General features: G+C 44.4%; 2 protein-coding genes across 3 annotated transcripts; one reads left to right on the top strand and one right to left on the bottom strand.

Annotated features, from left to right (window-relative positions):
- Positions 1-41,699: 41,699 nt before the first annotated feature.
- LOC123080560 (uncharacterized) lies at positions 41,700-47,782 on the bottom strand. Of its 2 annotated transcripts, XM_044503495.1 has the most exons (3): positions 47,604-47,782; positions 46,228-47,507; positions 41,700-44,912 (listed from the first exon to the last, which is right to left on the bottom strand). In XM_044503495.1, exon 2 carries the CDS (start codon positions 47,432-47,434, stop codon positions 46,235-46,237), a length of 1,200 nt encoding a protein of 399 aa, XP_044359430.1. In that variant the 5' UTR covers positions 47,435-47,507; positions 47,604-47,782; the 3' UTR covers positions 41,700-44,912; positions 46,228-46,234. The 2 variants fall into 2 exon arrangements, with proteins under 2 accessions (XP_044359430.1, XP_044359429.1); XM_044503494.1 differs by lacking the exon at positions 41,700-44,912 and having other exon boundaries at positions 46,086-47,507.
- A 1,442-nt stretch (positions 47,783-49,224) lies between these two features.
- On the top strand, positions 49,225-53,786 carry LOC123080559 (uncharacterized). Its single transcript, XM_044503493.1, has 2 exons — positions 49,225-53,184; positions 53,429-53,786. The coding sequence occupies exon 1, from the start codon at positions 49,268-49,270 to the stop codon at positions 50,438-50,440; it is 1,173 nt and encodes a 390-aa protein (XP_044359428.1). The 5' UTR covers positions 49,225-49,267; the 3' UTR covers positions 50,441-53,184; positions 53,429-53,786.
- Positions 53,787-72,089: the final 18,303 nt, after the last annotated feature.

Genomic DNA, 72,089 nt, shown 5'->3' with positions numbered 1-72,089 from the left:
TTTAGGTAACCATCGAAGTACACTTTACAGCAAGACTCATAAGAAACAGAGAAATATAACTAAGTCCCCGACTTTTAAATGGAGGACCCCAAATTGAAATTAAGAAAAGCAACCAGGTCCTTGACAATCATCGCTCCTCGCCGCCACCGGGGAGAAACCAGTTGGCGCGATGAAATCGCCATGGTTGCACCAACTGCACACCATGAGACGTCTCCATCGTATCTATTTTTCCAAACACTTTTGCCCTTGTTTTGGACTCTAACTTGCATGATTTGAACGGAACTAACCCGGACTGACGCTGTTTTCAGCAGAATTGCCATGGTGTTATTTTTGTGCAGAAATAAAAGTTCTCGGAATGACCTGAAACTTCACGGAGAATATTTTTGGAATTAATAAAATATACTGGCGAAAGAATCAAGGCCAGGGGGCCCACACCCTGTCCACGAGCGTGGGGGCGCGCCTACCCCCCTGGGCGCGCCCCTGCCTCGTGGGCCCCCTGGTGCTCCACCGACCTCAACTCCAACTCCATATATTCACGTTCGGGGAGAAAAAAATCAGAGAGAAGGATTCATCGCGTTTTACGATACGGAGCCGCCGCCAAGCCCTAATCTCTCTCGGGAGGGCTGATCTGGAGTCCGTTCGGGGCTCCGGAGAGGGGAATCCGTCGCCATCGTCATCATCAACCTTCCTCCATCACCAATTTCATGATGCTCACCGCCGTGCGTGAGTAATTCCATCGTAGGCTTGCTGGACGGTGATGGGTTGGATGAGATTTACCATGTAATCGAGTTAGTTTTGTTAGGGTTTGATCCCTAGTATCCACTATGTTCTGAGATTGATGTTGCTATGACTTTGCTATGCTTAATGCTTGTCACTAGGGCCCGAGTGCCATGATTTCAGATCTGAACCTATTATGTTTCCATGAATATATGTGAGTTCTTGATCCTATCTTGCAAGTCTATAGTCACCTATTATGTGTTATGATCCGTTAACCCCGAAGTGACAATAATCGGGACACTTACCGGTGATGACCGTAGTTTGAGGAGTTCATGTATTCACTAAGTGTTAATGCTTTGGTCCGGTACTCTATTAAAAGGAGGCCTTAATATCCCTTAGTTTCCAATAGGACCCCGCTGCCACGGGAGGGTAGGACAAAAGATGTCATGCAAGTTCTTTTCCATAAGCACGTATGACTATATTCGGAATACATGCCTACATTACATTGATGAATTGGAGCTAGTTCTGTGTCACCCTATGTTATAACTATTGCATGAGGAATCGCATCCGGCATAATTCTCCATCACCGATCCAATGCCTACGAGCTTTTCACATATTGTTCTTTGCTTAGTTACTTTACCGTTGCCACTGTTACAATTACTACTAAACTACTACTGTTACTTTTGCCACCGTTACCGTTACTTCCATACTACTTTGCTACTAAATGCTTTGCTGCAGATACTAAGTTATCCAGGTGTGGTTGAATTGACAACTCAACTGCTAATACTTGAGAATATTCTTTGGCTCCCCTTGTGTCGAATCAATAAATTTGGGTTGAATACTCTACTCTCAAAAACTATTGCGATCCCCTATACTTGTGGGTTATCGAGACTATTTTCTGGCGCCGTTGCCAGGGAGTATAGCTCTATTCTTTGAGTCACTTGGGATTTATATATGCTGATCACTATGAGGAACTTGAAAGACGAGAAAACCAAAATTTATCCCTCAACTACGAGGGGAGGTAAGGAACTGCCATCTAGCTCTGCACTTGATTCACCTTCTATTTTGAGTAAGCTTGCGACACCTAAACCTGCTTCTGCTATTAATTCTGATATGTCGCATGTTATTGATGATGCCACTTCTGCTATGCATGATACTTATGATGAAACTACTTCTATGCTTGATACTACTGTGCCACTAGGTGAATTTCTTGATGAACAACTTGCTAGGGCTAGAGAGAATGAAATTATTGAAACTGATAATATTGATGAAAGTGATGATGAAGATTCTCCCCCTAGATATGAATTGCCTGTTGTGCCTGAGGGTCATGTTATGGATCAAGAAACTGCTAGAGACTTTCTTGCTTGCAATGATAGGAGTGATCTTAAGAAATTATTAGCTAAGCTGAAAGAAAATCTCTGAATGCTAGAATGAAATATGACCCTGCTTTTGCTACTTCACCTATCTTTATTACTGATAAGGATTATGATTTCTCTGTTGATACTGAGATAATTACTTTGGTTGAATCTGATCCTTTCTATGGCTATGAATCTGAAACTGTTGTGGCACATCTTACTAAATTAAATGATATAGCCACCCTGTTCACTAATGATGAGAAAACTCGCTACTACTATATCCTTAAATTATTTCCGTTCTCATTAAAGGGTGATGCTAAGATATGGTTTAATTCTCTTGATCCTGGTTGTGTGCGTAGTCCCCAGGATATGATTTACTACTTCTCTGCTAAATATTTCCCCGCTCATAAGAAACAAGCTGCTTTAAGGGAAATATATAATTTTGTGCAAATTGAAGAAGAGAGTCTCCCACAAGCTTGGGGGAGGCTTCTCCAATTACTTAATGCTTTGCCTGATCATCCTCTCAAGAAAAATGAAATACTTGATATCTTTTATAATGGACTAACTGATGCTTCCAGAGACCACCTGGATAGTTGTGCTGGTTGTGTTTTCAGGGAAAGAACAGTTGATCAAGCTGAATTGCTATTGAATAATATGTTGACTAATGAACATAATTGGACACTTCCTGAACCAACTCCTAAGCCAACTCCGAAGAAAAGGGGTATTCTATTTCTCAGTCCTGAAGATATGCAAGAGGCAAAGAAATCTATGGAATAAAAAGGTATTAAAGCTGAAGATGTTAAGAATTTGCCTCCTATTGAAGAAATACATGGTCTTAAATTGCCGCCTGTTGAAGAAATACATTGTCTTGATAACCCGACACAGGTAGTAAAGGTAAATTCTCTCTATAGATTTCGATGAAGGTGATATCCTCGTTATAAGTCTGCTAGCCAATGCTTAGATGAGTTTGATAATTTTATTGTCAAACAAGAAAACTTCAATGCTTATTTTGGTAGACAATTGAAACGCAATGCTTATATGCTTGAACACTTGAGTGATTATATGGCTAGTGTTAAAGGTGAACTTAAACTTATTAGTAAACACCCTTCTATGGTTACCACTCAAGTAGAACAAGTACTTAAAGCTCAAAATGATTTGCTCAATGAATTAAATAATAAGAAAATGACTTTGCTGTTAGAGTTTGCAACTAGAGGAGGTAAAATGACTCAGGAACCTTTGTATCCTGAGGGCCACCCTAAGAGAATTGAGCAAGATTCTCAGAGAACTAATGTTGATGCACCTAGTCCTTCTAAAAGGAAGAAAAAGAAAAATGATAGGACTTTGCATGCTTCTAGTGAACCTGTTGTTGACACACCTGAGAATCCCAATGATATTTCTATTTCTGATGCTGAAACACAATCTGGTGATGAACATGAACCTAGTGATAATGTTAATGATGATGTTCATGTTGATGCTCAACCTAGTAATAACAATGATGTAGAAATTGAACCTGCTGTTGATCTTGATAACCCACAATCAAAGAATCAACGCTATGATAAGAGAGACTTCGTTGCTAGGAAGCATGGTAAAGAAAGAGAACCATGGGTTCAGAAACCCATGCCTTTTCCTCCTAAACCATCCAAGAAAAAGGATGATGAGGATTTTGAGCGCTTTCCTGAAATGATTAGACCTATCTTCTTGCGTATGCGTTTGACTGATATGCTTAAAATGAATCCTTATGCTAAGTATATGAAGGATATTGTTACAAATAAGAGAAAGATACCGGAAGCTGAAATTTCCACCATGCTTGCTAATTATACTTTTAAGGGTGGAATACCTAAGAAACTAGGAGATCCAGGAGTACCAACTATACCATGCTCCATTAAAAGAAACTATGTTAGAACTGCTTTATGTGATCTTGGAGCCGGTGTTAGTGTTATGCCTCTCTCTTTATATCGTAGACTTGATTTGAATAAGTTGACACCTAATGAAATATCTTCGCAAATGGCCGATAAATCAACTGCTATACCTATCGGTATTTGTGAGGATGTGCCTCTTGTGGTTGCAAACGTTACTATTTTAACGGACTTTGTTATTCTTGATATTCCCGAGGACGATAGTATGTCCATTATTCTTGGAAGACCCTTTTTGAATACTGCAGGGGGTGTTATTGATTGCAACAAAGGCAATGTCACTTTTCATGTTAATGGTAATGAGCATATGGTACACTTCCCGAGGAAACAACCTCAAGTCCACAGTATCAATTCTATTGGAAAAATTTCAACTATTACTATTGGAGGTTTTGAATTTCCTCTTCATACTGTTAAGAAGAAATATGATATTCTATGTGCATATCCCCGTTGAGGTAACCTAGTGTTATTCAAAATTTCTCCGGTTCCATGTTATTCGGAATGAGTTTGTTAACAAGACTTGATCAACCTTGTTAGTGGATTCCTTTTGATAAGCATGAGATGGATGAAGTTAGAAGGCACAACCTTCTGTATTCTTCTTTTAATTTCTGTTATTTAGATTAAATAAAGCAAAAATAGTATTTTATGTCTGTTTTTTGATTCATCCGTGCAATAAAGAAAAATACCCCGAAAATAAAAGTTCTCCAAATGCCCTGAAAATGAAATATGATTTTTTCTAGAATATTTGAGAATATCTGGCACTAAGAACACATCAGGGGGAGCAAGCACTTGGCCACGAGGGTCCAGGGCGCGCCCACCCCCCTGGGTGCGCCCCCTGCCTCGTGGGCCCCTGGTGGCTCCCCTCCACTTATTCCAACCACCACACACTCCTTCTTCCTCCCAAAAAAATCACCAACCATCTCAAGCACGAGTTCTAGCTCATCTTACTGCGATTTTCGATCTCCTTGCTCAAAGCACCACTCACAAAACTGCTTTGGGGGATTGTTCTTTGGTATGTGACTCCTCCAATGGTCCAATTAGTTTTTGTTCTAGCGCTTTATTCATTGCAAATTTTTGCTGCCTAGGTGACCCTGTTCTTGAGCTCGCATGTCAAATTTTTATGGTCCCAAGTAGTTCTAATACATGATGTAGTCTGTAGGCACATGTGGGAGTAATTGCTATCAATTTTGTTGAGTTTGGTTCACTTTTATTTTGAGTTACTAAAATTTTCAAAAAAAATTCAGAGGAAGAAATATGTCTAGGAAATTGTATCAAGGTGGTTCTTCAAGGAAGCAAGGACCCAGGCCCGCAATGCGTGAGCCGGACCATGAACTACCAAGAGAAGCTCAAGTGCGGCCATGTGAATGGCCGTCAGACGATTTCATGGTCCGAGAAGGAATTAAGGAGGAATTTGACGCATATGTGCGTAATGCTGAACTCGAGGGCTTCATGATAGATCAGTGTTCTCAGTATTATCACCTAACTGATTCCTTTGTGAGAAGGTTCAAATTTTCATCTTCACGTAATTCTCACACTCTCCTATTTGATATCTATGGCAAATCTTATACTATGGACTTAGAGGATTTTAATACTCCTTGCAAACTTCCACAATGGGGTAGTGTTAGTGAACCTCGCAAATCTGAGTTTAGAGATTTTCTTGCTAGTATTACAGTGGGGGAATCTAGAGATGTAACACAAGCTACCATAGGGAGCATTCATTTTCCTTCTATACATTATTTTGCTCTTTTCATAGGTAGGTGCATAAATGGTAAGGATGAAGCATGTCACATGTGTGTCCCTGATCTTAGCGTTCTCAAGAGTGCTGTTTTAGGAGATAGACAATATAACTTGGGGGCCATTGTTGCACGGAGGTTGCATAATAATGGTTTAAGTGGAGACTTGTTTGGTGGAATTTATGCAACCCGTGTGGCTAATTTTCTTGGGATACCCATACATGAAAATGATATGGAATTGCCTCCCACTTATCTAGGATATGAGGCTATGGTTCGCCATCAGTTTATTGAGAGGAATGAACAACCTCTCCAATACCGACTAATGTTTGACAGGCGCCATATTTTCCATGTTGCTCTCGCTGCTCCTACTTTCTTTGACTTTCAGACAAAAGGGAGATTATTATAACCAGGGAGGAGGCGAACGAGTATAAGACGAGGACGGAGACAGCTCGCCTCCAAGCGGCAGCTCATGAGGCAATAGCTGCAGCATCACAGTACAACCCCAACTATAACTTTGGATATCCGCCAAGCCAGCCATGGCCCTCGACCAACTTAGGCCAAAAGCCTAAGCTTGGGGGAGTACGTATTTCTCACCGACATTACATTCATGTTCACACACTCATGCTAGTTGTCGGTGCTCATACTTTTTCATTGTAATATCCATGCTAGTTTATTTTCTTTTTCTCGCTTTCTTCTTGTGTGTTTGATAAACCTTAAGAAAATCAAAAAAATTAGTTGTAGCTTTTAGCTAGTTTACTTTCTATGCCTGTAGTAGTAATAACTAAAAAAAACCCAAAAAGATTTCCTGTTCTTCTTTTGTTTGTTGGGAGCTTTCCCGTGTAAATAGTTTTATTTTTTTTCTTTTCTTTGGGGGTCGAGAGGAGAAGACCATAATGAAAATGTTGAAGTGGCTCTTATATGCATTATTGTTGATTTAACCAAGATGCCATATTATCTTGTCTTCTCCTTTGTATTGAATGCCTGCAGATTCGAGCTTAGTCCAATGCACGTGCACTATTACTATTATCCACATCGTTCGGTCGTGCAAGTGAAAGGCAATAATGACGATATATGATGGACTGATTGAGATGAGAGAAGCTGGTATGAACTCGACCTCTCTTGTTTGTAAATATGATTAGTTCATCGTTCCTGATTCAGCCTATTATGAATGAACATGTTTGCAATGACAATTAGAGATTATAGTTGCTTATGCCATGCTTAATTAGCTAGGAGTTTATAATGGTTTACCTTGCGTGCCAACATGCTATTAAAATGGTTGTGATGTGGTATGATAGGGTGGTATCCTCCTTTGAACGATTCGAGTGACTTGACTTGGCACATGTTCACACATGTAGTTGAAACAAATCAACATAGCCTTCACGATATTTATGTTCATGGTGGATTATATCCTACTCATGCTTGCACTCAATGTTTATTAATTTTAATGCATGTTCATGACTGTTGTCGCTCTCTAGTTGGTCGCTTCCCAGTCTTTTCTAGCCTTCACTTGTACTAAGCGGGAATACTGCTTGTGCATCCACTTCCATAAACCCCAAGTTATTCCATTTGAGTCCACTATACCTTCCTATATGCGGTATCTACCTGCCGTTCCAAGTAAATTTGTATGTGCCAAACTCTAAACCTTCAAATGAAATTCTGTTTTGCATGCTCGAATAGCTCATGTATCAACTAGGGTTGTCTGTATCTTCCATGCTAGGCGGGTTATTCTCAAGAGGAGTGGACTCCGCTCCTCACTCACGAGAAAATGGCTGGTCACCGGGATGCCCAGTCCCATGCTCTAAGCAAATCAAATCGAAATAATTGCGAACAAAACTCCACCGGGACTCTTGTTAGTTGGAGGCACTCGTTGTTTCGAGCCAGCCATAGATTGATGCTTGTTGGTGGAGGGGGAGTATAAACTTTACCATTCTGTTTGGGAACCGCCTATAATGTGTGTAGCATGGAAGATATCGAGATCTCTCGGTTGTTATGTTGACAATGAAAGTATGCCACTCAAAATATTATTCATATCTATTTCAAAATCGAGCTCTGGCACCTCTACAAATCCATGCTTCCCTCTGCGAAGGGCCTATCTATTTACTTTTATGTTGAGTCATCACCCTCTTATTAAAAAGCACCAGCTGGAGAGCACCGCTGTCATTTGCATCCATTACTATTAATTTATATTGAGTATGACTATGACTGGATCTCTTTTACCATGAATTACAATGTTTAGTCAGTAATTGATCCTCAAAGGTGCTCTGCATTTATGTTTTGCGGTCTCGGAAAGGGCTAGCGAGATACCATCTTGTTATATCATATTATGATTGTTTTGAGAAAGTGTTGTCATCCGAGATTTATTATTATTGCTCGCTAGTTGATTACGCCATTGATATGAGTAAACATGAGACCTAAATGTTATTGTGAATATGGTTAGTTCATAATCTTTGCTGAAAACTTGAATGCTGGCTTTACATATTTACAACAACAAGAGCAAACAGAGTTTGTAAAAGTTTTTCTTTATCACTTTCAGTTTATCAACTGAATTGCTTGAGGACAAGCAAAGGTTTAAGCTTGGGGGAGTTGATACGTCTCCGTCGTATCTACTTTTCCAAACACTTTTGCCCTTGTTTTGGACTCTAACTTGCATGATTTGAATGGAACTAACCCGGACTGACGCTGTTTTCAGCAGAATTGCCATGGTGTTATTTTTGTGCAGAAATAAAAGTTCTCGGAATGACCTGAAATTCACGGAGAATATTTTTGGAATTAATAAAAATACTGGCGAAAGAATCAAGGCCAGGGGGCCCACACCCTGTCCACGAGGGTGGGGGCGCGCCTACCCCCTGGGCGCCCCCTGCCTCGTGGGCCCCCTGGTGCTCCACCGACCTCAACTCCAACTCCATATATTCACGTTCGGGGAGAAAAAAATCAGAGAGAAGGATTCATCGCGTTTTACGATACGGAGCCGCCGCCAAGCCCTAATCTCTCTCGGGAGGGCTGATCTGGAGTCCGTTCGGGGCTCCGGAGAGGGGAATCCGTCGCCATCGTCATCATCAACCTTCCTCCATCACCAATTTCATGATGCTCACCGCCGTGCGTGAGTAATTCCATCGTAGGCTTGCTGGACGGTGATGGGTTGGATGAGATTTACCATGTAATCGAGTTAGTTTTGTTAGGGTTTGATCCCTAGTATCCACTATGTTCTGAGATTGATGTTGCTATGACTTTGCTATGCTTAATGCTTGTCACTAGGGCCCGAGTGCCATGATTTTAGATCTGAACCTATTATGTTTCCATGAATATATGTGAGTTCTTGATCCTATCTTGCAAGTCTATAGTCACCTATTATGTGTTATGATCCGTTAACCCCGAAGTGACAATAATTGGGATACTTACCGGTGATGACCGTAGTTTGAGGAGTTCATGTATTCACTAAGTGTTAATGTTTTGGTCCGGTACTCTATTAAAAGGAGGCCTTAATATCCCTTAGTTTCCAATAGGACCCCGCTGCCACGGGAGGGTAGGACAAAAGATGTCATGCAAGTTCTTTTCCATAATCACGTATGACTATATTCGGAATACATGCCTACATTACATTGATGAATTGGAGCTAGTTCTGTGTCACCCTATGTTATAACTATTGCATGAGGAATCGCATCCGGCGTAATTCTCCATCACCGATCCAATGCCTACGAGCTTTTCACATATTGTTCTTTGCTTAGTAACTTTACCGTTGCCACTGTTACAATTACTACTAAACTGCTACTGTTACTTTTGCCACCGTTACCGTTACTTCCATACTACTTTGCTACTAAATGCTTTGCTGCAGATACTAAGTTATCCAGGTGTGGTTGAATTGACAACTCAACTGCTAATACTTGAGAATATTCTTTAGCTCCCCTTGTGTCGAATCAATAAATTTGGGTTGAATACTCTACCCTTGAAAACTGTTGCGATCCCCTATACTTGCGGGTTATCACACTATAGCCTCCGAACCGCGGCTGAAACTGCCTCCCATATACCCGCAAACAAAAAAAGAAACTGCCTCCCATAAAGCACGCACGCCGGAAGGAATGGAGATAGCTAGCATTCGGCTAGAAGAATCCGAGTACCGGCGAAGACCGGCAGCCAACTGTTGGCGTCGTCGCTCCACCAAGGAATCCTCAGCTGATGAGCTCGAACTCGATCCGCAGGCTTCAGATTTCGGTTCCACCTCGGCTCCTCGTCCACCACCGCGGTGGCTTGAGAAAACTAGCACCAGCAGATGGCCATCCTACAACAGGCTTATTCGAGAGGAAGAGCTCGCACCAGATCCGCGCCACCCAGACTCCGTCCTCCTCGGACAACTAGCAGAGGAGGAAACCGGCAGCCACCAGACGCGGTCTGGACGCGTCCATGGCAAGCTCAGAGACGACATGACGTAGACTCCACGAAGGCACACAAAACACAGACCTAACCTTAGCCAACTACTGTACAGGGAGGAGTCCCTCACCCTCACATCATCGGCGGCAAGCCCGCCTCTCCTAGCTAGTCTGGTCCAAACCCTACGTGTAGGTCGTCCTTGCGAAACAGAGTGAGCTTGTCCGGTGGTCGATTGGTCGGATATTCTTTGTTCGAACCATAGCTACATTTTCAGTTCCTTCTATGATCTCTCCCTCGGTAGCCTAGTCGCGAGGGTCTTGCATGATCCAGTTCTAAGATTGGCGTTGTATGAGGGCTATCTTATCACCTTGTATTGTTTGGCCGTGTATGTTCTTTGGTTGTTGCTTTTATATAAAGCAGGACGAAAACATGTTTCGAGGGAGCTAATTTCCAACTCTTTTCATCAACATACAAATCACCACCATCCTTAATTTCTATAACCCCACTCGATCCATATACCACCTACTTCGTGAGTTGCTAACCTATATGTAATTTCCGTTATATGTGTATTGCAAAGGAGTTAGCCTGGTTAACAAAAATGAGTAGCTAACCAACCAACTTTCCACTACTGCGTTTTGGGTTTGGTGATCCACGTGCTACATACTTTAGGTGAAGGAGTTGCATTTGTATTATAAAGTTGGCTCAAATTATCATAGTCGTAAGCACAGTGAACCAGGAAATGAAAATAATGGAAGGTTCATCCAGGTTGTACTCGCGTAAAATTTATCATTCGAGCAGTGTTTCTATTGTGCAAAGCAAGACTCTATTGTAAAAAAATGGAAAAATATATATTATTATTATGTACTAAAGGCTGGATAAAAAATGGGAAGCATTAGGCATCAGACTACTAATGATTTGCTACATATCTCTATTATTAAAGTGGAGTTTGTTCCGTCGCCTCCCCTCCCTTCTTTGGCTTTTTAGTAACCCCAAACGATGTCGCACAAAATAAAAACGACGTGAAACTGGCACATATGATAGAAAATGAAAGCATTCAGACCAGTCAAGGGGCAAATCGGATTCGACCACTTAAAAGACCTGGGGACATTAGGTGGGGTTCTAACTCTGGTTCTACTCATAGCTTTATTAAGTTGTTTAATGTAGTAAATTTTGTTATCCTAGATATGAAACCTGATACATCAATAGTGGGACTAATACGTGCTAATGCTAGCACTTCTTTCAGCTATTTGTCCTCGTTCGAGTTTTTCTTTATCTTCTGTATGATGAAGGAGATACTAGAGCTTTTTTTTTGCGGGTGAAGGAGATACTAGAGTAACTTGAAAGAAACATATACAAAAGGGTTCACAAGACATTGTAAATGTTGTTCATCTAGTGTTTGCAACCAAAAAGTGTCTTCATCAGTTGAAATCAAATGGCGGTTGGGAGAAATTCTTTTGCACAGTTGTTGAATTTTGCGTGAATCATGGCACTGGAATTCCTGACATGAAGGAAACATATATCACATGGTGGTCGTGCATGACATCAGCCTGATCATTTCACTAAGGAGCAGTATTTTCTAGTGGAGGTATTTCATGCAACTCTTGACAGCCAACCACATGAATTGCATCGCATGTTTGTTGAAAAGATAATGGATTTTCTTATCCACTAGTGCCACATTAATTCCTAGAGGTAAATTTATATATTTTAAGGGTAATGAGATACATCAGTTGGTGGAGAATTATTACCCAACAGATTTTAGGCAACAAGACCATTTAGGTTTAGCACAACAACTAAAATGTCGGTGTGGAACGACACCTATGGGATCACAAGAATCCCTACACGGTTGCCGGGGCGCAGGGTTGCGAGAAGAGCAGGATTAGTAATCAGCACAAGGATCGTTTACCCAGGTTCGGGCCGCGAGGATGCGTAAAACCCTAGTCCTGCTTTGGTGGGTGTATTTCAGAGAGTTCTTGAGCTCTCGAACTAGCTATGGTGGGTGCGTGGTTCCAAAGTGCTGAATCCATGGTATAAAGAAAAAGGAAAACTTAAGAAAAAAAGAGGCTGCAGCCTCCCGCTCAGCTGGACGCCCCATGGGATTCTCAAAAGAAAAAATAAGCTGGACGCCCCATGGAGGAGGCCATGAGAAGCTAGGCCCAGAATTGAGTCTCATTGGCCCAACTTAAAAAAACAACTCGGGATTACTTATTTGAAATTCTTTATTAAATTTTTTTAATTGAAAGTTCATTGCTTTTGAATATATGGTCAATATTTTTTATATACACATCTAACATTTTTCAAATGTTTGATCAACATTTTTTTAATATTTGTTCAACATTTCTTTAAATGCTTGATTAACATTTTTATATACATAATCAAAATATTTCATCATTTTTAAATACATGGTCAACAAGTTTTCTAAAGACATTTAACATTTTCCAAATGCTAGATTAACATTTTTAAATACTTTTTCAACATTTTTCAAATCCTTGATTAACATGTTTGTATAAATAGTAAATAAATTTATCATTTTTGTAATACACGGTCAACATTTTTTCTAGACACATTTAAAATTTCAATATTCTTGATTAACATTTTTATATACATAATCAAAATATTTCATCATCTTTAAATACATGGTCAACAAGTTTTCTATAGACATTTAACATTTTCTAAATGCTAGATTAAATTTTTTGAAATACTTGTTCAACATTTTTCAAATGCTTGATTAACATGTTTATATACATAGTAAACAAATTTCATCATTTTGGTAATACACGGTCAACATTTTTTCTAGACACATTTAAAATTTCAAAATTCTTGATTAACATTTTCAAATACTTGTTCAACCTTTTTTTGAAATGCTTGATTAACAGTTTTTATATACACGATCAAAAAATTCATCATTTTTTTATACATGTTCAACATTTTCTCTATACATGTTTAACTTTTTGAAATGCTGCTTAAAAAAATTTCAAATGCTTCTTTTTTTTCAAATTCTTGGTTAACATTTTTCAAATACATGATCAATTTTTTATTAATTTTCCTTGTACGTGATAACATTTTGTCTATTCACGTTTAACATTTTTCAAATGCTTGATCAACATTTTTAAATGTTTTTAAAGAGTTTTTTGCAATAAATATTTAAAATAGTTTAAAGAATACAAAAAAATGAAAAAAGATTTTTTTATATAAAAAAAGAGGCTGTAGCCTCCCGCTCAGCTTGGGCGGCCCATCTGGAGCTTCCAGACGCGAGGCTTTCCTTCTGTCTTGCTTACAGCGAGACATAGGGGCGCCCCAGTGGAGGAGACCATGAGAAGCTGGGCCCGGACCTGAGTTACATTGGCCCAGCATAAAAAAACAACAACTCAGGATTACTTACGGCTGGACGCTAGGGAGTACGAACAACGATTAATCTGTTAAGAATAAAGCGACGTCATTAGCACTAAGAGTCGTACGTGTGTCCAAAGCGCCGTACGGACGCGAACGTCCGTACGGGCGTCTTCTCGCGCCACAGGCGCCTATTGTAAGCGGACGCCTCTCCGGAGATGCCCCAAATCCTTGTATAAATAGGGCTTTGCCCAGAATCAATAAACACAAGTTTTCTTACAAATTCTTACACGTTATCAGCACTGCTCTCCGGCGAGAGCGATTCCGACGAGAAACTGTTGGAGTTGTGTCGAATATAGTGTACGAGGTAGGTTACAGTTGGACTTGTAGTTGTATTGTGTTTAGATAGGATATTGAGTCGTGTCCTAGTAGGACACTTGTATCCTAGACCTCTCTTATATAGCGAGGGTAGACACACGATGTAACCTATGCCAACATAATAGCACCGGAACGCAGGGGAAGCCGGCGGCATGTGCCAGTGTCCAGGGCGACCGGGTGCGGTATTGTAGCGGTGTCATGGGGAGGAGCGCCCATAGTCAAGCCCCGGGATGTAGCCATATCGGTGAACCTCGTTAACAAATCTCGGTGTCGTGCTCGTGTGATTGCTTGGTCCTCGGATGATCGACGGTATGCCTCGGATTTATTCTAACAGAAACACAGAGCACGAACAGGACGAGAGAGAAGGTAAGATGGCAGGGATGAACCTGCACAACATCGCCTCTGCACTTGTTCGTTTCATCCGACGAGAAATCCATCGATCTGAGAGACGACAAAGGGCTGGAGTTTATCACCCTTGGGGCCCAGGAAATGGCCGCCATGGTCGTCGTGGCCGCCGTGGTCGTGGTAGTGGTCAGGATTACCCTGGCCCTGCCGCGGCAGATCAGGCAGGACCAGGCAACCCGCCCGCGGCCGTCCACCATGCCTACCAGGCACCTCTGATGCCGGCCTTCGTCGCTCCGTCAATGGACTGGGCTCCCGCCGTGGCTGCAGCCCCATTCCTGGGCGAGGAGGAGTTCTTCGACGCCGCTCAGGCCCCGCCACCGTCAGGGATCTTCTTCGGCAACGGCATGGATGCAGGCGTGGCCTTCTGTCCGGTGCACGGAGACGGACCTTGCCCTGCCCGCGATTTCTGCCCCGTGCACGGGTACGGGCCGTGCCCTCCACCGCCGGCCACTCCACCACCGGAACCGGAGGTCATCGACGAGCCACTCGCCTACCCGGACCTCCCAACGCCGACGCCCGCTGACGAAGACGAGGAGCACTTCGCCCCTCCAGGCTATGGCCCTGTGCCCGACATGATGGAGTGGGAGGTGACGCCGAACGAAGAGGAGGAGCAGTGGCTCAACTCCGTTGTGAAGCAGGAGCCAACCACGCCGGCGGAGACCGACGAACCCGGCGCCACCATCCCCGACCTCAACACTGCCACCGGCCTGAAGATCGAGGACGCGGTGTCGTCTTCCACGGCCCAAGCATCTCCACCGCCTCCACCCCCGGCAAGCCCGCGAACGCCTCCACCGGCGACTCGCCGGATCCTTCTCCGTTTCGCGGCGGCGCTGGAGCAGCACCGTCCCGGCCTCCGCTCCGGCTCCTGGGCCCCTGCAGGCCTCCACCTCCCCGGCTATGCTGCGGGGGGGCCGTCCTCCTCCTGAAGATCGCCGGCGCTGGGCGCCATCGGCGGCGGCCGGCGGGATCCCGTGGGGGTGGCGGTTGGAATGGGGGGAATTGACCCAACCGCCCCTCCTCCCAGTTCCCCTTATCCGCTCCTTCGGCGGCGCCGCCATGGGCCTGGGCCGAAAGGCCTCGTGGGCTATGGCCCATGTTGCAAAAATCAGCAAGAAAAAAAAACAGCGGGTGATAGGCTAGATTGCAGAAAAATCCTTATATTATCGGAATTTCGTGCATTAGTCCAACTACTAGTACTAATTTAGTGCTTGTCATGTTTTATCCCCGTAAATTTGGCAATTCGCAGATAGGTTCAACTATTAGTGTTGTAATTAAGTACTTGTCATGTTTTAGACCTTGTATCTCGGTGTGATTATATACTGTACTCAATTAAATTGTGTATTGATGTTTATACCATATTATGTCTATAAATCATTATATGTTCCAACGATGGTAGACGCACCGCTGCGACAGGGGCAAAACGAGGGGGGGTTATTCCATCTTCAGAGAACCGCTGCCGCAACACCTTCCTGAGTAGGACACAAACACTAATCTAATTAAACCACTGAGCACACTGTAGTCCTGAATTTACCTGGAGCGGCTAGTGGTAGAACTACTCAGAGGCGATGAAGAAGGCGGTCTCCATGGTGAGCTCCTTGCCGGTGTCTGACGCAACGAGGCACGCCCTAATCCCCATCCCACCGTCGCGGATCTCTGGCCACCCGTGGAAGCCCTCACGGTAGCTGCAGCCGGGCACGATGTACGCCCCGGTGTCATGGGCGACGTCGAAGGCGAAGACAAGGAGTGCGAGGATGAGTGTGTCCATGGCGAAGAGGCAGGCGTCTCAGAGCGAGGCGTGAGGGAACTGCACGGGGGAGGAGGGAGCTGTGTAGGGGAGGGAGTGGGGGAGCTGTGTAGAGGAGGCGTGGGGGAACTGCATAGAGGAGACGTGGGGGAGCTGCGTGGTGGCCGGCAACGAAGCAGGCGGCGACCAAGCGGAGATGACGGGAGCAGGCCGGCGAGGTTTGTGGGTTGTGTCAGAGTAACAAGGAGGGCCATTTTTGCAAAATGACCAGTGCCACAAGCAATTCGAACAGGATGGAGTACTAAAATTGATTTCTGAAAATCAATCGGCCATCACCACTATCCAAAAACCCTTAAGAGGTTGAAACTTTGTATAGAACTCAAAACATAGATCGATCTCAGATTAGTTTCACAAATATACGTCGATCTGATCTCATTACTCATATAAACCCAGGGCACATTAAGCAAACATTGCCTAATTAGATAGCTCGATCTCATCTGCATTACTCATATACACCTAGGGCACACTAAGCAAAGTTCATCTCCACACCAAAAGACCACTACCGGGTCTTCTCTCCTCTTCATCTCCACCCCATCGACAAGTAAAGAATGCGCCAACGGGGCAATTGCTCCCCCCACCCCCACCCCCCGCGCGCGCAACCTTTGGTGTAGAAGATGTTTAAAACAATAGTTTTCACTCAATTTGCACTAAACTAATTTACTTACTTATGTCTTATTTTTTTCTAACATAATACCATAATTAGTATCAGACATTTTGTGTTGGTTGTCTCCTCTGCTCTTTCATGATCTGTGTATCCACGACCATCAAACCGTGATGGATTTGAAGAGAGGCAGAGTTTGGCTCAAGATACACCTTCAGAGCTTCAATCAATGGTAGGCTAGAGAATCAAAATCTAAAACCATTAAAAGTACTCCCTAACTTAATGTAAGACGTTTATCAAACAATAGATGGGGCGGCTCTCCACCTCCACCCGCCAACTCTGACATTAGCAAGTGAACTGCAAACTCGTACTAGTATCCAATTTGTGAAGGACCGCCTTCATGTAGCAGATGAAAAGAAAAAATAATTTATTAAGTAATCATAAATGATCCAATTTTGAGCACAATGATTTTTGATGTTGTACTCAGAACAGAAGGTGCCTTCAACTAAAAATGTTCTGTCTGAAATGTGGGAAAACTTTTTTCCTGAGTGCAATCTGTTAGAAACTAGTGCTACTATGTCTGCCGAATCAAATTATTTGGAATCATCAAAAGAATTTTTGGCCCAGGCTTGAGGAAAACAAAGGTCTTTGCTTTTGCAAGCTTCAGTCCAGAGTGTGTGCTAACCAGGCTGTGTTTATTTTTAGATTATGTAGATAACGACCACACATCATTGCCTTCCTGGTCTCTGCTCAGATCGCAAGAGACCTTTCATTAGTCGTGCATTAATAGTCCTGCACGCTATGTTACCAGGTACTAGGAAAGTTCATTAGCCATACATTACGAATTTGAACATTTGAGGTATTACATGTCAGATATTACGAATTTAAATATTTGAAAGTGTTTTTTCCCAATCCAGTCTGATGTACTAGGGAAGTCCATCAGCCAGATGTACTAAAAAGAAAGAGTTGTTCTGCAAGCTCCACTTGGAAAGGCAGTCATGCTCCCTCCGGCATAGATTACAGTCACATTAGCTACACTGTTGACGAGTAAATAATCTCAATCATCACTCTTTCACTTGGAACTCGGTTCGGTTGGTTTATCTCACTCTGAATAAAATGTTTCCAAAATGGCAAAATCTCTCTTCTCTGCCTAGGTTCATACAGCAACTACGGTGCAGAGACACCATTGGCAGGTTCCAAAATCATCACTCTGAATGCTTCAGCTCTCTCGTACACTTGCACTGCCCTCGCTCGTGAAGAATGAATTCACTTGCACTGCCCTCGCTCGTTATGCAATGGATTCATGAAGAATGAATTGCAGTACAACATTCCAAATGATGCAATTCATTCATGAAGAAAGAAAGAATTGCAGCAGAGCGTTTCTGAAAAGCTGGCAATAATTTAAGCACTTAATAATATAACAAGAGTAGTGCTCCAAGCTCTTCTGAAAATCAGGTGCAACCTGCTAGTCGACAAGTGGATAATCGGCTACAGCCAAAAAATAGAAACAGGACACCAATGTATATTTGCTAGTAAGTTTTTAATATTAAGAAGAGCATCAAATAAACTCTACAAAGGAAGACATCAATAAAAGGACAAGTCAATTCTTCAGTTCAATAAACAGAGACAAGAGACAGCTAGATTGCTAACTTTTGAGTACTGAGAATAACACTACCAAGAAATAGTCAGAGCTTCTTGATTATAACTTCTCTAGCCGGCTCATACCGGACCTAATTCATACACACTGCAACAGTCAAAGGAAAAAAAAGGAATATGTGGCTGGCACTTATACAGAATCTAAAGGGAAGACAATCTGGGACCTGCGCTTGACCATGATAGCCTTTTTTCTGCTTATCAGTATACAAGTTTCATTTCTCCAGCTTATCTTAACATCAAACATCACATGAAGCATTGATTCCTTAAAATACTTGGCCGCTAAACTGAAATGATTAATATTGTTCCAAACCATGCAAGATGCAACCCAAAGCAAGAATTATAACAGTATGTTTGTGTTTCAATACCTAATGAAATGCAATGGAATCATGAACAGCAAACAGAGCATTTCATCAAAAAGTTGCTCATAATGCAATCTTTCAATTAAACTAATTCTCCTAGCTCTTGTAAGAAAATCAGTTTCAACTTGCTAAGATCATGGCTCTGCACAGAATAGTGGACCCAATTCACCTGCATTGCACCGGTTACAGAGAATAAAAGATCATGGCTCTGCAGATCAGTACAAGTTTTATTTCTCGATCATATGTTAAGATCGAACATCAGATGAAGCATTGGTTCCTTAAAATGGTCAGCTCCTTACCGCCACACACATGGTAATCAGGTTGGGTACAGGAAAAAATAATTCGGGAGGAAGGCAACCGAGGCACCAATGGTGTACCATCAACTTTGTTGTGAACAATAACACCATTCCTCCAAACAGTGCCACAGCCTCAACAGGAGTTTACTTCTGATCTCCTCCACTCACAACCTGTCAGGGCCTGAATTTCTGGGTGCCTCTTCAGAACTTGCCGCAGCTCAGCTCATAATGCCACTGCCTTGTTAGTTGGTATAACACACAGTAGCATGATGGGCGTCTTCAGACCCATTCCCACATATGTTGCACTCCAGGTCCAGGGTAACTCTCTTCCTATCATGTTTTGTCATGACACGCCGACCCAAGATTTTCAAGTGTTTTGCTGTCTCCTTGTTTGCAGAACAGACATGCTTGCCCTTAACAAAAAAACATTTTGACCATCAACATGCTTGCTCATAAAAAGCACAAGAGGTCAGTAGCATTCATGTGCTATTTCACCAAAGGGAGGTCAAACAACAGGACCAATGACCTAGGAATCTGGTGACCAGTTAGGCACTTGGGCTGGACACACATCTCCGCGAACAAAATGCCAACAACCACAGCCATAGATGATGCACTATGCTCACTCATACAGGAGGATTCAACTCATTTTCTTTCTTGCAAACTTGGTGCACTATGCTGCAGGAGGAAACATAGGAGTTCAATGCAAGTTCTATCATCAACCTGAAAGATGCCTACACACGCTACTTTAGAAGAGACCTTGTGAAGTGCACTTCTGCAGTCGCTACGGCTTGGCTTATCATCTGCAAATGTTGTAGAGAAAAGGTCATGTGGAACTAGAGAGGCTTCGGCTCAACTCATTATCACAACTGTGTTATACCTGCTCAGTGAAGGATCCAGCTCCTTCCAATCGATGGCCTGGCACCTTCTCAGATACCGCATTTGCATCTGTTTCCAGAACAATCCTGCAAGGCCATCTGTTAAGAATCAAGTATATTCAACAATTTATTTACAGGTCCACAACTCATCAAATAACAATCTACCCGACCACAAAGTCTGTATTATCATGGCGCAAGTGCAAATGTTAACTTCCAGATCATTTCGCACATGTCCTTCACAGCTCAAGAGATTAGTACCTCGTAATCTGAACTGAAAGCTTACCTGACAGTGAACTATTTTTTCCTTATGATGGCAGCTGATTGCTTGCACTAGCCGATAATAATACAACTTTAGGTAAGTTACCAAACAGTATCGTGTGGGGATGAAATTGGGCACGACAGTTTCTTGAAAACTCTGAATAGGAAACAATCCCTAACGCTCAAATTAACAACCAGAAACTCCAGTAAAAAAACACGAGTAAAAAGGGTGCCACAAACACCAGCCCCAATTAGTCCTTTCTCATCTTTGCTATCAACTCTACATAGGTGATCCTAATTTTCAAAGGAATAGTGTCAGTATAATATAAATTCATTAAAATAGTCAGCCAAAGTGAAATGATAATTCCAAATGATGCAACAAGAACCTGAAATTATAACAGAATATTTCAAATGATGCAAGGGATTCATGAAGAATGAATTGCAGCAGAACATTCCAAATGATGCAATTGATTCATGAAGAAGGAATGAGTTGCAGCAGAATGTTGCTGAAAAGCTACTATAATTTAATCACTTAAAATAACAAGAGTAGTGCTCCAAGCTCTTCTGAAAACCAGGTGCAACTTGCTAGTCAACAAGTAGATAATCGGCTAGCTACAGCCAAAAAATAGAAACAAGACACCTTGTGCTAAGTTTTAGTATTAAGAAGACCATCAGATAAACTCTACAAATGAAGACATCGGTAAATGGATATAATTCAATTCTTCAACTCAGTAAACAGAGAGAAGAGGCAGCTACATTGCCACCTTGAGTACAGACAAACTACTACATAAAGGGAGAGAGGGGAAGGGGGAGGGGATCTATTCTCTCTGTTGCCAACATTTCAAACACTGAACCAAAAGAAAGGAACACAGCCTAACCATGATAACCTTTCTTCACCTATCAGTACATATTTCATTTGTCCAGCTTATTTTAGGATTGTCTTAGCATCAACACTCCAGCTCCAGTCCGTCAGCCAAATGATTTGTAGTTTCAGCATCTACACTCACGGCAGCCACTTCAACCCAAAAGGATATTCAGAGAAATATAACACAACCATGTAACACTCAGAGCTTCTTGATCATATTTTTTTATGGATCAAAAAAGAAGCTAGCAGCGTCATAGTGGATCCAGTAAATACACACTGCGGTTCAGGTGGACACGGGGAGCTAGGCCCATAAGAAACATTACCGCAATCAACCTCCCTCAGATGAAAGGCTGTGTGTTGACAACATAATCTTCTGGTCAGATGAAAGGCGACGCGTTGACAACATAACCCTCTAGTGTCGGAAAGAAGGTATGCTGAACAAGAGATTGTTTCAGCCGATTTTGAGTAGGACCAACGCCTCTGTGATGGAAACTGGCAACCAACTTGCCATCCATATCAACCTGAAGTAGCCAATCTCCAAATTTGGCCAGCACAAGCACATGACCATCACAAGAGGCAAACACCACACAGCAACGTTTGTTAATCTTTCCAAACTGTGCTGTGAGCTCTGCAACGGGCAAATTGACCCGATATTTGAAGGCCCAAACCTCATTGGCATAGTCCTGTGCTATCCAGATATCAATGGATGTCGTCGGATCACTGAAGATGGACGCAGCAAGCATTCCATCCATCTCAAACAGGTTAGCGGGGCCAGGAGCAACCGGAGCAGACATCTCATGGAACAACTCGGTTATGGTGTCAAATACCATTATCACGTTGTGCCGGTGCCAATGTAGGCTACCATGGAACATGACAGATCCAAAGGTGTTTATCAGTCTCTCCACATCCCTGCACCCTATCTGCCTGGGCAGTTGGCCGGAGCCTACAGAGAGGATGTAGCAGCCAGGTTGAGCGTGAGGTACCAGTTTCGAGGAAGACAGGTAGAGCAGTAGTCTGTACTCCCCAGTTCCAGTTGGGCTGTGTGGATACATCCCCAAGGGTATGAAGCCAGGAAGGAGCGAGAGACGAGCAAACTGACGAGTTGCCGGATTGCAGAGGACTAAGTAGCCATTGGCCATGGAGAGAAGGAGGAGGCCATCACAGGAGGCGAACAGGCGGAAGTAAGCATCATCAAATCGCACGACGGACTCCAAGGGGAAGTGGATGGGGATGGGGATGGTGTCTAAGGAGTGGCCTCCGTAGCCGATGTTGGAACCGCAGTCCTCTCTCACTCTCGGCTAGAGGTAGAAGAAGACACAAGACACAAGAAATTTCGGGCGGGCGCACGAACGCCGCCATGGGCGCACGAACGCCCCAATCCTTTTCTTCTTTACGGTAGCTACATGGCTACAACACCGGCTCAGCCTACAAGAGTACACAAGCGGGGATTTATACACGGTGCGCGCACACACACCCCAACGGCCACACACGCACGCATAGCCCAGCCACACCGCAAGTCACGCACTAGCTAAGGCACTACATGCATCCATGACTCGGCCACTAACAACTTATCCATGCATGCGTGTGACTCAATCCTCCCCTACTAACTAGGCAGTCAACTAACAAACTTGCATCAAGATTATGGCTAACAGCCGATGCTGCTCAAGTCGTCGAGGAGAGGGAGGGTGGGCTGACGGGCATGGTGGGCGAGGAGGAAGTCGCGGGTGGAGGTGGTTCGTTTGCAACTGGAAATACTTTCAACGGGCAAATCCCTCGACGACAGTTACTAAAAAAAATCCCGACGGCAAGAACCATGCGTGCTGTGCTGGAGATTTTAGAGCAGTTTCCAGTGGAGGTGGACTAGGAGCGAAATCACGGCCGATACTCTGCCCGCTAAACTGTATATACCTGTGTTGTGTCATTTAATGCACGTGGGACAACATACTAAATTCGGCAGCTAAAGTTTGCAAACATTGATCTATATTGATTGGGTGGAAGACTTGTGCACGTCGCTTTGATTGTAAAACAGTGTATGTAGGTAAAAGATGTTCGCGGGAGAATGTTTGTTACCGTCGGAAACTAGGTGTGTCAGGAGTGAAAAAGATGTGAAAGTTCACTGTCGGGAGTAGAAAAAACATGGAGGTCCGGCGTACACTATCGCATCTAGAGTCCGTGATATAAGAATGGATATACGTAAAGAAGAATTCGAGTCGACAAAAGACACGATTAGGATTAACACTAATGGTAGGCGCTACAAGTTAACAAGCATGCAGCAACCATATCCAGTGTTTATAAGAAGAAAAGATTACATAGTAGTTGCAAAAACTAGTCCGGCGCACGCGGATAGAGGATGATCCCAAGTTCATTTAATGCATCTTACAGACATATCAGTTACATATAAAAACTCCTAGTTTCCAGGACTAGTTGTGCTAGCAGGTGCACATTAGAGATGAGCATCACGTACGCAGGGTAAAATTGTGAGAAGACAACGGAATCGGGCGACCTTGCAGTATACGAACAGCATAGTGACAATGGCAATTAGAACCATCTAACAATGGGATCGAGCATAGATGAAGAAGATTGGAGCTGAGAATGAAACAACTGGGGGAAGATATGGTTTGGTCAAGAAGATGACCGTTTTTATGAGCGAATAGCATTGTGCTTTTGGGAGCAAGAGAGAGAGATGATCCTGTGCATTAAATTCAACCAGGTGGTTGCGGAGTTGTTAGGTGAGGGCGTCTCCACCAGGAACTTTGCGCCACGGGGGCGGAACCGCGTGGACTTTAGTTCTGATTTACTGCACAATGGAAAGAGAATACGACGTGATAAAGCTGTGAATACAATGCATCTATTATAGTGGGTGAGGATCACTAGTAGAAAAAGGGGCTTTCGTTCGGGTCTGGCCAGCCCATTAGTCCCGGTTCTTATACGAATCGGGACCAATGGGTGCATTTGTCCCGGTTCGTGAGCCCAGGTGGCCGGCCGGGGCCTCGTGGGCTTTGGTCCCGGTTCGTCTGGACCCATTTGTCCCGGTTCTAGGCACGAACCGGGACCAATGGGCCTCGCTCCTGGCCCACATCCATTGGTCCCGGTTCCAGCCACGAACCGGGACAAATGATTTGCCTATATATAGCCCATCGCCGGCGAGCAGAGCACTCCACATTGCTCTGTTTTTTGCTGGCCGGCGAGGGGAGGGCATTTGGGTGCTCTAGCTCACCTCCTATGCACATGAGGTGTTCGATGAAATGTCCGAGCCACACTAGTTAATATTTCTTCTCTCGAAACTCGACCTCCGAGTTCCATTTTCTCCGAGATTTTTCTAGGTTTAGCGGTCCGTCACGTCCCGTCCCCGTCTTCACCGCCGCCGATTGCCCGCGCCGATCTCGTCGCTGGCACCACCGTGGTGAGCCTCTTGTTCTTATCTTTTTTCTGAAAGAAAAAATTCTTACTTGAGATTGATACTTGTCTAATTTTTTTACTTTTATTATTCCTTATTATTATATAGTGCGATGGTTCTGGTATCCGCCCCCGTCGGCCCTCGTCCTGTCTATGATTCGGATGTGGTATATATTATCTTTTGATAACTATTTGGTTCATTTATTGTTTATGACAATTATGCCGACCAACGTGGCATAGATTTTATTTATGTAGGAGGTGGTTGAACCGGAAATTCCAACCGACCCTATTGTCGAGAGGTTAAATTTAGTTGAAGAAGAAAACAATTAGTTGAAGGAAAAAAATTGAGGAGGAGAAGATGACATTGGAGTTGCATGTTGCGGATGTCGTCGATGATCACAAGATCAAGATGGATGCAATGCGGTTGAAGATTAGAAAGATTAAATAATATGCCATTCATACCGAGGCTTGGTATCATTATGCCGTTGGATCAATTGTTACCTTAATTGTGATTATGATCGCATTTGTTGTTGCATTGAAAGGTTTTATATAGTTTCAATGTATGGTTTAACTGGATGCTCTGGAGAGCTATATGTTGTTCAATTTGAACTATGTATGTACTTTGGTTTTAATGTGATGATGAACTACTATTAATTTGGTCACTTATCTATCTATGTTCATTTAGTGCTTTTCAATTTCAGGGTCTTATAGCTGATAAAAATCAGTAAATGCATGAAAAATAACAAATGAAGTCAGAAAGGGTTGAAAAATGATGATGTGGCTTTGAATGGTGCACTTTGAACACAGAAAAAGTATGGAGTTCAAATAAGTTCAAAAAAATGAAATCCCTTTGTAACAGATGAGTTTCCGTATGAAACCCTGATACTTCGAAAGAGATTGTCCGTTTTGTACACGAAGTGCATCCAGTTTTTGCCGTAACACTCTCTACTTTCTTACACATGCTATGTGGGTGGAATGATAATACCATGCCAACTTTTAACCTTTTCAGAGTTCATTTGAAATGCTGTTCAATTTCAGGGTCTTATTGCTCAAAATAATCAGTAAATGCATGAAAAATAACAAATGAAGTCAGAAAGGGTTGAAAATTGACGATGTGGCTTTGAATGGTGCATTTTGAACACAGAAAAACTATGGAGTTCAAATAAGTTCAAAAAAAATGAAATCCCTTTGTAACAGACAAGTTTCCGTATGAAACCCTGATACTTCGAAAGAGATTGTCCGTTTTGTACACGAAGTGCATCCAGTTTTTGCCGTAACACTCTCTACTTTCTTGCACATTCTATGTGGGTCAAATGATGATACCATGCCAACTTTTAACCTTTTCAGAGTTCATTTAAAATGCTTTTCAATTTCAGGGTCTTATTGCTCAAAATAATCAGTAAATGCATGAAAAATAACAAATGAAGTCAGAAAGGGTTGAAAATTGATGATGTGGCTTTGAATGGTGCATTTTGAGCACAGAAAAACTATGGAGTTCAAATAAGTTCAAAAAAATGAAATCCCTTTGTAACAGACAAGTTTCCGTATGAAACCCTGATACTTCGAAAGAGATTGTCCGTTTTGTACACGAAGTGCATCCAGTTTTTGCCGTAACACTCTCTACTTTCTCGCACATGCTATGTGGGTGAAATGATGATATCATGCCAACTTTTAACCTTTTCAGAGTTCATTTGAAATGCTTTTCAATTTCAGGGTCTTATAGCTCAAAATAATCAGTAAATGCATGAAAAATAACAAATGAAGTCAGAAAGGGTTGAAAATTGATGATGTGGCTTTGAATGGTGCATTTTGAGCACAGAAAAACTATGGAGTTCAAATAAGTTCAAAAAAATGAAATCCCTTTGTAACAGACGAGTTTCCGTATGAAACCCTGATACTTCGAAAGAAATTGTCCGTTTTGTACACGAAGTGCATCCAGTTTTTGCCGTAACACTCTCTACTTTCTTGCACATGCTATGTGGGTGAAATGACGATACCATGCCAACTTTTAACTTTTTCAGAGTTCATTTGAAATGCTTTTCAATTCCAGGGTCTTATAGCTCAAAATAACCAGTAAATGCATGAAAATTTAATAGAAAAAAGAATTATCATAAAATAAAATAAATAGTAATTTGAAATAAAATAAATTAAAATAATCTTTAATAACATAAATAAAATTTATGAAATTAGAATTATCAAAGTATTTTCTGTTCAAAACATTATAAGCAACCTCTAAAATTTATGAAACTAAAATTATATAAAATTGATGCAACTAAAATTATCAAAGTATTTTCTGTTCAAAATCATTAAAAGCAAAAAAGAATTTTCATAAAGAACCTTTTTTGTTAGAAACTTTAATAGCAAAAAGAATTATCATAAAATAAAATAAATAAGTAATTAGAAACAAAATAAAATAAAATGAATAAGTATTTTGTTGTAAGTAGAAACAAAACAAAAAAATAAAGCAAAAAAGAAAACAAAAAACTGGGAAAAAATAAAAAAATTGCCACCTACTAGGCCACCACGGCCTGAATACGACTAGAAACCCATCCATGGGCCAGGATTCAGGCCCGCAGAAGGCCCAGTAGGCCCATCAGGCATAGCAGTCACAATTAGGCCCGTAAGCCTGCAATGGAGAGGAGCTCGAGAGGGGTGCGGCAGTGGGGCTTATAAACCACTGCGCGCCCCTCTCAACTGACGAGGTGGGACTAAACATTTGGCCGCGACGCGGGCAGCACAGGGCCTTTGGTCCCGGTTGGTGCCACCAACCGGGACTAAAGGGGTGCATTGGTATCGGTTCGTGGCAACAACTGGTACCAATTCCCCCCTTTAGTCCCGGTTGGTGCCACCAACCGGGACCAAAGGCCTCTGCTTCCCGCCCTTTGGGCTGCCGAAAATAGACCTTTGGTCCCGGTTGGTGGCACCAACCGGGACTAATGCCAGCCTTTAGTCCCGGTTGGTGCCACGAACCGGGACTAAAGGCTTTGCTATATAAGTTCACACTTAGGAAATTTTCACTCTCATCTCGCAGTTGCCGCCCCGTCGTCGCCGTCGCACGCCGTTGCCCGCGCCCTCGCCGTTGCCCGCGCCCCTGCCCCGGCCCGCCCCCGTCGCCGTCGTCGCCCTGCCCTGCCCTTCGTCGTTGTCGCCCCTACCCCGAGCGCGCGCCCACTGCCCCGTCGTCGTCCTCGCCGCCGACCCCGCGCTCCTCCTCTCCTTGGTCCGGCCGGCGCCCTCCCTAGCATTTTTTTCATATATATGCTTGTTTTTCTTCATATATATATATATATATATATATATATATATATATATATATATATATATATATATATATATATATGCTTGTTTTATATATATATGATGATATATGTGCTTGTTATCATAATTGTTTTTGTTCATATATATATGTAATGATTTTTTTATAGAATATGATGTTTTTTTTCATAGATGATCACATATATGATGTATGCATGGATGTGGATGAAATATGATATTTTTTTATTCATAGATTTTTTTTTGTTCATGAGAGAGGCGGGGACGTCGAGGGATCATAGATGTATTTTTTCAGAATTTTCTATCATGCATAGATGGATTTTAGACCATGGGAGCGCCCCCTCCCTATCGTTGCAAAAGTTGCTAAGTGATATTAAGAAGGAAGAAGAAGAAAAAGAAGGATAGGAAAAAAGAAAATAAGAAGAGGAAGAAGAGGAGAAATAAATAAGAAGAGGAAAGAAGAAGAAAAAGAAGAGGAGAAGAAGAAGAAATAGAATTTTTCTATTTTTTTCATATGTACGAAAATGTAGAATGAAAACGAAAACAAACATATAAGAAAAAACAAAGGAAAAAATGAAGAAGGACCCGCGGCAAAGCAAGTCTTTTTTTAAGGTAGTTCTTTGTTAAAGTGAGGGGGACGTCCGGAGCACCCCCCGGCCCTCTCGCTCGACCAAAACTCTCGAGGACACCCAAACCCTAAAAAAAACGATGTCGGTCTCCTACCCCCTCCTGCCGCGCCCCTACCCGATCGACAAACTCTCTTGAGGCCACCCAAATTTACCAAGTTAAAAGAGCGTTGTCGTCGAGGCCACCCCGAATCCTTGAAGCGTTGTTGAGGCCACCCCAAACCCTTGAAGCGTTGCCGAGGCCACCCCAAACCCTAGAGAAGCGTCGAGGCCAGGCCACTAATATGATTCCTTATTGTGCTTAGCTAGCTAGCTAGTTCAACGTTTGCCACTAATATATCCATTTGTCATGTTTGAATAATATTTGCAGAAACTATGGATCCGCACCCCCGAGACGAAGCAAAAGAAGCGGTGTTGGGGGAGATAATCGCACACGGAAGTGATGCCGTCTTGTCGTTTCTCAACGACACATGCACCGATGGTCTGGAAAGACAGGATGAAGAAGCAGGCTACGACGATGATCAAACAATGGAGGAGGAAGGACACCGTGATGACGTCTCCGATGACCGAATGGAGGGAGAAGGACACCGTGATGACGGCTCCGGTGACCGAATGGAGGGGGAAGGACACCGTGATGACGGCTCCGGTGACCGAACGGAGTCCGGCCAGGTATATATATTAATTAATTAAGCATGTGCTGACTATAGCTAATTGATGCATTAATTGTTTTTGGTATGTACACATATTAACTCTCTTCTTTTTCTTCTTTTCTAGCCTCCGGATCGAGCAACACTTCGGTAACGTGACGAGGCCCGAAGAGAAAGGTACACGATCATCGAAATTGGTCGCGCTGGCCAACCGATTGAACCCCTCCGGACCAAGCAAAAATTTAATGCTCGGTGCGGGGTTCTAGTTAGGGACATGATCCCGATCAGCATCGAGCAATGGTTGAAGCCTAAGGACAAAGACTCTCAGGTGTCTTGTGTCAGTGATAGGCAGAAAGCTGATCTTTGGACCGCGCTGCAGGAAAATTTCACCTTCCCGCCAGAGGAGGATCCGGAGAATCCAGTTAAAAAGCCAATGATCAAGGCTTATGCTCTTAAGAAGATGGCTGAGCTATTCAGGAGGTGAAAGAATGAGCTGGAATCATCGTTTGTTGACCAAGACAAGACTCCAGAATTCATCCGCCGATTTGAGAAGATCAAAGATCAGTGGCCCGCATTTGTCACCAAAAAGAAATCTGAGAGAGCAACGAAGATGTCAACGACAAACAAGAAAAATGCTGCAAAGAAGAAGCATCACCATCGCACGGGGTCAGGTGGCTACCTGAATGCCCGGCCGTTGTGGGACAAGGCTGAGAATGACCTCATTGATAAAGGGATCGAACCAGAGACGCGACGCTGGCCAGACCGTTGCAGGACTTGGTTCTTCGGGGTTGGGGGAAAATTGGACCCTGTAACAGCGAAGCGGTCGGGAAGTACTATCAGTGATCAAAGGTTAGCAGAACGACGAGCTGGGAAACAAATTGCCCAGCTCGGCGAACAAGCGGACCAATCGTGCCCCCCGCTCAAGGTGTCTAGCGACATCGTCGCTAATAATCCGAGGATGGTGCCCGGTTATAGCAATCTTGGAGATTACCTGCCCGACGATGTACATTATGATTTCTTGGAGGTGGACGAACACAGATACGAGTACGGGAAGCCTCTCGTCAAAGATGAAAAATCTCTAACAACGATGATGCGAAGATTCCATGATTGGTACATGAAAACCTGCAGAGAGTCTGGGGGGACGAATACTTTGACGCTGTTCGTTAAAGAGGAGCATGACCTTGTTGGAATTGATCTGTTGCATGTTCCATTTGAGGAGTTCTTCCAATTTTTCAATCAAATGGCCCTCGATAAATTAACGGTCACTTGCTACTGTCTGTAAGTAGTACTATTTCTGTCATTAAGTCTCTATATATAGGTCAGCTCTTTCATTGCATGTATTTTTAATTATCCTCACTATATTATGCAGATTGAAGATCGCCAAATTGAAGAAAAGACAAATCGGTGATATTGGGTTCATTAACACAAATCTCATAGATGCAAATGAGGTTAAATTTCATGCCGAAGATACCGAGGCCAACTTGCTACGATCGTTGGTAATAAATGAAAACAAAGATATAATACTCTTTCCTTACAACTTCAAGTGAGTGTTACTGTCTTGTGCATATTCGGTTTCCCTTATTAGTCCAGGTTATAGTAATGTAATTGATGAGTTATGCATGCGTGCGCAACTTCCACTATATTCTCCTAGAGATTAAGCTTGAGCGGGGACTAGTAACCGTCTTAGACTCGAGACGAAAAGATCCTAAGGAGTATGCGGACATGACTGAAATGCTCGAGAAGTAAGTTAAATCAATCATTATCGCACCATATCAGCAACTTTGTTCATTTCCTGATAACAAGTAATTGTTTTCTTTGTCTGGCAGGGTTTGGAGAAAATTCACCAAAAAAGCTCCGGGACTGCCGAAGAAGCTGCAATTTAGACACCTGAAAGTAAGTACTACTATCATGTTCCGCGCATCTCCTAGTGATTCAACCGCTAGTTTCATTAATACCATTTATAGCATGCTTGCTTATCAGTTTGATTAATTGACCTCTATTTCTTGTAAAGTGGTTGTGGCAGGAAGCCGGGAATAATTACTGTGGATACTACGTTTGCGAGTCCATCCGCCACACGATCTGTGAGCGGGGCTACTCTGACAAACAATATGAAGTGCGTAAGCAATAATATATATATGTATTGACCCCCTACTTCAAATTAGATCTTTCGGATGCGGAATGAACTCCTACCACCAGATCGTATGCGAGCAATTCAAGAGGAATTGGCGGCATTCTTCCTTGACCACGTGATCGCTAAAGACGGAGAATACCATGTGGACGCTGAGTTCATATATAATTAGGAGATTATATTGTAAGAGATAGTTATATTGTATATATGTAGCCAGTAGCGTCGGATAGATATACGAGAACTTGTTGCTCGACCAATCTCTCGGAGAAGGAGAGGTGGTCGATATCACTTCTCTCTGTATGCATATGTTCATGACGATCTTCTGTTTCCTTCATTTGCTTACTAGCTAGCATGTCGAGTCCTCTCTATACGTATAATAGGTAGCGTACGTTGACCAAGCACGGAGATAAGAGAGGACAATTCTCTTTATTAATTAGCTAGATAACACAATATATGAAACACCTAAATTAACCCCCAAAACCCCTAAACCACCCTCTTTCAAAAAAAACCCTCAGCTCCTGCCAGCTGCTGACGCGTGGATGCCTATTGGTCCTGATTTGTGCCACCAAGCGGGACCAAAGGGCCTCCTGCCTGGGCTCGCCGCACGGGCCACGTGGAGGCCCATCTGTCCCGGTTCATATAAGAACCGGGACTAAAGGCCCAGGGCATTAGTAACGACACTTTAGTCCCGGTTCAACAACCGGGACAAATGGCCCTTTTTCTACTAGTGGATCCCGATGCGACTGAATGTGCAGGATTTCAGTTAGCGTCATCGCCGTGTGCTCCTATGCAATTTCAAGTTTCCAGACTTATTTCTTCTTCTTCTTTCTTGCGGGGTAGTTTTCAGTGGGATTGATATTTGCCTTTTTAATAGTGAGAATTAAATTTTCTATTGTGCTAGAGTTCGAATTGGTGACTGAATTTAGATTGAAGCTATAGTCATTCAACTATATTCGTTATCATTCGGCCAAACTCCACCTATTAACCATCTTTTGAAGCACTTAAGTAGGATAATGACCTAGAAAAAAAAGTAGGGCAATGAGCTTGTCGCAGGATAGCGGCAGCCCACGGTATGATGGCAGGAAGCCCTCGACGATGCAGCCAAAGGCTGTCACAACCGCCTCCAGCGTGACATCTTCCACGTGCATAGCCGAAGTTCTCGGGGATGCTCGGACTAGCGATGAACCCATATTGATCTTTGTTAATAATGCAGCCGATCTACCCCTGCACAAGATCTTGACCTCAAGTTTCTGAAGCGAGACCGATCAGAATGCTCCGGAGGTGGGGACACTGTTGCATTTGGGAAGAAATATGATGTGCGCCATATTGTGGTGCCACCGACTTCGAGGCTGCTTGATAGAAAGCCGGGGCCAACCCATCAGGACTGGGGGCTCTGGTCCTATCCAGCGATCGACCGCTTCCTTGATTTCGGCCCGACAACCTTTAGTTGTCTGGGCGTACAGGACGGTGGGATCGAAGTGCGCAACCGACACACTAGGTTGGCCCACAACTCGGAGTAGAAGCCTCAAAATTACATTGTCATATTCACATGAATCCAATGGGATTGAATTTGTGCCAAATTTTGTTCAATTACCTAAAAGGAGATTTAAAAAATCTATCAAAGAGTTTGATTAAAAAATAACTTCTTATTAAATGGTATGGCAAAAAAATTAACGAGAATTCCTACAAACCAAAGGACCCACATAGGAAAAAATTCATCGAGATCATCTCCTCCCAATTTATGTCAAAATCCTTGAAATCAAACATTGCCCTTAAAGTGAAGACTTTTCCATCATATGTCGGCCCCAACAATCTTATTGTTGATGTTCTTATCTTCATCAAAAGGATAAGAAAGGTTGATGTCTTGAGGACGACGAGCTTTCAAACGCTCCAAGGTCGTCTAGATTATTGGTCCCAATAAACTATTGCAGAGACCCCACATGTCCCATTTATAACAACCAAGCAAAGCAACGAAGCATGTGCCACCATGTTGTCCCTCTGCCATCCTTGACTACATGGCCAGCGGAACATCAAGGGCTATATATGCTCGGAGCACACACACAAACGTTTCTCAATGATTCCGTCACTAATCTCACATCAAAGATAGCTATGTAGTTACCTCAGAAAAGAAAAGGCTATCTATGTGTATGTAGGATTGTGGGGTACTGGGAATGAGTATACATCAACACCGCAAGGCATCGACTCTAGGCATATGGACACTTGTTCAATAAATTCGGTATCTGCTTAGCAGAAGAAGAGGCACGACCTGCTGCCTGCAGCTTTTTGCTATAATTGAATTAATTGTTATGTGTTGAATAAGCCCGAAGTTAGGAGCTCATGGGGATGGGAGTAGTAAGAACCGTAGACGAGGCCACTAGCAAGAACCTGAACAAGAGGCCACCAAATCGAGTGCTTCTCTAGTGCAATTTAATTGGAGGTTTATTGGCACATTGGAATGTTGTTTTCCTTCGCTATAAGCCTATTTGTTTAAAACTTTTGATTTTGGTAAAATGATATGCTATACATTGTCTGTGGGCATTGGAAGAATTCAAAGTGAAAATGTGTTTTACATTCTTGTTCAATCGATCATGTGTTGTGGTTCACTGGTATGTGCTTGGCTCTAGATACTTTTCCCAAGAAAGAGTGCAGTAGTATACCTACAAACTTACATTCAGGTGCCACTGCACGCGCTGGCTCCATCGATCTCTACTCGTATTAAGTGGAATGTTAAGTTGCATATAGGTATGCAGCGATGCATCAAGCGCTGAAATTAGGACTTCGAGTTTTGTAAAGCTCCCCTTCAATCAGTACTGCATACATAAATGCATGCACCCGATGCATTGATCGGTCTCAAGAAGTAGAGCACATTTGATCTGAAAATGCAACTGCTCTCGACAACTTCATCAGTCTCAAGAGTACAATTATATATGTTCAGCAGTAGCTACACTAGCTTTTGGATGATAGGTTGTGCTTCTTTTGCTAGTAGGTACATGTTTACTCAAGAAACAGTGTTAACACCTCCTAGGAAGTACTTAACGATCCTAGGAACCTTAAACTACTGCTAGTTATTTTCTTTGTTGTTTTTCTAATCTACAAATATTTTTTTAGTTGTTTATAACTTCTAACCATTTTCCATCTGCTTTTTCACCTAGTACTTGCCTTCTATTATTTCCGCACAATTTTCTATCACTGCTCTTCCTCCTTTTGGTTTGGTTCTGCTGCCGTTTCAATCTGTTTCACCGGTTTCTGCTGGGTGTTCTTAATTGATCTTCAGCTTTAGTTAACCTCCCAACGGCTTTCAGCGACTAAACTAATGGCCTTACTTAAAGCTCTCAGACAAACTAGTATACGAATCAAAGGCTATCATCTGGAAGGAAAGAAAGAATTGCAGCAAAGATCGGGTGGTGAATGTTCTGTGCTAGTATAGCAAGAACTGCAACCTTGCGCGTAAAGCAAAGAATACAGGCAAGGATGCTCGCACAGTTGCTCTGCAACTAATGCTTGTAGACGAGCTGCAACTACTGTTTCAGCTGGTCACTGTTTGTATACTGAATAGACAGTGTAAACTGTAACCACACACTCCAAATTTTTGGTCCCCATCATGTACAATTGCTTAGTACTTCCTCTGTACCTAAATTATAAGTCGTCTTGGTAGGCTAGTAACCTACCAAGACGACTTATATTTAGGAACGGAGGGAGTACACTACAATCAATATGAACAGCCAAGGAATTACCCTGCAGGAATGACACATCATATGTGTTGTGACCAACAATGGAAATTACGTATAACAGAATTATTCAAATACCTAATCAGATGCAATGGGAACATGAACAACAAATTGCAACAGAACATTACACTGACAAGCTGACTGTAATGCAACAATTCCACTCAATCTAACAATCAGGGTCAACTTGCTACTCAACAAATTGAGAGGATAATCTGCCACATTTAATCATGGGCTAGAAGTACAATACTTGGAAACATGAAACAATGTGCATTGGCAAAATAATTAGTACTATTAAGAAAAGTACTTGGTGATCTTTAAGAATAAAATCTCGATAAAAAAAACAAGGCAAATCTTCAGTTCAGAGAAAAACAGAGTCATGAGGCAGACCAATTTGCAACTATTTCGAACGTTGACCAAAACGGCTAAATAATTGTAGCATCAACATGCTACCCACTTCATCCTGAAAGGATATTTAGAAGAGCAGTGCACAAAGCTCTCCTAACAATCAGGGTCAACTTGCTATTGAACAAATTGAGAGGATGATCTGCCACACTTAATAGTCGGCTACAACAATACTTAGAAACAGCAAACTAATGTATATTGCCTGAATATTTAGTAGGAGTATTAATAAAACCACTGGATATGATCTCTTCTATGAAATAAAAAGTCATCAATAAAAAAACCAAGGCAATTCTTTAGTTCAAAGAAAAACAGAGACACGAGGCAGATCAATTGGCAACTATTTCAAATGCTGACCAAAGCAACTTATAATTTTAGCATCGACGTGCTAGCAACTTCAGCCCAAAGAGGGATACGCACACGAGTATAAATTTCATGCAGCTATGAAACAGTCAGAGCTTCTTGATCATAGCTTTGTATACATCAAAAAGAAACTAGCCAGCTCATAGTGGACCCTATTCTTAATCTTGTGCTCATCAGTAAAACCTCCATCTCTTGAGCATATGTTAAGATCGAAATCACATGAAGCAATGATTCCTTAAAAGTGATTAGCAGTTAAAGTGAAGTTATATATGGAATTCCAAACCCGAAAAGTCCATTCTGCACCCGAGCTCATATGCTTCCGCATGAACAGTAAAATCGAAAAAATTCAAAAAAAATTCAAAAAATTCCAAATTTTTTTTGAGAGAAACATTGACAAAAGTTCTAAGTGCCTGCAAAAATTCATCATGAAATCACATTCCTGTAAGGCGTGGCAAAAAAAACAAATTCAGTGCTTCAAAATGCGTTTGAAAGTAGCTTTTTTCAGAGTACTGTTTTTGTTTTTTTTGCCACGCCTTATAGGAATGTGATTTCATGACGAATTTTTGCAGGCACTTAGAACTTTTGTCAATGTTTCTCTCAAAAAAAATTTGGAATTTTTTGAATTTTTTTCGATTTTACTGTTCACCCGAGCTCATTTGAGCTCGGGTGCAGATTAGCCGCGTCCATTCCAAACGGAGCAACACAAAGGTAGAATTACAACACTATGTTTCAATACCTGACCAGATGTTAATGGATTCATGAACATAAATGAACTGTAACAGAACATTGACTTGAAAGTTGACTATAATGCAATCATTCAACAAAAATTTGACAACAGCCATAGCCGTTTTATATAGGCTACGGTAAAACATAACAGCTGGCGGTAAAGTAACTCTGGATAACATTTACAAACCGTAAACAGTGAAATAGCTCATCCAACAGTCAAGCTACTTCATTACGAGAGGAGCAAGCTGCGCGTTGGATCCGCCTGAAGCGTTTTTCCTTTAGGCAACCTGGTAACCTGAAACAGAAGTACTGCTAGCTAGGATCATCCCAGGAAGTACTGTGAAACATCACTTTCAACAACAGATAGTTTCTTTTCTTTCTTCTTTTCAATCTATAAATTTCCCAGCAGTTTTTCTATGTTTATCCAAATTAAATTTCCCTACTGTTCACATGCTTCTCTGAACGTACTTCCAGCTTCAACCACAGTCCAGCTCCAGCTACTAAATTCAATGACCTTATTTACAGCTTTCCTTCCGATTCCTATGCTGAGGGCACAATCTACATTCTACCAGGGGTACTGGACATGGCCTTGCGCCGGTTAAGGCAAAAACATGTGGACATATGAATCTACCAAAACCATTGAGCAACAGCAACTACAAATCGTATCCCAGACTTTCATATGCAAAGCACAACTTAAGTTCCTAGCAGCAGTTGAGCTACAAATCGTCCAAGAAATCCAAAACGGAAAAAATCCCAAGAGCAATCAATACAAGGGGTGAAGCCTAGACACCAGTGAGCATTACAAAAAAGAAAACGAAACATTGTATTCATAACCTGTTCCAAGCCCGACCGCAATATGCAGCAGTTCCATTAACCACTAGTAAGCAAATCTATGCCCTGTTTCTTGCCTAGAACAAGAGACAACTGCAAAATTTGACAAAGCTAACAAAGAACAACAAGGGAGAGTATACATTTAAGATTCAGTCGCAGGAACATAATTCAGAAGTGGGCAAAATTTGAGCAAACATTTTCTACTTCAAAATATAAGCACTGGATTTCATTGTTAAGATGTAAAACGAGGGAAGAAGAAGAATCACACACACACAAAAGATAGCATCAACCACAATAGATGGAGCATTAGGCTGATCCCTTCTCCAAACTAAGATAGCGAAGTCAATTCTTCCATTAGAAAATGGCTATATGAAATAGATCAGCTAGCACATATTCAAATGCCCACCATAATAACTAGGCAATTTGAGCATCAACACACATATGATACTCTCTTCAACGTGGAAGAGTATCGAAGCAATCATTGATATTTCCATGCAACCACATCACAGTGAGGGCATCTTGGTCATATCTTTATATGCATCAACAAAGAAGCTAGTGGATTCATAGTGGATAAAAATTCACACATAGGGTAGCTCATGAGGATACAGACATTTACACCTTTAAGAAGCACCGACACACTTAACATCTTTGAGATGAAAGGGTGAGCATTCACGACATAACCCTAGCGTGGGAAAAATAGAACGTGAAACTAGAGTTTAGGCAATTAGAAACGCTGATGCAAATGACTTGTAATTTTAGTATCAACATTCACAGAGGCCACTTCAGCCCCAAAGGATATTCAGTGAAATATAAAAGCAAGCATTTAACAGTCAGAGTTTCTTGATCATAATTTTTCAACATCAACAAATAAGCTAGCGGGCTCATAGTGGATCCAGTTAATACATATTTCAGCTGATGTGGATACGGAGAGCTAGGTCGACAAGAAGCACCAACACACTCAACGTCCCTCAGATGAAAGACTAATTGTTCACGAGATAATGTTCTGGTCAAATGAAAGGCAAAGTGTTCACAACATAACCCTCTAGTGTCGGAAAGAATGTATGTGAAACTAGAGTTTGCTTGAATCAAAGTCGAGTAGGACCGAGGTCTCCGCACTGTATACTAGCAACCAACTTTCCATCGACGTCAATCTGAAGTACCCACTCACCAAATTTGACCAGCACAAGCACATCACCTTCCGAAGACATGACAACCAGCCACCAAAGTTCGTCGAATTTTCCAAACTGATTGGTAAGCTCTGCAACCGGCAATTCAACCTGGTATTTTAAGGCCCAGATCTCACTTTCATAGTCCCGTGTCATCCAGATATCAATGGATGTCGTTGCATCATTGAAGATGGACATGCTGAGCATTCCATCCATCTCAAACAGGTCAGCGCCGTCAGGATAAACCGGAATGCGCATCTGCCGGAACGACTCGGTGGTGGTGTCAAATGCAATTATCATGGTGTCTATGCACCAATGGAGGCTACCATGGAACATGATAAACCCGGAGGCCCATATCACTTGGTCCACATGGGGGCACGGTATGTCTAGGCGCCTAGGCGGCTGGCTGGAGCCTAACGTGTAGATGTAGGCGCCATCCTGAGGTTTAGCCTTAGGTGCCAGAGCAATAGTCGGTAGTCGCCGGTAGTGCTGTGCGGGTACATCTCCATGAGATGGAATTGAGAAAGCAGCGGGAGGGGAGCATACTGACGAGTGTTGCTGGGTTGTAGATGCAAAAGTAGTTGTGGTCGATGGAGAGGGCAAGGAGGTCGTCGCAGGAGCTCTCCAGCGCGACGGACTGGAGCCGGTCGGCGGCGGCGACCCCCGCCCGGTGGTCCAAGAGGGTGACATCCAGGGACAGGCCGTTGACGTTGTTGTAGCCACGGAGGACGGGGAGGGTGGGCTGGCGGGCGTGGTGGGCGAGGAGGAAGTCGCGGGTGGAGGTGGCGCCTCGCCAGGCGCGGCAGCGGAGGAGGGATTTTGGGGGCAGGCGGAGGAGGATCTCCCAGATGGAGATCTCATCGGGGAGGCCAGGGAGGAGAGCAGGAGGATCCGCCATGGCCGCCGGCTGGGAGCTCTCGTTTCGAGCAGTGGAAGAGGAGTGGTGGCAGTGGCAGTGACGGCGGCGGAGAGGTAGTGCCGTAGTGGTAGGGTAGGCCTTCCTTCCTCCTCCTCCTCTCTCTCTCTCTCTTTTTTGAGAATGTCCTCCTCCTCTCTCTGTCTCTCTCGCAGGCAGGGAGAGAACAAGAGAAATGCATTTGGACTGGGCTTTAGCCCATCATCTCACATCTCGCCGAGACGGGCTGAGCCTTCCTGTTTGGTCGTTATTTTAACTGCATCATTTCATGTTTTTCGCATTTCTCAAAAAACAAAAAATCATGTTTCTCGCTTCCCTCAACTTTTTTCAATGATTTTCACTGGCTCTGGATGTACTTGGCGCTGCAATCTACTTCTCGAAAAAGAAAAACTGTCATCTGGATGGATGTCTACATAGCAGCTTCTCCATTCATCTGAAATATTAGGCCGGCCAGGCAGCAAGCCTGGTAAGCTATCTCAAAAAACAACCAGCAGAAAATATGAGGCCGACGTCAGAACGATCCCAGTCAGAACCCCCTCCACGGTAAAATCCACGAGGATGTTGGAAACAGCACGTGGAAAAGGATTTTTTTTTTGCGGGTACGTCGCAAAGGAAATTGACCAAAAAAAGGCCCAGCTTTATCACCATAAAACACAAAGCCTTACAAAAAATCTAAAATAATAATTTGCCATGTGTATAGATGAAAACTTGCCGATGTCTAGGAAAATTATTTGCCATAAAGTTTGGAAATTAAATTTGCTAAGACATCTAAATTTCAAAGGAAATGATACAGTTGCTCTTAATTTTCTTTAACACAACATAGATCATGCGTGTGATGAAAATAATTAGCCATGGTGTCATCTTTGGGATTTTGTTGCTTAGCCTAAGTTGGCCTAGGCACCAGAAAATCCACTTAGGCTAAGCACCAAAAAGCCTAAGTGCAAATAAAGAAACAACTCGGTCCATTTAGGCTAAGCACCAAACCTTTCCCTTTATATTTTTTTCGGCCATTTAGGTTAAGTAACAAAAGCCTAAGTTGTTGCTTTAGGTCGTGTTCAATTTTCTTGTTGTTTCCTCTCTTTTTTTGCTGGACGGGGATATTCTCGTGCAACCAAATGGTGGAGGGCTTCCCGTGGATTTTAAGTGGCATCCAAAATTCCCCGTAGGGATTAGGAACCCTGCTTTTAGCTCCCTCGGCTGCCAAATTATCCCTAAGAGTTGATTGTGAAATGCTCAGCTCTGTTTCATGGGATAAAATTTCTACTGAATGTTGCATTTGATAATGTACAACTATATGTATGTTCAAGGTCTTGTAACAATCGCTTGGTGTCAGTATAGCGAATGTCAGTTATGAAATATGGCTAGGCCCACTTTCCTGAAGTTGTAATGAACTACATAGCTCGTGATTTAACCAGCATGACAACGTAATAGAATGCCAAATGTTTTTCTTAAATTAGAAAACACATGCGCCCTCCTAAGCATATAGTGACATGTTTACGTAAGTAAAACAGATGTACATGTCTTGCAGTTTTCTTCTGGTTTCATATATCAAAGTTGAATCTTTCAGACACTAGCCCATGTTCTTCTCGTCATTGGTTCCCCCAACGACACGCTTTAGTGCCAATCTGGGGAAACAAAGATCATCAACGAGGTTGATTTTGGGGTAGCTATTGTCTATGCAATCTTGTATTCATTCTTTCTTTTATCTAGTTGGTGGCTAATTTAATTTATGCTGACATGTTGTATGTTGCGAAAACCGTGCATGACATGTGCAGAATAGCTATAAGTAAAGTAAAGAGTAGTACACCACCAGCCTCTATATATGTGTACATTGCTTTCCTTATATATACAACACAAAGCTTTACTTGTTCTCTTCCCATATGTACCACTTCATCTTTATCAGAACAGCTCCAACATTCAACTCCATGATCATTTTAAATGTGTTGCTTGGACTAGCTTTTCATCAAATAGGTGGTAGTCACATAGACACATCAACGGAAGGGTGGGATAGAATTATAATAGCTAGATGCGAGAACACATGGGAATACGAGACATCAGGAGCAACAGGTGGATAGATAGATCGAGTGATTCATGTCAAATCCAAACAAATTGATCTGGATTTGAAAGATGTCAAAGCTTCCTATCTTTGGACTAGTCTTTTGTTTGTGTTCGTTTAGCTGGTCATTTCCATCATTGTCACACTCTATCTTAGTGCACTTAGGCAACTGAACTAGCATGTGCGCTAGTTGAAAATCCTAACGGAGTGGATAATTTCGGGGTTTTTTTTCCCTTGAGTCGAATCAGTTCCAATTTTGGTACATCTCTGTAATATTTTTTTGTTACCACTATCTTTTGGAGATTCTGTGTTCGGATAAATACGCATTGTCAGTCATAAGAACCACTTGCTTTGTCGAGAGAAGAAAAAAATCACATCTGCCTTGTAATAGAAACTGTGGTGCTTTTCATTTAGTATCACATTATGGAGGGTGGGGTTCTACTGTAAGAGTTGATTGTGAAATGCTTATGGCTCTGTTTCAGTAGATAAAATTTCAACTGAATGCTAAATTTGATCATGTAGAGCTCTATGTATGTTCAAGGTCTTGTAACAATCATATGGTGCCAGTATAGGGAACGTAGATTTAACCAGCATGTCAACCTAGTAGAATGCCAAATGTTTCTTTCAAGTACAAAAACCCGTGTGTCCACCCAACAGCATACAATGTACCTCTGTACGTATACAAGTAAAACAGATGTAAGGCCAAGTGTGCTACAAACTGTGTTAAACCATGCTTCAGTAACAGCCCAGAAATCCACAGAGAACAAACTAAAAAAACAAATAGGACAAGTGGTTGAAGCGCACACACAAGGAAGCATTCCAAAAATTGATGAAACACACACCCTGTTCTGATCCCTCCCTGGCCATGACATACAACATTTCCACAGGCCACCGGTTGAGCGAATCTAAAACATGTTCTCGCTGGTCATCAGCAGAGCATCAAGCAAAACTGATGTCAAGTCCGGAATAAGCCATGTGACCTAATATAGCGTCAACCAATTTCTTGCCTGGAATGAAGTCAAGGCAGTGCCGAATCAACAAAACAGAATACTAGAGAGGAAACAGGAAACCTTATAACATTTGTCAGTCGTCGAGATCACTATCCCCATAGTTGAAAGAAGGTATTGACGGAGCCTTATAACATCTGTCGAAAGGCCAGTTGAGAATCCGGGCCATTATTGATGTTGTAGCTCAGAAGCTGCAGAGGAAGCATTCATTCAGAGTCTCAGAGAATCAGCCTCAGAAATAAAAAAGGAAGGTTCAGAGGAGGAAACCTATAGGACTAGTGCATGGTTTTCTTTCTCAGAAGAACTAGTGTATGCTTGAGATGTTAGTTGAAATTGATCACTCTGGCAAACATTGCCGAGTTTTATTCTTCAGTAGTTAGCTGAAGGCCAAACTTACCAGGACCCGAAGAAGTCACCAAGCCCCCCAGTAGTAGGGCCATTCCATGGATCACTCTCACAAAGTGGTCAGTCTGGACTATGTTCCAAGTTGCAGCTACTATTCTGAACTCCCTGCCAACTATTGCCTTACATCAACAGTAGTACAAATTTGAGTTACTGATTCTTGACTGCAATCTCTGGCCGATGATCATTCTACACAATTTAATTTCATGGTATGGCATGATCTAATATTAGTGTAATCAACACCTGTATAGTGTATACTCCTTTCAGACAAAAATAAAACACCTTTCAGATAAAAATATGTCAACAGCTGAATCTACAAAATCCATCTACAAACAGCAACTATAAATTGTGTCTGAATACTTTTTATAAGCAAAGCACATCTTAATTTCTTAGCAGCCATGGTGAGCTGAAAAGCACAGCCAAAGTTCCCAACAGCAGTTGTGCGGCAATTTTTGTCATACCATTCTGCAGCAATGAGCACAAAAGGAAAGAGTACAAGGGGTGAATCATAGAATCCAAGGAGCACTACAAGAAATAGATGAACATTATAAGTCCGGCTGCAACATATATACAGTTGTTCCACTGACAACTGGTAAGCAAATGTAAAACCTGTTTCTTGCCTAGAACAGGGTGTTGCAAAATAACCATAGTACAACGAGGCACGTCATATAATCATAGATTCAGTTGCAGGGCTAAATATAGAAAAAGGGGGGGGGGGGGGGGGGGGGAGGTTGAGCTGACATTCTCTACTGCGGAAATTAAGAACCACAGTGCACACAAGATAGCATCAAGCTAAACAGTGGAGCATTCGGTACATATCATGTCCTAAATAAGATAGCTAACCGTAATCCCATAGCAGAAGATAACACCTAGAGTCCTGCCCAGAACAAGTTAAGGCATAAGCAAAGTAACAACCAATAAAACAACAAACCTTTCTTAGCAATACATATGATAGGCTCAAATGTCATCCAGTTCATCAGCGCCTAATGTGGTCTGCTATAAGGCTAGTTCAGAATCCCGGATGTTGATGGTGTAGCTGGAGAGAAGCTGGATGATCATGAAAGGACGGTTGCTGACCAGGACATACTGCTTGTCCTGCTTCACAAAATCGACGGCTTCCGAGATCCTCTCTAATTTTCAGTCCTTGATGTTGTACTTCCATAAGTGAGCAGACAAACCGTGGTGTTCAGTATAGTAGATACATTTTGCCTCGATTGATGGGAACATATCATCGTCCACAGCAAGGCACCTATGATGACCAATGAAGATGGCATTGTTGCCGATGCTCTTCAAATGTAAAAGCATGAAGCTCTCGGCTTCGAATCTTAAAACCCAGAAGAAGTTTTGTCCCTTGATGACGACCAACATTTGTCCACCGAATTCCATTGGGAAACACAGGGCATCATTTGCAAGTCCCAGCTCAGTATGATCACCTGAAAAATCTTTGACAGATTGACGCGAAGCGACTGCCCCATTTCGCAGATCTTGAGAGCTATGTCAGTTGTTCTGGCTAATTCCTACCAACGGGGACAGCAGCAGAGCAAGCAATCTTGGAGCAAGCAACAGCAGCAGAGGAGGTAGAAGCTGCAGGTGAAACACTAGCTCAGAGTTTCACAGAATCAGAACCAAAATGAAAAGAAAACTTCAGAGGAAATAGAAAGTTTAAACTTCCATTAGTTCGCAGCTGAAGCCCCAACTCAGCAGGACCGGAGCAAGTCATCAAGCCCAGCCCAGGCCCCCAAGAGCCAGGGCCAACCGGGAACCCAGGCCCTCAAGGCACTGGAGCCCACGCACCAGGGCACCATCCAGCAGGGTGTCCTCAACCCGGTCCTCCGGGCCCATTAGAATCGATGTCACCATGAGAAACAGCTGCTGCTGAATGTTGAACTACGGCTACACAAGAGCTCAACTGAAGCACTGTTTCTTCTTTAGAAAACAGAGTGAACAAGTCTCACAATCGTATCAACAGTTGGAGTGAGGTTAAAGAAGAATTCATAGGCCCATGGTGAGAGCAGAGAGCCACTAGTTGTGCTTGCACCTGCTGTTCCATCTTCCATGGATCACCCACTGGTATTCTGGTCAGTCAGTCAGTCTATGCTCCAGCTACTAGTATTCTGAACTATCTGCCTAGACCTCTTGCGTCTTGCCTGGCATCACAGGGACAAGGTTTGGTAGTAGATTCAATTTAAACGCCATATCCGTCGGCTGATCACTTGGACCTGCACTATCATGCTCATGTCAGATCATTCCATGCATCATATGGCTGATCTGATCTAATCAACACGTCTGTCCTGCGAACAGCGTCCAGCGCCAGCGTGTGCGTGTGTGGGTGCGCGTACAGTGCCTGTCCAGCAAAGTTACGTAAACATCTCAATCTGAAAAACCCATTTAGACACAGCAATTGCGTACAGTGTTGGAAGTTTTATGCGCAAAGTGCATCTTAAGTTTCCAAGCTACAGCTGTGCTGCAGACTCTGTTAGACCATTCTTCAGTAACGGCCAGGAGATCCAACGAAGAACAAATTGCAAAAGCAAATATGCCAAGTGGTTTTTGTTGTTGTTGTTGTTGAAACGGAGACAAAAGACTTGCCTCATCCATTAAATAAGAAGTTAGACAAGAGTTTAAGACACAAGGCCAAGAGGCATGGTCGCTACTATCTCGGCATAATTGGACCCAAATATTTCAAAAAATTGTTAGTTAGCTGAAGATCCAACTTACCAGGACCCAAAGAAGGCACCAAACTTGGCCCCCCAAGAACCAGGGTCACCCAGGAACCACAGGCCTCACAGGATGTGCTTGTACCGGCCGTTCCATGGATCACTCTCGCAGATAGGTCAGTCTTTTATATGTTCCAAGTTGCAGCTACTATTTTGAACTCCCTGCCAACTATTGTCTTTCATTGACGGTACAAATTTCAGTTACTGATTCTTGACTGCAATCTCCCGCCGATGAGCATTGCACAAAATTAAATTTCATGGTATGTTAGTGTAATCAACACCCGTATCCTCCGAACAACATATTGTGTGTGCTAAAATAAAACACCTTTCAGGCAAAACTATGTGAATAGCTGAATCTACAAAATCCATCTAGAAACAGCAACAATAAATTGTGTCAAATTTTTTTTTCTAAGCAAAGCACATCTTAAGTTCTTAACAACCATGTCAAGCTGGAAAGAACATCCAAAGTTCCCGACATGAGTTGTGCTACAAATTGTTACCATTCTGCGGCAATGCCCAGAAATCGAACAATGAACAAGCTACAAAAGGAAATAGTTGCAGCATACAGTCGTTCCACAGACAACCAGTAAGCAAATGTGAAACATGTTTCTTGCCGAGAACAGGCTGTTGCAAATTATAAAGCTTATGGAGAACAATGAGGCACGTGATATGTTCATAGATTCACTTGCAGGGCTAAATATAGAAAAAGGGGGGAAAGGTTGAGCTGACATTATCTGTTGCAGATAGTAAGAACCACATTGCACAAAAGATAACAGCATCAAGCTAAGGGTAGCATTGGGTACATATCACGTTCTAATTAATAAGATAGCTAAGAGTAATTCCATCACAGAAGATACAACCTAGATTCTTGCCTAGGACAATTGAAGGCATAACCAAAATAAACAACCTAGAAAACAGCAACCCTTTCTAAGCAATGCATACCATAGGATCAATCATCAAGTTTAACGGCGCCAGCCATTTCAGAATCCCGGGTGCTGATGGTGTAGCTCGACAGAAGCTGGATGATCGTGGAAGGACGGTCGCCGATCAGGACAAACTGCTTGTCCTGCTTCACAAAATCGACAGCTTCTGAGATCCTGTCTGCTTTTCGGTCCTTGATGTTGTACTTCCAGATGTGGGCAGACGAGCCCTGGTGTTCAGTGTAGTAGATACAGTTTGCCTCTATGGATGGAAACATGTGAGCATCCACAGCAAGGCACCTATGACGACCAATGAAGATGGCATGGTTGCAGATGGTCTCCACATGCAAAAGCTCGGCGCTCTCGGTTTTGAATCTTAAGACATGGAAGAATTGTTGTCCCTTGATGATGATCAGCATCTGTCCAACAAATTCCATTGGTAAACACCGGGCACCAGAAAAAAACTTCGACAGATTGACGCCAAGCGACTGCCCCACTTTGCAGATCTTGAGAGCCAAGTCAGTTGTTCCGGCAAATTCCCACCAACGGCCGACCAAACCACCTCCGACCGCCCTACGAAAGAAACTGTAAACTGAAGGGTCAAAGTCATAGACTTGGGCGTCAGAACTGTGAGGACTGGCTATGTGCATCTTGCAACATGAGTCGAAGAACAAGGAGAGCAAGGGCGAAGAGAAGTCAAAGCAGACGGCGGCGGTGACCTGCACCTCGGGCGGCACGGGCACCGCGAAACGGATGATATCGCCGGTGAGAGGGTTGAAGACACGAGCGGCGTGAGGAGGGCTCCTGTCGGCCAGGACGAAGAGGCCGCAGAGAGTGGTGGCGACCACGTGGTAGTGGCGGAGCGCGTGGAGCTCCTTGTGGAGGAACCGGCCAGTGGCGGTGTTGACCAAGAGGCGGCGCATGTCACTCTGGAAGACCTCGTCGAGGATAATCCACCGGCGAAGCAGGAACCGGGGGTCCGAGGTGCTGTCCTTGGGGTCGTCGGTGGCGGAGCGCCAGTTGTGGCAGACGGCGCGCAGGTCCACGTACCAATCTAGGTCGTTGGTGGCGAGGAAGGAGTCGGCGATGTGGCGGACGATGTCGGGCGGGAGCGAGGGCCAGTCTGCGGTCACCGCATTGGCCGGATGGACCGGTGAGGTTTCCAGGAAATTGGGGTCCTTCTTCCACCTCTTGGCCGGCGGAAGAACTTGAGCGGGCGCGGCCGCCATTGCTGCTCGCTCGATTCCGGATCTCACGGGCGGATTTTTATTTGCGAAATCCAATCTAGTGCCCAAATCCTCGCTGGCAAAAGGGGAACACATTGCGGGGTGAGGAAAAAGAACAAAAATTTGCAACAATCGATCAAGAAGATGAAGAACAGGAAGATCAATTAGTTACCAAGAAGAATCAACCAGAGCGACGGAGAACAGAGGAAGCCGGCGGGGAAGTGACCTAGGAGGGAGGGGGAATGGAGCACACTTCTTTTCCGTCAACAATCAATTGCAATTATTTTTTAGCATCAATCAATTGGAAAAATTGGGGCATGTTTGGTAGTCGGCAGAAGGCCCAATCAGGCCCGCACGGCGCAAAAGTAAGGCTTTGGCTGGTTGGACTTTCTGCATTGCATGAAGCTTAAAGCACTCCTAGGCCGAGCCAGGTTCACGAGAGCCATGCGTACCTCTCACCTGCATGCGTTGGGAAGTGCAGGAGACAATTTCCTCCCCTGTCTACCATCACCGTCTACTCTCATTCACACTATACTTCCTATCTCTCTCTCACCGCCCCGACGGTTTCTCGGATGGTCGACTCGCACCCGCGTCGCCCCACTCCCATCCTCGCGGACACCAACCAAATACAAGACCTGCGGGTGCTTAGCCTGACCCGGCAGGGCATTGACCTCATGTCGGCTATTTGGGCACCTTTTTCCATCTGCACGCCATGGTCAGCAGCCATTGACCCACCATCGAAGTTCGTGTTGTGGTTAGTCTGGTCTATGTTCCAAGATGCAGATACTATTGTAAGCTCCCTGCCTACTATTGTCTTGCATTACAGTACAAATTTAAGTTCCTGATTCTTCGGCCGGTGATCTTTCTACACAATTTAATTTCAAGTTGAAGTATGATCTAAGAGTGTAATCAACACCTTTATCCTACAAACAGCAACAGATAAATTGTAGAGGCCAGGGAGCATTACAAAAATATATGAATATTCTAAGACCGGCTACCGCATACAGTTGTTTCACAGACAACCAGTAAGCAAATGTAAACATGTTCCTTACCTATAAAAGGGCGTTGCAAAATTACAAAGCTTATAGAAAACAATTAGGCATGTCATATAATCATAGATTCAGTTGCAAGGCTAAATATGGAAAAGTAGGAAAAAGGTTGGACCGGCATTCTCAACAGCAGAAATTATGAACCACATTGCACACAAGATATCATAAAGCTAAACGGTGATCGGGTACATATCATGTCCTAATTAAGATAGCTAACAATAATCCCATCACAGAAGATATATAACACAAAAACAAGTCAAGGCCTCCTCAGGCGACGACGAGGGATGAGGGAAGGGAGAGGCGGCGGCTAGGGTTTTGTCGTCTCCCGTGTCGCCCCGAGCAGATTGACGTGGAGGCGGAGCCTTCTGGTCCTCTCTCTTAGTTTCCCCTCATTGTTTGTTTTTTCTTTGATTTTTGAATACTTATGGATTTCCATTTAAAAAATTGATCATGTACGAGACATGTGGTGATGATGTTCCCTCTATGTACGAACCATGTTAGCCGAAACTACTCTCATGGCCTAAAAGTACAAGGCATTGAGTTTTATTAAACTAGGATGCTAGGCATGAAAACATCACACCCAAATATAATTCGAAAAATTAATGCAATCAAATGTGGGTTTTTTAGGCAATCAAAATGTGGGTAAAGTCTTCACTATGTGCTTGTGGGCTAAGCCCAGCCCATGTGAGAGGAGAGCTACTTACTATTCCACAGCCCAGACCAAAGAGGGTTCTATACGCTTTATCTCCACTCCCACTCCCACCTCCGCCGCCACCAGCCGGCGACCATGGCGGAGGAGGCCGCGGCGCCTCTCCTCCACGGGCTCCCAGATGAGATCGTGGTATGGGAGATCCTCATCCGCCTCGACCCCAAATCCCTCCTCCGCTGCCGCGCAGTCCGCCGCGCCTGGCGCTGCGCCACCTCCGCCCGCCGCTTCCTCCTCGCCCACCACGCCCGCCAGCCAACCCTCCCCATCGTCTTCGGCGACAGATACCGTAACATCCTTGCCTTGGATCACCGGGCCTCCGCTGACGCCCAACTCCACACCATCGCCCGGCTTGACGAGGACTTCATGCTGGAGGCCTCCTGCGATGGCCTCCTCCTCCTCTCCAAGTTTGACCACATTGTTGGCTTTCGCACCTACCTCTCCGTCTGCAACCCGGCCACGAGTCAGCATGCCTCCCTGAGGCCACTGTCAGGTTTTGACATCTTGGGGATGTACCCACACAGCCCTACCGGTGAGTACCGTCTGTTACTGCAACGGATGAACTACATGGACTCGTCTGAATATCAAATTGGCTTCTATGTCTTTGGGTTGGGCTCCAACGAGGCACCGAGGTACATCGGGTGCTCAGAGACCAAATTAGCGTTGGCGTTCTTCAATGTACCTGTCCGGCTGCGTGATAGCTTGCATTGGTACCCACTGGAGTACCGGACTGAAAGCGACCATTTGGAGTATGAAGAAGAAAGCAAACTGGTGGTAACAGTATTCGACACCATAGCTGAGTCGTTTCGGCAGATGCGTGCTCCACTTGTTTCCACCAATTCATCTATCTTTAAGGTGGATGACATGCTTGGCATCTGTAACTGTAACCAGGCCTTGGAAATTGTTGATATATGGGTGCTGCAGGACTACCAAAGTGAGGTTTGGGACTTAAAGTACCGGATTGAATTGCGGCTCGACGAACTCACAAAACTCAGGGGGGAGCTTGAAGGCCTTGATGGTGATGGCAATTGGAGTCTGACCGCTGCTTCGGGTGATGGTGACGTGCTCTTGCTGGTCAGTTTCAGTCACTGGAGTTTTGGTCACTGGCTGTTTTACGTTGACACTGATGGCGAACTGGTTGCTAGCTTCCAAGACTTATATGCCTGTAAACATCGGTTCAAACAAACTCTTGTTCCACATGATTTGTTCACGACACTAGAAGGTCATGCTGTGGGCGCCTCACCACTCATTTGACGGGTGCTTCTTAACGGCATAGTTTTCGTATCCTCATAAGCTGCAATGTCTGTGAGTTGGATCAAGTATGAGCATGCTGATTTTTTCTCTTGTGTTGATGTATAAAAGGTTATGATCAGTAGTGACTCTTATGTGGTTACATAAAATCTATGCTTGTTTCGATATCCTTTCGGGATGCAAGAAGTGACTGCTGCTTGCGTTGATGCTAAAATTACCAAGCCATTTTGATCCGCCTCATGTCTCTGTTTTCTCGGGTTGAGTACTTGCTATATTCTATTTATCTAATGTCTTCACAGTACTTGATATTTATCAATCTTTATGCCTCATATCACTATTTCTTTGACTGAAGAATTGGTTTTACCTATGGATCTAGTGGTCTTCTTAATAGTCAGTTTTTAGTGTGTTTCCTGTTTGTACCCTTTGCCGTAGCTGACAATGGGAAGTGGCAGATTTTCTCTTTGCTGACTTGCGAGCGGCACCTGACTTCTAGAATGCTTTGGGGAACTGCTAGTTAAATTGAATTTTCCATATTGCATCATAATAGTCAATTTCTCAAAGAAGTGTCCTGTTATAATTTTGTTTTCTTCATGCATCTACCACTATGAACTGTGACTCTCTGTGCTACTGGTTGTAACTTGTAACTAGGATATGAGCGCAGATGGTGTGCTGCTCTCTCTAAAGCAAACTTGGCTTATGTAATTTGTGGGAGCTGATGGTCTGTTCTGGGGCCATTTTACGTGTCTGTCATAATAGGCTGTAACAGTTTAGTTTTATCTCTTATAGGATTTGGACATCTTTCACTCTAACAAATGATTCCAAATCTTCTTGATTTCTTTCCTAAAGAATGATTTTAGGTTATGTTCCAATGTCATATTCTGGACCTTTGCCCAAGAGCTAACAATTCGGAGAAACGAGGGGATAGGGCTGTTTTCCTAAAGAATGATTTATTATCTCTCATTATTTCAACTCAGCTGTTAACCACTTTGGATAAAGGCTTCGTGTGATGCTTGTAGCACAATTGCTCTTAATAACTTCAGCTGTACTTGAAAGTTTTTGCTTGAGTCAACCATAAATGCCCCCTAAAGTTTATGCCTCCTGGAACTGTGCTGACGTGGAAGGCGTGTGTGGGTCGCTCCCGGGCATGTAGGCATCGGCCTGCCGTCGAAGAGATCACCTTGCTGCACGGATGGAAACCTATGCTGGCTATCTCAATTATTCGGTTATTTTCTTGCCGATCCAAGTTCCAAATCCACAGTAGTATGTCAAGCTTGGTCTGTCTGCAACCTACTCTTTGATCAACTCTAAGTTGAATGTGAAAGTTGCCTGCCAGACTTGTCCTGTGCCTGATTGAGAGCGACATCGTTCACCAGTAGCTGTTTGTCTGATTATATGTGCATTCCTGCTTTACCTCTTGTTTACAACTTCAATATATATCTTCAGGTAAGGAAAATATGCTCACCCTTTTAGTATAGCTTGTGTTTGTGAACAAAACGATACACCGATGATGCAGGTGATGCAGAATAGTGTAATATGTTACTTTCTTCATTTATTCTTTGTTGGATTTCTTTGTTACTGCAGAAAAGTCAGCTAGATGAGTCTGGTAGATTCAGATGTTTACATACTATTTTTTCTATGAAGCAAAGTTGTTTAGAACTCAATCTCTAGAGCTCAAAATGTCTTTGTAATGTGGCAACAGTAAGCTTGCAGAGAACTGTAGTTGAAAGTAACATGAACGATTCTGTTCCCTGTGGGCTTTGGTTCTGCAGATAACAGTAGTTGAAAGCAATAGTAAGCATGCAGAGAACAGAATTCTGCTTCTACGATTGAACCTTTGAAGACATACCGTGCCTCTGTTCCCTGTGGGCTTTGCTACTTTTGCAATTATGTTCTAAGCAAGAAACAGGTATTGGATTTGCTTACTGGTGATCTATGGAACTGATGTATGCTGCAGCCAGACTTAGAAAAGGTATGAGTGTACTGTTTCATCAATTTTTGTAATGCTCCTGAGCGTCGATGGTTCACCCTTTGTAACCCTTTTGTAATTTGTTCCTTGTTGGATTTTTGGGTGTTGCTACCGAAACACAAATTTGTTGGACAGTTGTTGTGAAGAACTTATAAGTTGTACTTTCCATATATAAGTTGCAGATGCTTTCCATACAAATGTTCCGAACATGGCTTGTTTTTGTTGTTTCTAGATGGGTCCAGTAGATTCAGACGTTTAGTTTTGCCGTGCAGGTGTTGTACTTCACATTTACTATAATGCATTGATTGGATCATACTATGAAACAAAGGTGGTTTTGAATTGAACTCAATCTTGAGAGCTCAAAACGTTTGTGTGATATTGCAACAGTAAGCATGCAGAGAACAGTAGTTGAAATGAAAGTAAGATAGACGAGTGGATGAGCTATTGAATGGCAGGTACATGCACAACTACACTTCTCACCCTAACTCTATAAATACTTCTTCACTCCCAACTGCTGCATCAAGTCTGGGTTCCTTCTGATTGAGTTGGGAAACTGTAGTTTACCATTCAGCAGCAGTTTATCTTCTTTTTATCTTACCGGTTCAGAAGTTTATCTTGGCGAGATGGACCCGCATGGGCCTGGAGGAGGACCGGGTTGGGGAGGCCCTGCAGGGTGGGGCCCAGGAGGGTGGGGTCCGGTTCCACCTGGTGGGCCTGGGTTTCCTGGTGGCCCTGGCCCTGGTTTCTGGGGGCCTGAGTTCGGTGGGTTCTTCGGATCCTGGTAAGTTGAATTCTCAGCTTACTAATGGAGGTCATCAGTTCAATCAGTTAGATTGTCAACTGTTTTCCCTTCTAAAAAATCAGTCTATCTCTAAGAAATCAGTCTATTCACTCGGTAGATGATTAGTGGTTCGGGGATCAAGTATAATATTTTCGGCACCAACTAGTAGTTTAATTTTGAACTCTGAATCTCTTTTGTTGTACACGGATACATCTGAAACTCTGGACGAACACTTCTTCTGCAGCTTCTACCTCCTGTGCTGCTGCTGCCTGCTCCAAGATTGCTGCGGTCCTCTGTTCGGACACCCGGGCCCTGGCGGTCCGTCGCCTCCTTTCTAGCCTGTGGAGCTGCGGGTCATATCCACCACAAGAAACAATGCACTTGAGAACAATTTCTAGACTATGTATCCGCGGAAACGCAGTTGTGTGAAGATATTGAATCTTGGGAGTTCCCCTTGCTACTATGTAAATACTACTGAAAAGCATACTCATTGTCTTAGTAGTATCTATCCTGGAGATCATTATTTCAGTCCTAGTTTTCATATCCTCATGAGCTACAATGTATGAATTGGATCAAGTATGAACATGCTGATTTCTTCTTTTTGTGTTGATGTATAAAAAGTTATGATCAGAAGTGACTGTTATGTGCTTGCATCAAATATATGCGTGTTACGATACGCTTTCGGGATGAGGTGACTAAATGCTTCATTTGATGCTAAAATGAGTTCGCTTTTGACATATTTTTGGAGTATTTGACTCTGCTTTTGTGGCTGTGTGAAAATATATGCTAGTTTTCATACCATTTTGCTCTGCTTTTGAAGTACTCCCTCCGTCCGGAAAAACTTGTCCCAAGCTTGTTCCTCAAACTAGCACTAACTTGGTGCTAAATACATCCATTTGAGAGACAAGCTTTTTCGGACGGAGGGAGTACTTCTCAATTGATCCACTTCATGTCTTTGTTTTCTTGGATGAGTACTTGCTTTATTCTATTTATCTTGTGGTCTTCTCAGTAATTGCTATTTATCTAGGGGTCTTCCTAATAGTCCGTTCTTTTTAGTTTGTTTCCTGTTTGTACCATTTGTTGTAGCTGGTTATATTCAATGCTTCCATATTGCATCATAATGCATTTCTGGGAGCTGAATGCCTTGGGGCCATTTTACGTGTGTCTGTCATGATAGGTTGGGACAGATTGATTTCTTGCAGGATTTGGACATGTTTTACTCTAACAAATGATTCCAAATCTTCTTGATTTCTTTCATAAATAATGAGAATTTAGGTTAGGTTCCAATGTCATATTCTGGCCCTTTGCCCAGGAGCTAATAATCCAGAGAAATGATGGAGATGGTTAGGTAGGACTTGTGGAAACTAAGCTCACCACTATAGCGACAGTTAGACATGGTTGTGGTAGTATTCTTCTAGAAAAGACTGGTACCGCAACCTGAAAATCTATGAACATCTTATTACATTTTTCTGTTGCGCAGCTTGCAAATATCATCTCTTGTTATTTCAATTTTGCTGTTAACCATTTTGGATAAAGGCTTCATGTCATGTTTGTAGCACAACTGCCCTTAATAAATTGAGCTGTGCTTTTCCGCATACCAAAGTTTTTGCTTCAATCAACCGTAAATCCCCCTGAAAAATTGATGTGTCCTGGAGCTGTGCTGATGTGGAGGGCGTGTGCAGGTCGCTGTGGGGCACACACAGAGGCGTCTGCCTGCCTTCGACAAGGTCAGCTTGCTGCACGGATGAAAACCTATGCCAGCTATCTCAATTATTCAGCCATTTTCTTGCTGGTCAGATTGTCAAATCCTGAATAGTATATCAAGCTTAACTGTATACATGCCAAGCTTGATCTGTTTGCAGCCTACTCTTTGAACACCTCTAGGTTGCATGTGAAAGTTGTCTGGCCGACTTGTTCTGCGCCTGATTGAGAACGAAGCTGTTCACCAGTAGCTGTTTGTCTGATTTACATTTACAACTCTGTTATATATCTTCAGGTAAGGAAAATATTCTCAACTTTTTAGAAGCTTCTATTTGTAACAACGGAAAGGTGTGATGACACCCGGGTGTCCCGGCACCCTCCTATCTCGGTCATCCAGTGAAAATAAGATTCGTGCCAGCCTCTGTCAATTTGTAGCAGCAGCAGCGTAATTAGGCAGGCTTTTGTCAAGGAGACTAGAGGAGGAGTAACTAGGTTTGGCAGGAGTAGGCTAGCAGGAGGAAGTTATTGGACCATGACTCGAGGCATGCAGTGGTCCCAAGTCGCTGTTCAAAATCTATGTTTCTCTGCCACGTTTTCATGGTTTCACATGCATGCACAATCTCTCTCACCTCTCACGCTTTCTTTCTCACAGGTTTTCTCTTCACTAGTCAAATCTGACAAATACAACAACACAAAAAAACTCTCTCCCCTGACATGCTCTCCTTCTCTCACTTACATGCACACTTGCAGGTTCTCTCTGCATTAGAAAAAAGCGTTCTCTCTTTCACACTTGTCTGGAAAAGTAAGGCTCTCTCTTCAATTTAAAATTGCATTTCAGGAAGTGTTTCCCTCCAAACTCTGGGTCACGGGCGATGTTTTGTGTATACACGAACCAGCTTTGTCAGCTCAATTGGTCAGTATCGACATCTACCACCTGCTGCTCTGCGTGGACTGGAGAGAGAGAGAGAGCCGAATGAATCCTTCCATCAGCCCCGGTACCGCCCTGCCGCATTACTGTTCACTAGGCTTGCTAAACAACACACTATGACAGGACATGGCACAGATCTCTAGCTACTGTGTTTTGCATGGATGTATAGGATAACCGGGGGTACCGACCCCCGGGACCTAAAAAGCAAGTCTCTTTGTAACAAACAGAAGATAAATGGACAAAACTGTACGCTGGTCCTGCACCTTACATTTGCAATTTGTTTGTTGTTGGATTTCGGTGTTGCTTCAGAAAAATCAGCTAGATGGGTCTGCTAGATTCATATGTCCACATACTATTTTTGCTATGAAACAAAGTGGTTCAGAACTCAATCTCTAGTGCTCAAAATGTCCATGTAATGCTGCAATAGTTCGCAGAGAACAGTAGTTGAAATGGAAGTAAGATAGACCAGTGGGTGAGCCATTGAACAGAAGGTACATGCACAACTACCAGTTCTCACTCTACCTCTATAAATTCTTCTTCACCACAAACTGCTGCACCAAGTCTCGGTTTGTTCTTTCTGATTGAGTTGTGAAGCTGTTGTTTACCATTCAGCATCAGTTTAGCTTGTTTTTTCATTTTATTTTAGTGGGAGCAATTCAGGGTAGGATGGATCCACATGGGCCTGGAGGACCGGGCTGGGGTGGCCCTGCAGGATGGGGCCCTGGAGGGTGGGGTCTAGGGCTGGGGTGGCCCTGCACGATCTGATCTGTAGAGATTGATATGGTGTGGTTCTGTAACCAAATATAATCTTGGCAATTATGTATCGCCCATGTATAAATACAAGGCAAGCTTACAACAAAAACAATGCAGTTTGCTTGGTACTCCGTACTTGCTAAACTTTTGCGTGTTGACATGCGTCGTGCACTCTAGATATCATGGCAGTCTCCGTCGTAGGGTGCCAAGCTTCAAGTGCTCGTCCAACGTGTCGAGGCACCTAGCTCTCTCCAGTTCCAACACCTCCGAGAATAAGCGTTGTCATCCGCCCAAGCGTCGGTACCCGCGAGAGCTAAAAGCCCTAACCTAAGCTACTAATCGGAGGCACCAGGATTCCATCCCCGCCATCGGCCGCCGGAGCGGAAGATAGACGAAAGGCGAATCCATGGGCTCCCTAGTTAAGCCTTGAGGTGGGAGTTTACCCTAGCTATCTAGGGTTAGGGTCCCGTAATTAATTTATAGGTGGTTTGAAATATTATGTGAGTTTCTGGGATGACTATAGCCAATTTCATTGATTTATGTCCTAAAACATAAATCTAATGTAGAGCCTTCTACACTTTCCCGAAGCACATGTTGAGCGCATGCGTAACACCAAGATTAAGGCCGTTTAGTACGATTGGGGAGGATAATATCATCGATCATCTAGGTACTTCCTTTTTTGCGAGAATAAACTCAGATCCATTAATCCATTTCCAGCATACAACCTTGACAATGAAAGAAATTGCAAATATCTCCTCGTGTCGCAAATCTTCTTCCACCTCTTCCACAAGCCCATGTCGCAAACCTTGACAATGACCACCTCATGAATCCCTCGACTAGACCGCACTGGGCGTTGCCGAGATGGAGCTGGGATGAAGAGACAATTATTCCAGCCGTCGAAGCTGCCACCATCGAAGCCTCGCTAGGGGAGACCTCAACCTACCTACTGTACGCACGCGATACGAAGCCCCAGGGTTCCCCAGTCCACCTAGGACTCCTATTAGGCGGTACCTCAGGCACGACGACCTCCACAAGGATGCGCTGCACGACGGAAGGAGGCCGCGTGTCCTTCCACTACGCGAGGAAGTGGCGCATCCGCTCAGAGTCCATGGCCTTCCATTCCAATGCCTGAACCGTCGAAACCCCAGTGTCGTCGACCAGCTCCGTGTACACTAACATGGCTGATCCGTCGTCTAGTGTGTTCTTTAGGAGGACGAACACGTCCAGCCAGATGGTGGGGTCCCACAGAGGCTGCCACCTTTTGAGCACTGAGCGAACTAGAGGCGACACAAGCATGTGCGCGGTGTGCGTGATGTAGTATGTCTGGTACACCACGGGGAACTTCTCCTTGAGCCTTGTTAACTCCCAGACCAGGTCACCCGAGGTTCACAAGGCTCAAGGATAAGTTCCCCGAGGTGTAACAGATGCACTGCCTCATGAACACAGCGCGCATGCTCATGGTGCCGCTAGTTGCTCCGGTGCTCCAAAGGTGGCAGCCTCTGTGGGATCCCCACCATCCGGCTGAACGTGCTCGTGCTGCTAAAGAACACGATGGACGACGGGTCGACCACGTCACCGTATGCGCAGCTGGTCGACGACACCGTGGTTCCGGCGGTCCAGGCATTGGAGTGGTTGGCGACGGATTCTGAGAGGATGCGCCACTTCTTCACGCAGTGGAAGGACACGATGCCTCCTACTGCCGTGTATCGTATCCTTGTAGAGGTCTTCATGCCCGAGCTAACCGTGAGGTGAAGCTTAGACAGGGACCCAGGCCTATTGTGTTACAAGTTGATTCTTTTGCCTAACCCTTGGCAACCATGATCTAACCGAATCGGTCTATTTAAGCCAAAGAAATATGGCTGCGATTTTCTAGCAATCATGATCTGATCTGTGTGCAGAGTTCGCCCCCGCCGCCGCCGCCATCCCCCCCTTCGCCGCCGTAGCTGTCGCCGCAGGATGACCAGCAGCCCGGGCGGGGGCACGACTTGGGGGCGGGGCGGGCCCGTCAAGGTGGACATGATGCTCCCGCTGGGGAAGAGGTGGGATCCACTTCGGCGGGGTCCTCGCTGGCGCCGACTCCGCCGGTGCGCCGCCCAGGCGCAGTTTGAATCCTCAGCGCGCCCAAATCGCTCCTCCCCACCCTTCCAGCTGTCGGCCAGCTTGCTGCAAGTTGGATCCGTCCAAACCGCGCTGAGCCACGCGATTGGCCGGGAATTGGGACAGGGAGGCCAGCCCCTGGGTTCAGATGCCGGAGTGGAGAGATCAGATGCCGACCCCACGGATAACCCCACCCCCTGACACTGTCGAGTGTGCGCCCCGAGGAGCTGGGGCCAGTCCAGAGCGTGGGGCAGGTAGACTGCACCCTCCTGTCGCCACATGCCGTGCAAATCGATAACGCCGGATTGGATGAAGATTTCAGTTCCCTCTCGGGATTAGACTCGGAGGGCCCACACCGCATGCAGGATGGTGACGCGCCCATGCACGACATAGGGATGTTTGTGGTGAGCCTCTCGGCTGAGGCGTCAGGCAGGCTGCAACAGCAAACGCAGGTGGACAACTTCTGTGCGGAAATTACTCACGTACCGTCTCTGGTTTTGCCTGGCCCGGTGACACGTACGCCGCAAACTCAATTCAGGAAACCCAAACAACGGCGTGCACCCATCTCAAACCCCAGAAGAAGCGTGCGGCTAGCCAAAGGGAGAGGGTCACATGCCACAAAGCAGGAGTCAATGATCATCACAAAACTCTGCTTGGCCAATCAAGGTGAAGTCATCAGCGATCAAGCCCTGGAAGCATACATCGAGCTCTTCAAGAAACCCCTCTCGGACTCGCACATTGCTGTGATCCTGGCACTATTTGGGTGGGAACCATCAGTACCCCCCCTCATGGAGCTGCCGGATGGGGTGGAGGCAGGCCTTTGATGCCTGCGGAGAAAGGTGGTACGCGGATTTTTCCCATGGTGACACAACCACTGAAACTACTAGCGTGGAACATTCAGGGACTAAACTCTCCAGCTCGTAGGCATTCTATCTACCAAGTGATCAATTCGGCGAACCCTAGCATCATTTGCTTCCAGGAGACTAAAGTGGAGACCATAACGGTAGAACTTGTAAAACAGTGCCTTGGAAATAAATTTGGGAGTTTCTTCTACTTGCCGGCAAGGGGCACTAGAGGAGGCATCCTTCTCGCTTGGGATGCGACGGTGGTACAGCTATCAAACCACTAGTAGAAAACAAGGCTTAGGTCACAGGGCAGTTTTCACATTAGCCCCTGTTCAGTCACGAACCGGGACCCATGGGGGTATTCGTCCCGGTTCCTGAGCCCAGGGGGCCGGCCGGGGCCTCGTGGGCATTGGTCCCGGTTCGTATGGAACCATTTGTCCCGGTTCGAGCCACGAACCGGGACTAATGGTCCTCGCTCCTGGCCCACAACCATTGGTCCAGATTCTTGGCATGAACCGGGACAGAAGGCCCGGATTTAGTACCGGTTCATGCCACGAACCGGGACCAATGAGGTGCCTATATATACCCCTCGCCCGCGAGCAGAGCACTCCAGTGCTTTGTTTTTCTCTGGCCGGCGAGGGGAGGGCTTTGTGGTGCTCTAGCTCACCTCCTATGCACATGAGGTGTTCGATGAAATGCCCGAGCCACACTAGTTAAGCTTTGTCCTCTCGAAGCTCGACCTCAAAGCTCCATTTTCTTCGAGATTTGTCTAGGTTTAGCGGCCCGTCACGTCCCATTCCCGTCTTCACCGCCGTCGACCGCCCGCGCCGTCGCCGGCACCACCGTGGTGAGCCTCTTGTTCTTATCTTCTTTTTGAAAGAAAAAAATTCTTACTTTAGATAGATACTTGTCTAATTTTCTTACTATTTTATTCCTTCTTATTACATAGTGCGATGGTTTTGGTAGCCGCCCCCGTCGGCCCTCGTCCTGTCTATGATTCGGATGTGGTATATATTATGTTTTTATAACTATTTGATTCATTTATTGTTTATGACAAATATACCGACCAGCGTGACATAGATTTTATTTATCTAGGAGGTGGTTGAACCGGAAATTCTAACCGACCCTATTGTCGAGAGGTTAAATTTAGTTGAAGAAGAAAACAATTACTTGAAGGAAAAAATAAAAAAAATTGAGGAGGAGAAGATGATATTGGAGTTGCATGTTGCGGATGTCGTCGATGATCACAAGATCAAGATGGATGCAATGCGCTTGAAGATTAGAAAGATTAGAAAATATGCCATTCATACCGAGGCTTGGTATCATTATGCCGTTGGATCAATTGTTACCTTGGTTGCGATTATGATCGCATTTGTTTTCGCATTGAAATGTTTTACATAGTTTCAATGTATGGTTTAATTAATTAGATGCTCTGGAGAGCTATATATATGTTGTTAGATGAGAACTATGTATGTACTTTGGTTCTAATGTGATGATGAACTTCTATTAATTTGGTCACTTAATTATCTATTCATGATGTTCTGTAATGGTTTTTGACACACTTAATTATATATAATGCACGCAGATGAACCGGCAATGGATGTACGGTGACAGACACACCTCCGAGTACATTAAGGGCGTGCATGATTTTCTCGAAGTGGCTGAGGCAAACAAGCAGAATGGTTTTATGTGTTGTCCATGCCCTATATGTGGGAATACGAAGTCTTACTCTGACCGGAAAATCCTTCACGCCCACCTGCTTTACAAGGGTTTCATGCCACACTATAATGTTTGGACGAGGCACGGAGAAATGGGGGTTATGATGGAAGACGGCGAAGAAGAAGAGGACAATGACAACTATGTGCCCCCTGAATACGGTGATGCTGCAACGGGGGAAGCTGCTGAAGATCAAGAGGAACCAGACGATGTGCCCAATGATGCTGCAAGGGGGGAAGCTGCTGAAGATCAAGAGGAACCAGTGCCCGATGATGATGATCTCCGCCGGGTCATAGTCGATGCAAGGACGCAATGCGAAAGTCAAAAGGAGAAGCTGAAGTTCGATCGCATGTTAGAGGATGACAAAAAAGGGTTGTACCCCAATTGCGAAGATGGCAACACAAAGCTCGGTACCGTACTGGAATTGCTGCAGTGGAAGGCAGAGAATGCTGTGCCTGACAAAGGATTTGAGAAGCTATTGAAAATATTGAAGAAGAAGCTTCCAAAGGATAACGAATTGCCCGACAGTACATACGCAGCAAAGAAGGTCGTATGCCCTCTAGGATTGGAGGTGCAGAAGATACATGCATGCCCTAATGACTGCATCCTCTACCGCGGTGCGTGCAAGGATCTGAATGCATGCCCGGTATGCGGTGCATTGCGGTATAAGATCAGACGAGATGACCCTGGTGATGTTGACGGCGAGCCCCCCCAGGAAGAGGGTTCCTGCGAAGGTGATGTGGTATGCTCCTATAATACCACGGTTGAAACGTCTGTTCAGAAACGAAGAGCATGCCAAGTTGATGCGATGGCACAGTGAGGACCGTAAGAAAGACGGGAAGTTGAGAGCACCCGCTGACGGGTCGCAGTGGAGAAAAATCGAGAGAAAGTACTGGGCTGAGTTTGCAGGTGACCCAAGGAACGTATGGTTTGGTTTAAGCGCGGATGGCATTAATCCTTTCGGGGAGCAGAGCAGCAATCACAGCACCTGGCCCGTGACTCTATGTATGTATAACCTTCCTCCTTGGATGTGCATGAAGCGGAAGTTCATTATGATGCCAGTTTTCATCCAAGGCCCTAAGCAACCCGGCAACGACATTGATGTGTACCTAAGGCCATTAGTTGAAGAACTTTTACAGCTGTGGAATGGAAACGGTGTACGTACGTGGGATGAGCACAAACAGGAGGAATTTAACCTGCACGCGTTGCTGTTTGTAACCATCAACGATTGGCCCGCTCTCAGTAACCTTTCAGGACAGACAAACAAGGGATACCACGCATGCACGCACTGTTTAGATGACACTGAAAGTATATACCTGGACAAAAGCAGGAAGAATGTGTACCTGGGCCATCGTCGATTTCTTCCGACCAACCATCAATGTCGAAAGAAAGGCAAGAATTTCAAAGGCGAGGCAGATCACCGGAAGAAGCCCGCCATGCGTACCGGTGATCACGTACTTGCTATGGTCAATGATTTACACGTAATCTTTGGAAAGGGTCCCGGCGGACTAGCTGTTCCGAATGACGCTGAGGGACACGCACCCATGTGGAAGAAGAAATCTATATTTTGGGACCTACCCTACTGGAAAGAGCTAGAGGTCCGCTCTTCAATCGACGTGATGCACGTGACGAAGAACCTTTGCGTGAACCTGCTAGGCTTCTTGGGCGTGTATGGGAAGACAAAAGATACACCTGAGGCACGGGAGGACCTGCAACGTTTGCACGAAAAAGACGGCATGCCTCCGAAGCAGTATGAAGGTCCTGCCAGCTACGCTCTTACGAAAGAAGAGAAAGAAATCTTCTTTGAATGCCTGCTCAGTATGAAGGTCCCGACTGGCTTCTCGTCGAATATAAAGGGAATAATAAATATGCCAGAGAAAAAGTTCCAGAACCTAAAGTCTCATGACTGCCACGTGATTATGACGCAACTGCTTCCGGTTGCATTGAGGGGGCTTCTACCGGAAAACGTCCAATTAGCCATTGTGAAGCTATGTGCATTCCTCAATGCAATCTCTCAGAAGGTGATCGATCCAGAAATCATACCAAGGCTAAGGAGTGATGTGGCGCAATGTCTTGTCAGTTTCGAGCTGGTGTTCCCACCATCCTTCTTCAATATCATGACGCACGTCCTAGTTCATCTAGTCGACGAGATTGTCATTCTGGGGCCCGTATTTCTACACAATATGTTCCCCTTTGAGAGGTTCATGGGAGTCCTAAAGAAATATGTCCGTAACCGCGCTAGGCCAAAAGGAAGAATCTCCATGGGCCATCAAACAGCGGATGTCATTGGGTTTTGTGTTGACTTCATTCCTGGCCTTAAGAAGATAGGTCTCCCTAAATCGCGGTATGAGGGGGGACTGACTGGAAAAGGCACGCTTGGAGGGGGGGACTCAATAATATGCAGGGACGGATATTCTTGGTCTCAAGCACACTACACAGTTCTACATAACTCTACCTTGGTGACCCGTATGTCGATGAACACAAGAACAGTCTGCGCTCCGAACACCCGGAGCAGTGTGACGACTGGATTACATGTGAACACATCAGGACTTTTAGCAGTTGGTTGGAAACACGTCTTAGAGGTGACACCACTGTTTGTGATGAGTTGTACTCGTTGTCCAGGGGACCATCTTCGACTGTATTGACTTACAAAGGATACGAGATAAATGGGAATACATTTTACACGATCGCCCAAGATCAAAAGAGCACCAACCAAAACAGCGGTGTCCGCTTTGATGCAGCAACCGAGAGGGGAAAGGACACATGTTATGGTTACATAATGGACATATGGGAACTTGACTACGGACATGATTTTAAGGTCCCTTTGTTTAAGTGCAAATGGGTCAATCTGTCAGGAGCGGGGTACAGGTAGACCCACAGTACGGAATGACAACAGTGGATCTGAACAATCTTGGGTACACTGACGAACCGTTCGTCCTAGCCAATGATGTGGCACAGGTTATCTATGTGAAGGACATGTCTACCAGACCGAGGAAAAGAAAAGATAAGGAAGCGAATACATCATACGATGAGCCAAAGCGGCACATAGTTATTTCAGGAAAAAGGGACATTGTGGGAGTGGAGGGCAAGACAGACATGTCTGAAGATTATGAAAAGTTTCATGAAATTCCTCCCTTCAAAGTCAAGGCTGACCCAAGCATCCTGATAAACGATGAAGATTATCCATGGTTACGGCGCAATAAGCAAATGACACAAGCGAAGAAAAAGTGAAGACTTTCTCCCGCAACTATTATGATGATACCATGCCAACTTTGTAATAGACGAGTATGATACCATTGTCCGTTTTGTACAAGAAGTGCATCTAGTTTTTGCCGTAACCCTCTCAACTTTCTTGCACACGCTATGTGGATGAAATGATGATACTATGCCAACTTTCAACCTTTTCAGAGTTCATTTGAAATGCTTTTCAATTTTAGGGTCTTATAGCTCAAAATAATTAGTAAATGCATGAAAAATAACAGGCCAAAAATTAAAAATTATGCCACCTACTGGGCCACCACGGCCTGAATACGATTAGAAACCCATCCATGGGCCAGGATTCAGGCCCGCAGAAGGCCCAGTAGGCCTACAGGCATGTACAGAGAGGTTAGGCCCGTAAGCCTGCTTTAGAGAGGAGCTCGACAGCTCAGGCGCACCGCACCTTATAAACAGGTGCGGCTCTCTCTTAGCTAGCGAGGTCGTGGCACGAACCGGTACTAGAGTTTCTTACTAGCTAAGCAGTTTTTTAGTCCCACCTCGCTAGCTGAGAGGCACTAGGAGCGGTTTATAAGCCCTGAGTGCAGAGACGATGAAGAAGATGCGCAATGCTCACGTTGCTTAGCTTCAAGCCTTGAGGAATAAGGTAGACTGCATCGAGCTATGTGCAGTGCAGTCTACACTATTCCGAAAGGCTTGAAGCAAATCAACGCGCATTGCGCCTCTTTTTTATTTTTAATCATTAAAAGCAAAAAGAATTTTCATAAAGAACTTTTTTGATAGAAACTTTAATAGCAGAAAGAATTATCATAAAGTAAAATAAATAAGTAATTAGAAACAAAATAAAATAAAATAAATAAGTTTTTTGTTGTAAGTAGAAACAAAACAAAATAAATATAGCAAAAAAGAAAACAAAAAAACTAAATACAACAAAAAGAATTTTCATAAAGAACTAATGGCACTAATAGAAAGTTTATATTTTTTCTAAAACTAATGGCACTAACAGACATTTTATAATTTTGCTGACCTAAAAGCAAAAAGAATTAAAAAATAAAGCAAAAAACAAAAGAAAATAAATAATGCAAAAAACAGAACCAAAAAACTGGAAAAAAAATTAAAAACTGCCACCTATTGGGCCACCACGGCCTGAATACGACTAGAAACCCAACCTGGGCCAGGATTCAGGCCCGCAGAAGGCCCAATAGGCCCACAGACAGCACAGTGTGACATTAGGCCTGTAAGCCTGCATTTGAGAGGAGCTCGAGAGGGCAGCCGCAGTGGGGCTTATAAACCACTCCGAGCCCCTCTCAACTAGCGAGGTGGGACTAAACTTTTGGCCGCGGGCAGCGCAAGGCCTTTGGTCCCGGTTGGTGGCACCAACCGGGACCAATGCCCCCCCTTTAGTCCCGGTTGGTGCCACCAACAGGGACCAAAGGCCGCCGCTTCCCGCCCTTTGGGCTACTGAAAAGGGACCTTTGGTCCCGGTTGTTGACACCAACCGGGACTAAAGGGTGGCATTGGTCCCGGTTGGTGCCACCAACCGGGACCAAATTAAGGTGTGCCTATATAAGCCAACACTTGGGAAATTTTCAGATACCTCGCCAGTTGCCCCCAACGCCGCCAGGCTGCCCGTGCTCGCCGTCGCCGCCCGCTCCTCGTCGCCGTCGCCCCGCGCCCTTGCCTCGACGGGTCGCCGCCCGGTGCTCGTCGTCGTCGCCCTGCCCCCACGCGTTGCCCCGCCTCGTGCTCCCCTGCTCGCGCGCGCCGCCTCGGCGCCCTGAGCCCCCCTGCCCGGCCCGCGCGTGCTCGCCGGCGCCCTCGCCGCCCCCGCCCCGTCCTGCCCCCGCGCGCCGGCGCCCTCGCCGCCCCCGCCGTCGCCATCGTCCTAGCCGCCCCCGCTGTGAGAGCCGCCGCCCCGGCTCTGTTTTTTATTAGTTAATTGTTTTTTGATCATATATATATATAATGTATATGTGTATGTATGTGGCTATATGTTTTTGTTCATATGTGGCTATATGTTTTTTTTTATTAGTTTAATTTTTTTGTTCATATGTGATGTATATGTGTATGTGGCTATAATGTATATGTGAACAAAAAAAATTTGTATGTATGTAGATGTTCAAAATGTATGAATATATATGTCAAAAATGTTTTTTTGTTCATAGAAAGTTTTTTGTTCATATATAGAAAGTTTTATATATGACAATGGATATATATTCGATATATATGAGAAATGATGATCCACATGGAAAAGTTTTATATATGCAAAAGTTACAATTTTAGAAAAGTTTTATATATCTAGCTAGGAAGGGAAGAAGAAGAAAAAGAAGGATAGGAAAGAAGAAAATAAGAAGAGGAAAGAAAGAAGAAGAGGAGAGGAAGAAGAGGAGAAATAAATAAGAAGAGGAAAAAAGAAGAAAAAGAAGAGGAGAAGAAGAAAGGAATAGAGGAGAAGAAGAAAAAATAGAATATTTTCTATTTTTCTTCTTCTCCTCTATTCCTTTCTTCTTCTCCTCTTTTTTTCTTCTTTTTTTCTTCAATCCTCTCCTCTATTCCTTTCTTCTTCTCCTCTTTTTATTTCTTCTTCGTTTTCTTATGTTTTATCGGGTCTGTCGTCGTCGATATATACCCCTCCCGATAACTTCAACACGAGGGGGGGTCGATATACCCCCTCCCCGATAACATTATTTTCCTGTGTATATATGTCGTCGTTGTCGATATAACCCCCTCCTGATAACTTCAACACGTGGGGGGGGGTCGATATACCCCCTCCCCGATAACATTATTTTCCCGTGTATGTATGTCGTCGTTGTCGATATTACCCCCTCCCGATAACTTCAACACGAGGGGGGATAACTTCAACACGAGGGGGGTCGATATACCCCCTCCTCGATAACATTATTTTCCCGTGTATGTATGTCGTCGTTGTCGATATAACCCCCTCCCGATAACTTCAACACGTGGGGGGGGGGTCGATATACCCCCTCCCCGATAACATTATTTTCCCGTGTATGTATGTCGTCGTTGTCGATATATATAACTCCCTCCCAGATAACTTCGACATGATGGACGGTCGATATGTATACCCCCTCTCGACCGTGATAACTTATACCACGGGAGCACCCCCCGGCCCTCTCGCTCGACCAAAACTCTCGAGGACACCCAAACCCTAGAAAAAAAGATGTCGGTCTCCTACCCCCTCCCGCCGCGCCCCTACCCTTGAAGCGTTGCCTAGGCCACCCCAAACCCGGAATAAGCTAGGTCTACGTTTGCACTAATATATCCACCTGCTGTCATGTTTGTGTAATAATTGCCATGTTGTAATATTTGCAGAAACAATGGAGCACGGACGAGATGAGCAAGCAGAAGAGGTGTTGGGGGACATAATCTTAGCCGGAGGTGATATCTTGTCGTATCTTAACGACAATGATGGTCTGGAAGAACAGGATGAAGAAACAGGCTACGGTGATCGAAGAGTGGAGGAGGAAAGACATGATTATGATGGCTCCGGTGACCCAATGCTGGTGCAAGAAGGAGCCCGTGGTGACGGCTCCGGTGACCGAACAGAGTCCGGTCAGGTAAATATATTAGTTAAGCCTGTGCTGACTAGCTAATTGATGCATTCATTGTTTTGGTATGTACACATATTAATTAACACTCGTCTTTCTTCTTTTTTCTAGCCCTCCGGATCGAGCACAACTGCGGTAAAGAGACGAGGCCCGAAGAGAAAGTTGCGCTCGGATGAAAGGTTTGAGATCACAGCAATCGCGCGCGACGGCCAACCGATTGAACCCCTCCGGACAAAGGATGCTTTTGCTGCTCAGTGCGGGGTTCTAGTTAGGGACAAGATCCCGATCAGCATCCACCAATGGTATAAGCCTAAGAAGGAAGACCCTGAGGTGTCTTATGTCAATGATATGCAGAAAGATGATCTTTGGACTGAGCTGAAGGCAAATTTCACCCTACCGCCAGAGGAGGATCCGGAGAAGCCAGTTATAGAGCAATTAATCAAGTCTCATGCTCTTAAGAAGATGGCAGACCTATTCAGGAGGTGGAAGAATGAGCTGAAAACGTTTGTCGACAAAGAAGAGACACCAGAATTCATCGGCCGGTATGAGAAGATCAGAGATCACTGGCCCGCATTTGTGGCCCACAAGACATCGGAAAAGAGTAAGAAGATGTCAGCGACAAACAAGAAGAATGCTGCGAAGAAGAAGCTTCACCATCGCACGGGGTCAGGTGGCTACCTCAAAGCCCGGCCTAAGTGGGCCAAGTCTGAGAGGGATCTGCTTGATAAAGGGATCGAACCAGAGACAATGAACTGGCCAGACCGTTGCCGGACTTGGTTCTTCGGGGCTGGCGGAACCTTGGACCCTGTATCAGGGAGGTGTCGTTGGACGGACGAGCAACTTGCAATACCCGTCAAGAAGCTTAAGCACTATATCGATGCAGCGCAGCAAGGGACGTTCGTTCCAGACAGAGAGAACGACGAGCTCACAATGGCCCTCGGGAATCCTGAGCACCCTGGACGGACACGAGGCACGCCAGGCTCCGTTCCGTGGAAGGCTGGTTTTCCGGACGCGGGCGGTTACAAAACCCAGGAGAGGAGGAAAAAAGTGGAGCAGATCCAAATTCAGAAGCTGCACGAAAGGGTTCAAGCGCTAGAGGAACGAGACGGCAATCGAGATGCCGAAACTGCCCCCGAAGCTACACCGCCATCTCAGCGGAGAAGCAGCGTGGCTTCCACCGAGCTGCCTCAGCTGGAGCATGCGGCTCCTGCTAGCTACCCCGTGGATGCTATCACGGAGTCTCAACATTGCCACCTTATGGCGGAATGGCAGAACTTGAAAGTCAAGGCGGCTGTTGGCTCTGTTTTACCTACTGAACCCGGCGCAACCTACCACTGCCGGCCGATTCCAGAAGGATATGCTAGGGTGATGGTGGATGAAATAACGGAGGGATTTGAGGACCTCCAGCTTGACCACCCTACCGGTGAAGGGGAGACTCGGCTGGGTTTAGCTCTGAAGACTCCATGCCTATGGCGGAAGGAGCTCATCAAGCTTCCGAACTGGACGGCTCCGGCGAGTAAGGGCACTCCGCCTCCTCCTCCGCCGAGTGATCAGGGCACTCAGCCTCCTTCTCCGGCGCGTGGCGGCACTCCGCCTCCTTCTCCGCCAGCGCCGGCGCGCCAGAGCAGCCAGCCTCCTCCGTCTCCGCCTCGTCAGCAAGGGCGGAAGAGACCCGCCGCCGCTGCGGCTGCTCCGGCGCGTCGTAGTCCTTCTCCTCCGCCTCGTAAGCAAGGAAAGAAGACAGCCGCAGCCGCTCCGTCTGCTCTGCCGGCGTCTAGCAGTACAGCTGCCAGAGGCGGGAGGCAATACAGATTCGGTCCTTCTCTGAAGACTCCAGAGAAGTTACCATATGAGAGGACCGAGGAGGAGAACGCGAAGATCGTGCGAGCCGAAGTGAAGAACTTCTTTGAAGGGGTGAAAGCAAAGAAACATCCACCTCCGGAGGAGAAGGTAGATCCGGTGAAAGCAAAGCGCACTCTGGCTGCCCTGACAAAACCACCAAAGTCTCCGCCGAGAGGCAACTATGAGCGCGTTCTTGCAAAGACATATGCCGAAGCGGAGCGGTCGGGAAGTACTGTCAGTGATAAAAGGATGAAAGAACGACGAGCTGGGAAAAAAATTGCCCAGCTCGGCGAACAAGCGAACCAATCGTGCCCCCCGCTCAAGGTGTCAAAAGACATCGTCGCTAATGATCCGAGTATGGTGCCCGGTTATAGCAATCTTGGAGATTACCTGCCCGACGATGTACATTATGAAATCATGGAGGTGGACGAACACAAATACCATTACGGGAAGCCTCTCGTCAAAGATGTCAGATCTCTAAGCACGATGATGCGAAGACTACATGATTGGTACATGAAAACCTGCAGAGAGTCTGATGGGATGAGTACTTTGACGCTGAGAGTTAAACCGGAGCATGACCTCGTTGGAATTGAACTGCTGAATGTTCCATTTGAGGATTTCTTCCAGTTTTACAATCAAAAGGCCCTCGATAAAACAACGATCACTTGCTACTGTCTGTAAGTAGTACTACTTCTGTCATTAAGTCTCTCTATATAGGTCAGCTCTTTCATTGCATGTATTTATACTTATCCTCACTATATTATGCAGATTGAAGATCGCCGAATTGAAGAAAAGACAAATCGGTGATATTGGGTTCATTAACACAAATCTCATAGATGCATATACGGTTGAAAAACATCCCAAAGAAGCCGAGGCCAACTTGCTACAATCGTTGGTATTAAATCAAAACAAAGATATAATACTCTTTCCTTACAACTTCAAGTGAGTGTTACTGTCTTGTGCATATTCGGTTTCCCTTATTAGTCCAGGTTATGGTAATGTAATTGATGACTTATGCATGCATGCGCAGCTTCCACTATATTCTCCTAGAGATTAAGCTTGAGCCGGGAGTAGTAACCGTCTTAGACTCGAGACGAAAAGATCCCCAGGACTATGCGAACATGACTCAAATGCTCGAGAAGTAAGTTAAATCGATCATTATCCACCATATCAGCAACTTTGTTCATTTCCTGATATCAAGTAATTGTTTTCTTTGTCTGGCAGGGTTTGGAGAAAATTCACCTCAAAAGCTCCGGGACTGCCGAAGAAGCTGCAATTTAATCACCCGAAAGTAAGTACTATAGTAGCATGTTCCGCGCATCTCCTAGTGATTCAAGCGCTAGTTTCATCAATACCATTTAGCATGCTTGCTTATCAGTTTGATTGACCTCTATTTCTTGTAAAGTGGTTGTGGCAGGAACCCGGGAATAATTACTGTGGATACTACGTTTGCGAGTCCATCCGCTACCATACCTGTGAGCGGGGCTACACTGAAGAACAATATGAAGTGCGTAAGCAATAATATTCACAATTTTATTTTATTACCATCATTTGTGTTGAGTTTCATTTATTCATATATATATGTATTGACCCCCTTCTTCAAATTAGATGTTTCGGAAGCGGGATGAACTCCTAGCAGAAGATCGTATGCGAGGAATTCAAGAGGAATTGGCGGCATTCTTCCTTGACCACGTGATCGCTGAAAACGGAGAATACTATGTGGACCCTGTGTTCCTACAATATAATTAGGAGATTGTATTGTAAGAGATAATTATTGTATATATGTAGCCGGTAGTGTCGGATAGATATACGAGAACTTGTTGTTCGACCAATATCTCGGAGAAGGAGAGGTGGTCGATATCACTTCTCTCTGTATGCATATGTTCATGACGATCTTCTGTTTCCTTCATTTGATTACTAGCTAGCGTGTCTACTCCTCTCCATACGTATATAGTACGTAGCGTCGACCAAGCACGGAGATAAGAGAGGACACTTCTCTCTATTAATTAGCTAGCTAACACAATATATGAAACACCTAAATTAACCCCCCAAAACCCCTAAACCACCCCCTTTCAAAAAAAACAAAAACCTCAGCTCCTGCCAGCTGGTGACACGTGGATGCCTATTGGTTCCGGTTGGTGACACCAACCAGGACAAAAGGCCCTGCCTATTGGTCCCGGTTGGTGGCACCAACCGGGACCAAAGGCCCTCCTTCCTGGGCTCCCCGCACCGGCCACG

This window comes from Triticum aestivum, chromosome 3D (assembly GCF_018294505.1).
Source record: "Triticum aestivum cultivar Chinese Spring chromosome 3D, IWGSC CS RefSeq v2.1, whole genome shotgun sequence".
Classification (NCBI taxonomy): domain Eukaryota; kingdom Viridiplantae; phylum Streptophyta; class Magnoliopsida; order Poales; family Poaceae; genus Triticum; species Triticum aestivum.
Note: the sequence above shows the minus strand (reverse complement) of the source record. Positions and strands in the feature narration are given on the sequence as shown.

What these genes read in the sequence shown, in the direction of transcription:
- LOC123080559 (XM_044503493.1), top strand. Translation starts at nt 49,268, where the DNA reads ATGGCGGAGGAGGCCGCGGCGCCTCTCCTCCACGGGCTCCCAGATGAG.
- LOC123080560 (XM_044503495.1), bottom strand. Translation starts at nt 47,434, where the DNA reads ATGGCGGCCGCGCCCGCTCAAGTTCTTCCGCCGGCCAAGAGGTGGAAG.